General features: G+C 32.1%; 2 protein-coding genes across 2 annotated transcripts; both read left to right on the forward strand.

Moving 5' to 3' along the window:
• Window positions 1-22057: 22057 nt before the first annotated feature.
• On the forward strand, window positions 22058-32831 carry LOC127712628 (uncharacterized). Its single transcript, XM_052219189.1, has 8 exons — window positions 22058-22377; window positions 22619-22734; window positions 24027-24207; window positions 24734-24865; window positions 25446-25580; window positions 26921-27043; window positions 29835-29948; window positions 31363-32831. The coding sequence occupies exons 1-8, from the start codon at window positions 22161-22163 to the stop codon at window positions 31446-31448; spliced, it is 1104 nt and encodes a 367-aa protein (XP_052075149.1). The 5' UTR covers window positions 22058-22160; the 3' UTR covers window positions 31449-32831.
• A 2223-nt stretch (window positions 32832-35054) lies between these two features.
• Window positions 35055-35959, forward strand: LOC127712856 (uncharacterized). The gene is given in 2 exon segments (XM_052219462.1): window positions 35055-35372; window positions 35375-35959. Coding segments are annotated over 2 exon segments (903 nt in total).
• Window positions 35960-72089: the final 36130 nt, after the last annotated feature.

Consider the following 72089-nt stretch of genomic DNA (forward strand, 5'->3'; position numbering starts at 1 on the left):
TCATTAAGAGCAGACAGTGTTACCATAAACAACCAAAACTGTTGACGCAGAAACTTCTGTTTGATTATGTGTCCAGGAGCAAACATATTCCCCTGCATCCTGGTAATCACAATATCTGATATTCCAGACTGAGTCCATCAAGGAATCCGATCCTAAATAAGTACGTATAAGTATATTATTTCTGTAATGCATCCATCTGTTATGCCACAAGTAAGTGTCGCTTGTATTGATGCTACATGTAAGATTGATGTCGTTCGAAGTATTACAAGACACCGTTGGGTCAACAATTAAGTCAGGTTCTGAAATATACGTGAAAGAAAAATATGAAAGGCATTTTATTTGGTACACAAGAAGTACATTAGGTCTACAATTATCAGTGGTGTCGAATCAAAACAGTTGGGAGTCAAAATTATTAACCAAGTTTACTGCCTGATAATGACATCAATGAAAAAATAGAAGAAGGATAGGTGTCACCATGAAGTAATAAATGTTTAATTTTCTAATGATAATAGGTATCTAAATTGACGCTGGTAATTGGAGAAGAAGGTGTTGAAGTCCCTGTAAAGGATGTTTTTGTTGTACAACCGTTTTATAAAATTCGTCAAGCATGTTCAAACTTCATGATACTAATGATAATAGGTATCTAAATTGACGCTGGTAATTGGAGAAGAAGGTGTTGAAGTCCCTGTAAAGGATTTTTTTGTTGTACAACCGTTTTATAAAATTCGTCAAGCATGTTCAAACTTCATGATACAAACTGACATTTAAAATTCTTATTTCTTCTTTGGAAATATTATTTTCATTTGATGTAAAATTTTAAACGCTGGGATTTGAGGTTTTGAGCATAGAAAAACATGACAAATAGCCAAATTATCAAAAGTTGTGTAATCAATAAAAGTACTAATACAAATAATTTCTTTAAAATTGATAATAATAACTGAAGCCTTCACCAGAGGTCAATATATAAAATGAGTCACCGCAACTGTTTGGGAATATTCCCGTAGCTAAAATACCGCTGTTGAAATTAGTACTTTTATGTTCGTGGACAAAATAACTAATTGTCGACCGCTGAATGATGACCGCCGAAATATTCGGTTGCAACTTTGACGAGACACAAGTAAAACAACCATTAAACAAAGAACATATAGTTTCTTGATGATTTCTCAATTTGGAAACGGACATTTTAAAAAAGGTTCGTTGTATATCATGTCAGTACCATAGTACTGAATACTGAACTGATGATACAATCGAGGACTGAAAGTTCACTAGACATAGGTATCGATCCAGTGGTGTTTGAAAAGAAAATGACAATTTATAAATTTTATGCTCTGCAAGCGCTTTACTGTTTTTATCTTCGTCAAGAACGTGTAAAGCTTAATACACAAACATTGAAGACCTATTACCAAAAAGGACATGAAATAATGCCGAAAACTAAATATACCTATGGTTGAGAAATTTTTTTAAAACTACAGTAAATGTGAATATACCAATATCCGTACCGAGAAACATGATGCTAGGCTGGTCACACTCACGAAGACTAAAATTTTACTAGCAGAGGTATCGATCCAGTGGTAGAAATAGCAATTACGGTACCAATTAAAAGCACAATATGCAGACGACACAATATGTAGACTATAACAGCTCCGTGTTGAAGGCCGTACCATGACCTATAATGGTTTATTTTTATAAATTGTTACTTGGATGGAGAGTTGTCTCATTGGCACTCATACCACATCTTCCTAAATCTATGACAATAAATATATCATCAGTGATGCTTGAGGGCAAATTATTTGTGAATCCAAAACAAACACAAACACACAAGAACTTATAGACAAAGGTAAAGCACCACCAAAGGAATCGGGGATAGGATTAAAGGAAATGAATTGATTAGTTTTAAATGAAATTTATTAAAACAATATCCGTATGTTTTAGCTATTATTGTGTATCTTTTACTGGGCGGGTCAATATAAATAAGAAAATTTGGTATGAATGCCAATGAGACAACTATCCATCCAGGTCACAATGTGTTAAGAGTAAAAAAAAATATAGGTCGAAACATGGCCTTCAACATGGGGGCCTTGGCTCATACCGAACAGCAAGCTATGAAGAGCCCAAAATGATTAGTGTAAAACAATTCAACAGGAAAACCAACGTCTAATCTATATAAAAACGCTTATGAAGTAGTACTTGTAGTAGTAGTAGCAGTAGTAGTAGTAGTAGTAATAGTTCTACTACTACTACTAGTAGTAGTAGTAGTAGTAGTAGTTTTTAACAAAAATAAAAATAAAATGTAGAAAAGTATTTGAAAATGACAATAAAACTGTCATTGCATAATTGACCAATGTATTTATGTTTTTATTATTTTATATCATATCTTACGTAGTATTTTGAGCATAAAATCTGCTTTAACGGATCGTCCATTTATAACAGATGTACATCGATATAATCCATCATCTATTCTACTAAGGTTTTTAATATGTAGGTTGTATTCGCCAACGGTAGTATTTCCAACGATTCCTATTCTGTGTTGTCTTGGTATATTTTTGTTTATTTGTCCATTTCTCGTATAGCTGACCAAATTTTCAGGACCAAACCAAAGTACTGCATGTGTTGTTGACATGAATTGGCATTTAAATGTATACGATTTTCCTTTTTGTACTTTATACATGTATGTGTTTAAAGAAAATGAACCTAAAATTCCAATAATGTGATAATTTAAATTTGCATTACTTATATGTATCATTTGGGTGTTTACTCAAATTCTAATTGGTTTTATTGTTAATTTCTCAACAGTAGTTTTCGGTATAATCATAATAAATAGTTATCAAAGGTACCAGGATTATAATTTAATACACCACACGCGCGTTTCGTCTACATAAGACTCATCAGTGACGCTCAGATCAAAATAGTTATAAAGTACAAAGTTGAAGAGCATTGAGGACCAAAAATTGCAAAACGTTGTGCCAAATACGGCTAAGGTAATCTATTCCTGGGATAAGAAAATCATAAACGATATGCAAGTTAACCTGCATTTTGGTCTTTTTCTTTTAGAAAACACCAACAATTTGAAGTCATACAAATCTTTAAACTATTGATGTCCTTTTTAATAAAATATTCTCAAACGTGATATATAAAGGAGTAGGTCCAGTAAGACCCCTTTTTGGCCCCAAAATATAGCAGTTTTACAAAATTGTTAAAATGTAAACTTTAAGTTATTTATTGGTAAGAAGAATGCTTCTGCTACATAAATATGGGCTGTTTTTGACAATACAATGCACATATATCGGGTACTAGCATCCTTTAGTCAGGCTAAATTACTGAAATCTTCACAATTTTAGCATTTTAGTTAAATTTTAGACGGTTTCCGTCTAAAATGAAAGTGGCCGCATTTGTGTTCATTCTTAATATTGAAATGTAAGTTGTATTTGATGATAATACATAACATATATAAAGGTTGAGGATGAACACGGATGCGGCCACTTTCATTTTTGACAACAACCATCTGAAAAGTGACATTTTTGGCATATTTAATATATTTTTCATATTTAAGCTTGAATCGGAGCGTTTTTAATGACTAAATCAGGTAAAATCTTTCACATAAACTAATAGAATCAACTGAAATAGACACTTTAGTGTTCAAAAAGTGTCCAAAATCCTTCGTCATATGAACCTGAAATTTGAGGCCAAAATCGGCCCTTACCGGTCCTACTCCTTTATTGGTTTACCAGGGTAACACAATCGATTTATGACTTTCGAACAGCGGTATACTACTGTTGCCTTTATTTAGTCTATAACTTGAATACGTACGTTTTATAAGTGTACATATATACCACATCTTCTTATATCTATATATAATTGTTCTTGGATAGAATATAGTTGATCAGGCCATGATTAAGAAATTTAAATTTTTGCAAATGTGTATAATCCTTATCAGACTATTGACTTGAGCGAGCTTTGCCATTTAAAAAAAATGTGAATATTCAATTTGATTTCTGTTACAAAAAACAAATTATTTTAACTTAAAATGTAAAATTGATATCAATGAGAAAATCCTTGACTAAAAAAAGGAATAACAATGTACTACTTTCGATGTTTATCAGTGTGAGATGGATTGTTAGTTCATTTCTGTGTTTGAATTCAACTTTATTTGCAAACTTAAAAACCATAAAGATCGAAATGTACATATCAGTACTTTCATAAGCTAGGTGTGATGTATGTAAATAAAATAGTATTGCGTATAGCCGCTTTATTCAAAATTTAGGCTTTTATCAATGTTGATATTGTTCTTTGACTTGTTTCTACTTAATCATTTATAGTCATTTAGCTAATGTTTACGTGGTCTTTAACTATTGATCATTGCTCTGGAATAACGTACTTATCTTTAGCTTGAATAGCATTTTTAAAATTTTTATTATCTATGGTGATTTTTAGAGTTGATGTTTATAAATGACAGATAGTTAGTTACAAGACATGTAATATCTCACCTGATAACTGAGAAAGCATTAGTAATATCCACACAATTGCCATCGTGAACACTCCTGAAATTATTTGATTAAACTATCATTTTGAAATAAAACGAACATTTCTTCTAGTTAAATGAAGTATTCTACCCATTCAAGTTCAAAATAAATGAAATCTTTTTATAGTGCATTTATAAAACTGCAACATTATAGAGATACAATGTATTTTGTGAACATTCAAATTTCTTTCAACCGGGAGACTAAAAAAGTACATAAACATATTTTATTTAACTGTAGACAATTTTTGGACTCTTTGTAATACGTGGAGATTTTACTCTTAATTTTGACTGATTTTTTATACTTTTGTTTAAAAACATTTAAACCTGTAATTAAATAGATGAGAGATATATCTTTCCATATTTCATAAAAAAATATCTAACATTATTACCATAAAACCAATTAGAACACTATTTAACAACGACTTAAACGAAAGGTAATTATTACATGCTCTTTGGTTTAATTGGCTTGTTTTTGAAAACGGAAATGGTAATGGTTCATTGCACAAATAAAACCGTGAAGCTAGAAAAAATATATGTATGAAATGGTTAATTTAGCAGATACAGTTCACAGAAAATAGATCAAATGTATCATACAAATTATGTTACATGTTCCGTTTTACTTAAATAACTGACTTTAATTTCATTGTTGTAAAATTATGAAAGGAAATAGTTTAAACAAATGGCATTGTTTTTTGAAGTACATACTTTGAATTTTAGAGGGTTTTTTGTTGTTGTTTGTTTACAAATCAAGATTTTGTCAATAACTCTGATTATAGTGACTGTTTATCATCAGATCGTCTCCTCTACAGAAACAATGTGAAGAAAGTCTGTATCGCTATTCTGTGGAAGAGTTTACAACTCTCGGATGTGTGCCAGGAGAGAACCACTGACCTTCAGTCGGAAAACTGGCAATCATAGTTAATTAAGATTGGACTCCAGCGCACCAGCCACGTACGGGATTCGAAATCACAACCTCAGTGTTGACAGGCTAGTGATCAATTAGTTCGAATACGTAGACCACTTACCATCGAGGCCACTAGGAAATAAATAAGAGACAATCATATTGTATATACTAATGCTTAGCTCTTTAAATGATGACTGGCCGAGGTCGATACCACATTTGGCAGTATTTTACTCCCCAATTACTAGTACATCCTCAGTGTCAATGCTTCATTAATAACAAAATTAATTACCTTCTTTTCTCAAGTTCTCCGCTGACAAATAGAAAAAAGAGTTATAAATTTTGAAATACGTGATAAGAGACTACAGGCATTGAAAAATTATCTAAAAAGACAAAAGTATCCCGTCAGTTTAATAGACAAAAGAATAAAAAAATGCATTGAGCATTCCAATCGTTGAACTAAGAAAAACAGTACCAAGGGATGACAAAAAAGATAAACAACAATCAATTCCGTTCGTAATAACACACGTAATCACAAGATCTTTAATTCGGCTAAAGGGGTTTTAACCTATTCTGCATCAATCAAAGAAAATGAAAGATCTAGTCGATGAATCACAGCTTATTGGGAGCCGCTGAAAAGCACCAAATCTGAAGAAACTTCTTACACGAGCATGGGTTCATACCACTGCTTATGCACCGTCAGTTCCCGAGGGTAGCATCAGCTCTGTTGTAAGTTGTTCTATATTGATATATTTGTTTTGAAAGTAACAGTAGTGTATCGATGTAATAATCTGATAATTTTTTGTATGACGACACAATACAAGATAAAAAATAAAAGAAATCAATCAGAAGGAATAGTATGAACCCTAATTAGAGCGAATTCACACTTAATTCAAGTTAAGAAACTACAGGAACAGAGCATACTCGGTAAAGTACAGAGCAAACAACTCTTTCGGTATCAAAAAATTAGAGACTGCAAAACATATCGTAAACGAGTTGAGACATCCTACATCGTATCGTTCAATTTATTCACGATGTTGACATAAACTCTTAAATGCTGTCGATTTCAGTCGTTCTTAATCATTACTATTTCTGTATGTTTTGTGTCAGGATCTCAACCCTTTTAATGATAATAAAATCCACAAAGCGTTAACATGAACTCATGTGATGTTTCAATTGAGATAAAATCGAATCACGATAGAACAGAGGGTAATTTTGACTGAAATTTGTGGGTTGACAATAAGAAATTGATTTCGGTCACTATCAAGGAATACCTTAAGGTATCGGGCAGACCTTGTACATTAAGTTCTAGTTCTATGAGCAAATATATCTTTTTGAGTAGAATTCGCTTACCAGTGTAGAAGAAATAATTCATCCCAGGTTAAGTGTGGGTGTTGCTCGTTTTTTTTTTGTATGGTTAGTTTTATAACAACTTGCTCTCTTTTCGTCGGCTCGAATTCAGTTTCTTCCGAGGTACATGTATGAGTTCCGAACGCCTTCGTGGTAGCCTCTGCCTCTTCATTATCTTTAAGAATAAGAATTCTAATGCTCCAAGACACTTGATTTTTCCACAACCTAAACTATTAATGTTGTTTCGAATTTAAAATATCGAGTATGTCTCCTCATTGCAAAAGTTTACAACTGGGAACCTAAAAAGTTTTGTTCTTAACCGACAATCTTTGTCAATTTGTAGATGCATTTCTAGATATAACATAGATAAGGCAGACTTAAAATAGAGAGAGACGAAAGCTACCAAAGGGATATTCAGACTCATAAGTAAAAAACAAACTGACAATGCCATTGTAAAGAAAAATCGACGTTGAGTACACAGATCACAACATAGAACACTGACGACTTAGCAACACCCAACCAAACAAAAATCGAAAAGAAGGTTGATCTCAGAAGGGGAAGCAGATCCCCTTGTGTGTTGCTCAGTTAAGTACACACTTGATGAGGAGACTTATATAGAAGGTCACATTATGAAAAGAGGACGGACCTGAGGTTACGACAATCGGTACTTATCCGTCGTCATCTGAGAAACAGATATTCCATAACGGTCCTCCAACTCGATTTAGGGTCCGTAAAATTATCTGAGGACTTATTTCAATTTCACCACTTCACAATAGCTTTCTTGTGAGCAGCCACACTTTATCAATAAGATTATGATAGAAAACGCTAGCTCTGGAATATCGTTTCAACTGGAAGATATTCTATATGGGAAGGAGCTCCTGGAATGTTGCTATATAATCATGATAATGGACAGTGCCCAATTAACAAGCTAAAATCAAATCTTTTGTTGTAAAGTTTTGTTCTTAGCCCACCATCATTGTCAAGTTCTAGATGCAAGTCAAGATATAACACAGACTTAACTGTATCTTGTGTATCCTTTATTTTTCTTTTGATTATATGTATGCGTTTAAAAAAATCACAAAACTTCCTTAGAAGCTCCTGTATGAAGTCAGCTTCATAAGAATAAAGGACTAAGTTGAATAGGTGATCTAAATTTGTCTTTAAGTTGAGAATGGGGTATACTTATGCAAACGTTAGAGAAGTAAAATATGTTGAAACTATCCCTGGAGGAATGATAAGGATACAAGCTTTTTAAATTTTATCATCATATATGTGAAGTATTGTCAAAAACAAAGGAAGAAGGACGGACATGTGGTTTTCTAAAGTTTTCATTTTCAAAGCGATGTGGATGTATAAGGGGGATTTCCAGATTACTGTCCATTTGGTATACAATTTGAAGCAATGGTCTTTAATGGAAAAGCCATAATAATGACCTATTTGCAAGGAAAAGATTAGTCATAGGCTTTGTAATAAAATTATCTTTCTAATAACTAACATCTAGGTATCTTAATAGTATTTTAATTACACATGTAAAAAGTAAAATAAAAAAAATACTGAAATCCGAGGAAAATTCAAAAAAGATAGTCCCTAATCAAATGGCAAAATTCAAATCTCAAACACATTAAACGAATGGATAACAACTGTCATATTCCTGACTTGGAACGGGGATTTTCTTATGCAGAAAAAGCTGGATTGAACCTGCTTTTATAGGTTATGTAGCTAAATCTCTCACTTATATGACAGTTGCATCAAATTTCATTATATTGACAACGATGCGTGAACAAAACATACAGACACAATAGGTAAAAATGTCTAAAATAGGGATACAGCAGTCAACATTGTGTTATCATTTTAATTACTATAAAACAAACAAATGTAAAAAAGAAGCACAAAAAGGCAAACATCAAATTAGCAACATCATTCATTTGCTTTTTTATTATACAATTTAATTTTTCTATGTAAAATCCACCCATAAAGGATTGAAAGATTTTAAGTACTGGGACCAAATCCTTACCCTGAAAGACACATGGTTAGATTCACATTAACTCTGACGTAGAATCGAGCGTATGACGTCATACAGGAAGATATAAAATAATTTTGTCGTTCAAGGTATTAACAGAATATAGTCTGTAGTTCTTTAAGGCATATCCTCTGCAGAATCTAAATTAGAAGTTTCCCTTTTCCTTCTTGCCGCTTGTCTATATGCTTATTGTGAATTACTTCTAAAAAGTATCAAAGAGACACAAAAGGGAATATAGACAAAGCATTAGCAAATATGAAAGACAAGAATACAAAAATTATCATAGAACAATACCGCAATGGCGGGATGTATAAGTACAGAGCAACGTCATATGTATCAAGGAATCACAAAAAGTCATATAGACAAAGCACATTAGCAAAAATGATAAATACAAAAAATTTAGAACAATTACACAATGAAGGGATGTATAAGTACAGATGCAAACGTATGTTTTTCTTTTGAATCAATTAATAGATAATTAAAGTATATCTGTTCACAAATATAAATCATAGGTAACATTTTTGAAAATAAATATATTAACAGAAATACCAAACTTTAAAGTAAATTAACAAAAGACAGAATAGCATAAAATCTGACAAAACCAAACATTCGACTTAATCAAACAACTGAACGATTATCTATTCTTGACATTATAAAGGCAAGACAATGGTGGGTTAAGCCTAGTTTTGTTCATATTGGCATCACAGATGTTTGTATGTCCGTCATATTAACAAATTTGTGAGCAACTCATACAAACTTAACTGGTTAACATGAAAATTATCGGGATCCAGCAGTCAAAATAACGTAAATATATATAGATATACAACATAACTGAATTTAGAGGATGCAAAGTATTCCCAAAATTCTTTGTAAAAGAGACTTATTGTGCTTGTATCTAGAAATAATGTATAGTGAGGGATTGCTCGCTCGCGATTGTTTTATTCCATCAGCGTAAACATGTTTAACAATAATAAATACATTTAAACAGGTTAAGTAATATTTAATCAATGACAACCATTTCAATATTTTAAGAATCATTTTGAAATTCGTATTTAATCAGTTACTCAAATAAATGTAATAAAAATTATACCTTTCTGATTTTTTCCTTCTTTTTTTCTCTCTCTATTTCTTTGTCTTTTATGTGATGATGATAAACTTACGGAAATATTTAATAAATAACATTTTTAATTTAGAATAAATATTTAAATCAACGGATGTTATTCAGAATTTGTATCACTTTGTTCCGGTCATTCTTGTGATTGGAATCTATAAATTGGTTTTTAATAATATGTATCATCGAATGTATGTTGAGCTTCCCGGATTAAATTAGTAACATAATATAAAAGAAATTTAAAGCCTATTACATTGACAAATGATAGAATGCTTTAGATAGAATTGCATTATTTATATTTTGACATTTTTTAAGGTGAAAATTGTGTCCATTAGTTGTTTATAAAGATCTGAAAATTTATGGCAAAACCTTGTCTATTATAAAGCATGGCTTGCCTGAAAGCTTAACCATACACTCACATATGTATTATACCAGGAATCGGCAACTCCATTTATTAATTATGGCAATATCATGTATAAATAAAGGCAACAGTAGTATACCGCTGTTCGAAATTCATAAATCGGTTGAGGAAAAAACGAATCCGGGTTACAAACTAAAACTGAGGGAAACACATCAAATATAAGAGGAGAACAACGACAAAACAGAAAACACAACACTAAAATGCAACACACACAGAAACGAACTATTTTAGTTGATTTTAGTCGCTGATGCATGATTTTTTATTATTAATTGTTTTTGGCTTTTAACTAGCTGTCAGTAACTGCGAGTACTCTCTAATCGTACTTTCTTGTTTATTTGACCTGTTGATACTAATTGTAATGCTTTTTTGTTATTAAATGTTATTCAGGGTTATATCTGGTCTATATACCAGCTTTGATAAATGTTTGGTATTACTATAAATTTTCACTGCGTACTATGAACATCAAAATTATTTATTTTGTAAAAATATATCCTTTCTCTATTTGAACTGTACACGTATACCTAACAACAAAATTATTTTCATTTATCTGTGTTTAAAGTTATTGCTGATATTTTTGTTCGAGCATATTGTTTTTCTTAATTTTTTTCACATTTCATAGCGGTATAACATGTTACTTTTATTATTCTTCCCTTAGTTTATTTATTTGTATTTACATTGTGTCATAGGTCAAATTTATTTGTTCGGTGTATGTTCACTGGTGTTAATATGTCCTTTGATTGAGTTAAGCTATTTCAGTTGATATTTTATAGTGTGTCGTTCTATGTTGTGATGTTATACTATTTTTTCAGAAAAAGGGTGAAGGTTTTGTACCATTAAAACGTTTAAACCCGCTGCATTTGTTTGCACCTGTCCTAAGTCAGGAATCTGATGTTCAGTAGTTGTCGCTTGTTGATGTGGTTCATAAGTGTTTCTCGTTTCTCGCTTTTTATGTAGATTAGACCGTTTGTTTTCCCGTTTGAATGGTTTTACACTAGTAATTTTTGGGGCCCTTTAAAGCTTGCTGTTCGGTGTGAGCTAAGGCTCCATGTTGAAGACCGTACTTTGACCTATAATTGTTTACTTTTATAAATTTTGACTTGGATGGAGAGTTGTCTCATTGGCGCTCATACCACATCTTCTTATATCTATATAATATAACACTGGCCATTTTCCTGACTTTGTACGGGACATTTTAAGAAAAAATGATGGGTTGAACCTGGTGTTGTGGCTAGCCAAACCCCCCGCTTTTATGGCAATGCTAAATATAATATAAACATGACAACATAACATGACAGGACTACAATACAAATAAATGGGAGAAAATACAGGACAGAGAAACTCACAAATAATAGCTATCAAAAGGTATCAGGCTTATAATTGTATACGCAGACGCGCGTTTCGTCTACATAAGACTCATCAGTGACGCTCAGATAAAAAAAAAATCGAAAGCCAAAACAAGTACAAAGTTAAAGAGCATTGAGGACCAAAAGTTCCAAAAGGTTGTGCCAAATACGGCTAAGGTTATCTTCCTGGGATAAGAAAATCCTTAGTATTTAGAATAATTCATACTTTTGCAAACAGTAAATTTATAATTTTAAAGTGACTATATAATAGATATACATGTTAACACCGAAGTGGTGACTAACTACAGAATAAAAACGAATACGTAAAATAACCTAAATCAGCACATGAAAAAGGCACAGCTGAACAACGTATTATATGTTAGCCGAAGAGATCAACGCACAAAAGTGACGTCAGATTTAAATTTCTATTTTTTTTTTCATGTAAGTGAAATATGATACGATCTCTCATTTTTGTTTATACTACGTTTTTAAGTACTGACATATTCCTGTTGTATATATTAACCCTTTCTTATATTTGGAATTTTTCATTTTATGTATTTTAAGGCTAAAATTGGTATCTTGTAAAATGAGCTTCAAAGATAAACCTAATATATATCTAGAATCCAACAAAGGGACAGACAGGAGGTTGCTGTTTGAATGGATACATATTGATGATAGAACAATTAAGATACTATATGATCACCTTAACCATGTTTATCTCCTGAATGTTTTGGAATTAAATATTTACTTGACTTGGGCAGTGTGATATTACGAGACATTACTTAATTGTCAATCTTGGTATTATACATGTATAAAGCTCTAACTTAATTTATTTTAAAAAGTATATCGAAAATTATAAAAGTACGACAACGGCGTCATTGTTAGTAAAAACATTCGTTTGACATAAACAAAACCATGTTGTCATAGATTTACCAAAATTATAAGATTGTCATTAAATGTATACAAAATACTTGATTCTATAAAGGTAAGAAACTTCAACATAATTTCTGTGAGATTTGCATGATTTGATGCTACTTTACTGATACTTGAATTGTGCCGTGCTATCTTATTTTAAAGGCGATCAAATCTTGAATTGAGTGATTCCAACAGAAAATTTACAAGTTGACGCTGAGAAAATAAGCTTTTTTATAAAGTGTTGTTTTGTTTTTGTTGAACCAATAGTTTTTAAATGCATATATATATACTTACATACCATAAACATGCATAAACGTTCATTGTAATAAATATATCAGACATGAAAATTCTATACACTGAACGATTACATGGTCAACCCGTTTAATCAAAATGCATTCAGCATATTTTTGAACATCACAAGATTAAAAAACCAATCATGTGATCTTATACACAAACAGATTACCTGTATTTAACATTTCAAAATTAAGAAGTGTAAAAATACACTTATTGTTTGTGCATGTTGTAGCCGTATACAAATTAACTTCTTCATGACAAAGGTAAGGTTTTTGTTTAAAAGAGATTACACGTATTCTTTTTTTTAAACTTACACATGTAGTTAGCTGAAAATGTATACATTTATTCCATGTACATAAAACTGAAACTTTTATTAGCAACATGTATTTTCTATTACTTTTGTTTTATAAACAAAATATTGCTTTGGTTGAAATTTTCCTAGTTAATTATAACAAATTGATTACAGTGTTTGATATATTTGTACAAATTATATTCACACGTTAATAAAATGTTTTTTTATTTCTTTCTATTTTCACTTTCGTTTGATATGCAACTATGTGTATAAACACAACACATTTAATTACATGCGCACAACTTGTACTATTTCGGCATGCGTGTAAATGATTTGTTTTGCATTATAATGTAACCTGCTATTAAAAACTTCTGTTTCATTTTATCATCAGACTTTACCAGACTCTTTACATGTCTTACGCATTTTATTCAAAGGCCGATAAGTTGATTACACAAATCAACCTATATAAAACGATCATATAAATAAGCTTTGTTAAAGTGTACAACGCATGTGTAATAGTATAATATTAAAATACATGAGTAGACAGCAGAGAATAAAAGCAAAGTATTATGCAAAATGTCAAATTTCAACAAATGTTTCAATCAGTTTTGTTTTAAGATTAAATAATTTTGACACATTATTTTTAATTTTTTAATTTCGGTTTAAGTGTACCGAATAATAAACCTTGTGTGTCGATAATCAAAAATTAAAATATTTCTAACGTGAATAAATATCAGATTTACACTGGAAGGTAGTACATATCTTAAACAAGATAGATCCTACGGTTAGGTTTTAATTCTAAACTTATAGCTATAGGGCGAAGTATCCACATTGGATTTCAATACAGCTTGTGCAAAAAGTACTGTTTTAACATTGTATCTGACAATCTGTTCTGTGTAAACAACTGTTTGGGATCAGTGTTGCAGGATCTCAATATTGACGACTTCAATTATAAACCTCCGGATTGCACCTATGCTAATTCCTCATTGATACATACCCCGCCTGGACATGTTATTACTGGTGACCTAAACATTGTCACTAACACTTCTCTGTGAAATGTGTTATCCAAAGGCCCGAAATATTCTAAATCCTTCAATTATAAACACAACTTAAAAATACTGATGAATTCAGACGAGGATTATTCCAGGCAATGTATTAAACGCTCAAAAGAAGACGTAGATACTCATTCCGGATGGATTAAGACTGTTAGGTGGTTGATTCAAATCAGAAGTTAGAAATGATTTGGTCTTTGAATACTACGTCAATCTTTAACGACCCAAATGTTGCAAAACACTTGTCCTTCCTCCATGACAAATATGGTGTTGTCCCCGCAGATAAAGCCATAAACAACATCACATATGTGTGTAATCAAATATTAAAACTGCTTGATAAATGAATTAGGTATTGTCAATTCAATTGGAAACGTAACATATAACCCCAAGATATTTACTAAAGGAGAAATCCTGGATAATCATAGTTCTGTTATATCTTCCATTATTATATTGGATACCCAAACTACACAACTACACATTGCTGGGTCTGCAAAGTTATCCATGAAACATTTTTCTAAATTATAAACATCAATTTAATCATCGATCAAAGCCGGGCATCAACTTTATTGTGAAACTACATATTCTATATTGTTCAAATAAGGCCTTCGAAAATAGTGGAATTAATTACTTTTGGAGTGTCAAGAACTCGTTGGAAGTACTTGATAAATTGCATGCATATATTGGTGATTTTGAATCTGTTCAAAGTTTTGATTTTTCTACCCTATATACCACATTGCCTCACATTCTCATTAAGAAAAAATTCACACACCTAATTAAATAGGCATTTAAAACGTCAGAATGTGAATATATATGTTCAAACTCTTTTAGGTCATTTTTTAGTAGCAATAAACAAAAAAACTATGTCAATTGGACATGCTTTGATACTATATATGCCCTTGAATTTTTACTAGATAACATTTTTGTTCGCTTTGGAGATTCCGTATATCGTCAGGTTATCGGAATTCCAATGGGGAACTAACTGTGCACCACTTATTGCGGACCTTTTTTGTATTGCTATGAGTTACAATTTATGACAAAAATCAGCAAAGACCCATCGAAACAACATCTGATACACAAATTTAATAATACTTTGAGATATTTGGATGATATTTTGGCTCTCAATAATGACGACTTCAGTATGTATACTAAAGAAATTTATCCTGTTGAACTAACTTTAAATAAAGCTAATACTAACAATGACCACTGCCCTTTCCTCGATCTTGATATCTATATCATTAACGGAAAGCTTAATACTAAAATATATGATAAAAGAGATGATTTTTCATTTCCTATCGTTAATTATCCATTTTTAGATGGTGACGTTCCCTTGTCACCATCTTACGGTGTTTATATATCTCAACTTGTACGATTCGCTCGTGTATGTAACAATGTTTTAGATTTTAACGAGAGAAATTTATGTATTACTGAAAAATTATTACACCAGGGTTTTCGATATCACAAACTAGTCAAAACATTTACTAAATTTTATCATCGGTATAAGGACATCATTCGTAAATATAGCTCAACATGCAGACTTCTTATACGTTCAGGTATTTCACATCCAATTTTTTATGGAAATATTCTTTATAAAGCACAAAAATGTCAGTATTCACCTCTGAAGCTAACAAAACCTTTAAATATACTTATTAAGAAGGGATATAGTTACGATACTGTTGTCAGGTCATTAAAGATTGCATATTTTGGCGTTAATATTGATTCACTTATAGGGTCTTTGCATCGGCACTAAACACATTTATTTAAAAACCAGTTGTTGGCATGACACGGGTTATGTTCTTCTCATATATGTTATGATGGTATGATACTAAACCCCTAACGGGAAGGATTGTGCCTGATATTCATATGATGAAGACATAATCTTTCAATCAGTTTAATTGAAGTCTGGAGCTGGCATGTCAGTTAACTGCTAGTAGTCTGTTGTTATTTATGTATTATTGTTATTTGTTTATTTTCTTTGGTTACATCTTCTGACATCAGACTCGGACTTCTCTTGAACTGAATTTTAATGTGCGTATTGTTTTTTTCTACATTGGCTAGAGGTATAGGGGGAGGGTTGAGATCTCATAAACATGTTTAACCCCGCCGCATTTTTGCGCCTGTCCCAAGTCAGGAGCCTCTAGCCTTTGTTAGTCTTGTATTATTTTTAATTTTAGTTTCTTGTGTACAATTTGGAGTTTAGTATGGCGTTCATTATCACTGAACTAGTATATATATTTGTTTATGGGCCAGCTGAAGGACGCCTCCGGGTGCGGGAATTTCTCGCTGCATTGAAGACCTGTTGGTGACCTTCTGCTGTTGTCTGTTCTATGGTCGGGTTGTTGTCTCTTTGACACATTCCCCATTTCCATTCTCAATTTTATAGATGGTGTGAAACATATGTGTATACTAGGAAATTCCAAAGATCAAGAGTATATACAATATAAGACTCTTTTATCTTTCAATAGTATTTAAACATTTGACTTTTCTTAACTTTATACCATTTTTCCTTATTCCAAACTAATAGACTAATTAAAAGAGTTGGTCCTGCTGTATTAATGAAAACGCAATAGCTAACGTAGATACAAAAATATCTTTGAAACTGACATTATCAACATGCTTGATTTCTTGATTGACAACGTATTTGTTACTTTTGGAGGACGTGCTTTTTTTTCAGTTAACAACCGGCAATCCCATGGAAACCAACTGTACCAATCTTCTTTCTGACTTGTTTCTTCACTCATACTTTACGTTCCGCTATATGCATTAAAAAGATGATGTTATCTCACTAAATAATTCATAATTTGGTGACCATCTATAACGTCGAACTTTAGATAAAGGATACAACAGATACTGGTAAGTCTGCTTGACATCTTGACTTACATCTAGAAATTGACAATGAGGGTCGGTTAAAAACAAAACTTTACGATAAAAAGGATGATTTCAGCTTCCATATTGTAACTTTTCCATTTCCATACGCAATAGTCCAGCAGCGCCCAATGGAGTATATATCTCCAGGGCTTGAATTTCCTATCATGGTTTGCTTGATAGACGGTTGTTACTCACATTGAAGCTTTTAAACCAAGAGTTCCTAGAAGTGAAGTTGAAATAATCCTTTCGTAAATTTTACAGATGATAGCGGATACGTTCCAAATGTCCTAACTATAATCTCGTCCCCTTTTCCCCGGATGTGATCTACCAAATTAGACTTATCATTGGATTGGTAATAACAGAGCAGTACTAGTGCGATTGATGCCATATAAACCCTTCTGGAGCACCTGAGATCAGCACCAGTTTTTTTGTTGGGTATGTGCTGCTCTGTCTTTATTTTTCTATGTTGTATTGTTTTACTGTTGTTTACATAATGGTCTTTTTTCTATTTTAGTCCTGAAGTTGTCAGTTTATTTAAGACTTATAAGTATTTGGTATCGTTCACCTCTCTTTTCCTATGAAAACGGAAAGATATGGAACACGCGGAATTAATTAATTGACCTCCTTTTGATCGATATCAGTTAAAACGGGTTCCGATATTCATTGTGACTTCCATACTGAATGCATATACGCTGAGTCATGATCATTGATGTATATAATATAACGTAAGATTACCTGTAGATGTTTACATCTTGTTCATTAGTCTTTGGAAAATTATAATGCTAATTGACTCATTGGCAATTATTTAAAACCATCGTATTTGTTTTCTTTTATCTTTTGAGCTATTGATAATAGAAGAAAATAATCATGATTTAGTAAATACTTTGTCTTTTTATGAAATATTCTCCCTTGTAGATACGAAAATATTAAATCCATTGATATAATATACAAAATATAAATATATTATCCTTTTATCAAAATTAAACAGAGCAATCTAATTTAGAAATTCTTTTTGTTTTGTTTCATAAATGTGGCCTTTTAATTCATATTTGATCACACAAAGATTTTTTTTTGTAAAAGATTTGACATTTGGTCTTACACCCACTAGGACAGGTAACATTACGGAAGAAAATATACTGCACAAATAAAGAAATGGGTATTTTTTATGATAACAAATGTTTAGGACAGAAAATAATGTATTACAACAATATTGAAGTATCATTGAAATAAATCATGAACAAACAAGCTAAAAAATAGACAAATACCTTAAGTTTATCTTTTCGGGAAAAAATCCAGAGGAGAAAGAGCTTAAAGTTGTTAGTTTTCTCGTTTCTTGTCTCATTTTGCATATCGGTGCAAATTAAGCAGTATTAGTTTTTCTCATTATTGAAGGCCTTTAATTGCTTTCATGTCCTTCGTTTGAACTATAGAGAATAATTAGTAGCATTGCCTATCATACCACATCTCCTTATTTTTAAAATGATAGCATGTTTGTGAATGTCTCTTGTTCAGAATCGTAACTCGAAATCAGGACATCTGAAAATTAGTTATGTTCTGTACAGGGTGTGCTTAGAAATGCAGAAACGGATTCGGCTTCATAAATACTACAGTCAAACGGAGATCCAACTCAGTATGCATGACTCATTGAATATATCTACATAAGTTATTGAAGGGTAGTATTTATAAACTGCAAAAGATGAGACTGTATAACATATTATGGCAAATTGTGATTGACAGTCGTGTACACTTGACTTTTTTGGCGAGCTGCCACGATAATTTGTTTTTCGCTTGCAAGACTGTTCATACGAATCATGTTTGAGCTGATGACTTCATTGCAATTATTCTGTTTAATTTTACTTGCAATTTAAATATGATTTGTCATAAATATGCGTTTCTTTTTTCATTTTCAGTATACACATCTATATTTAGAAATCGAAAAGGCGAATTTAATGACAGACGACATTATTGAACTAGAAAACTATCATAAATTTCAGGTAAGTACTATTACACAATATTTCATAATGATTCTCGTGGCGATGTTCAATGTAAATTATAACTTACCAATGTCGATCTTATCTAACAACGATAATTTTGTATTAAATACTTTTCAAAAATATGTAAAGTGTTTGGATAAAACGGATAATCCCATGATTTTGTATTTTATTTTTACATGTTATACGCTTCAGATAAACTTTAATTAATTGTTTGCTATTTACAAATCGCGATCTAATGTTACATCAACTATTGGCCATGTTCAGTGTAGTTGAAAATCTGAGTATGCTCTTAGAACCAATCTTTTGGGACTCATCATCAATTGGTTCCAAAAATGAATATCACATAATGTTGTCTTTATAAACACTTTAAAACATGGAAATATTATTTTCCCCTTACTACAAGTATACATATCAATGCAAAGTAGTTTTACCTTGTAGTCTAAATCAGAAGTATTTTTCCTGCAATTATGATAACCTTCATACAATCATCAGCTTCTTAAAAAAACATGCAGGACAGCAATTCAATTTAAATTTGAAAATAAAATCACAAAAGTACAAAGAACAATATTTTTTGCCGTTATTATTTCGTAGTTGTAAACGTTAATTGTCGTACTAAATATTTATGTCAAAGAGGTATGGAAGATAACAAAGGAATGCTTAAAATTACAATTCAATGACAAGTTGACATCGCCATGCCATAAAACAAAATAAAAACCAACACCTTACCCAAAAAAAAAAGATAGAAAAACAAACCAATCAAAGCTGTTGTTGTAAAAAAACTACAAAACGGGTTATTCAATAATGCTACGTCAGGGAAAAACTGACAATGTAATGAAAAAAAGCAAAACACGACGAAGGGGAAAAACACAGGAAACTGTCTATTAGACAATAATTCGTAACATTACTTTCTCGACCAAATGATGCTAGACTACTACCTAATCTAAAGTTCGGATCATTGCTTTCGTCTTATATTCTGTCAGGAGGACTGTTTTAGAACAGTCTTTATATCTGTCATTATTGCACCTTCGGAAAAGTTTTTTCGGTAGAATCAAATTAGAAGAACGCTTCAACCATAGAACATATTCTGATACGATTTTGAATGAGTTCTTTATATTCATCATCATTAGTTATATCATTTACTGTATATATTCGTGTATGTTTCTTTCTGTCTCTTCTAAAGGTGGGTTTAGAAAGACAGAAATGTTTGTAAAATATACTTCAATTAAATTAAAAAATTTACAAGGTTCTTAAATGTAATCGAAATGGCAGAAATACATGTACTAAAATAGTCGAAAGTAATTTAATTGATTTTGTCATATATATATATATAAACCTATAATGGTTTACTTTTATACTGTTCGGTGTGAGCCAAGGCTCCGTGTTGAAGACCGTACTGTGACCTATAATGGTTTACTTTTATAAATTTTGACTTGGATGGAGAGTTGTCTCATTGGCACTCATACCACATCTTATTATATCTATATATTACATGTACGTTAAGGATGTATTCTTCTGACGTTTCAGTCTCGTTGAAATCTCGTTCTGGAATTATTTCCAAAACATGTGATACAAGTGGAAAATATCAATGAATTTAAAAAATGTTATAATCAAACTTAACTCTGTGAAAAAATTGTGTATTTACAATGAATAGTTTTTGAGTAATCAATTTTTCAAATTTTATTACCAATCAAGTCAGTCTTTTTAGCCAAAATTTTGAGGGGTACAAGAAAATGATTTTACCAGAAACATGTACATCCCATATCACTTTTTTCTTCTCAAATTTCTTATATATATATTTTTGTAATCATTTATAACAGAGAAGTTGAAATAATATGCATTTTGTTCTTAAAACAGAGAAAAATCACAAATTTACAAAATTGACAGCATGGTAAATTTGACACAAAAAAGCATCAAAATATGATAAAACTTTCTTATATTAACACCTACCTATAGTGTTTTAAGTTAAATTTATTCAGATTGGTCCACGTCATCTTTATTAAAAGTTTAATTGTGGAACTGTGATTTTTTTTCACGAAAATAGCCCAAAAATAGGTAAAAATTGATGAAAAATGGGAAAAATCATCAAAATTGGGTACTTTCAAAGGGCCGTAGCAAAAAAAGATGTGCACCACCATATGTTTTTTTCTTCACCAATTATTTTTTTACAGTCATAGAAACCCAAAAATCAGGTTAAGAAAAAAAGTTTAATTCTAGAAATTTTTGGATCTTCAGAGGTGTACATCCTTAAACTGACAGGTTTTATTTATTTAAGGATAATACTCTACTCTTAGGTATGGCCGAGCAATAGACATATTCAAGATAGTTTCTAGCGCGTAAAATTGCACAAAAAGTAGTTCAAATGTAGGTAAATCATGATAATGTTCATTGAGCCCTACGTTTCGACAAAGTCCCGTTTCAATGACTATGTTCTTAAGAAATCTAAACATATTACTTTGCTGTGTTCTATCCGAATAAGAACCAGTTGACGAAACAACAATCCAGTCCAAAATGTAAACTACCGAAATAAACTAACCACCGGGTTTGTACTTACATGAGCAAAACGACAGGGCCACATATTGAGCAGGATCTGCTTACCATTCCGAAGCTCATTATATCCCCTCCCCCGTTTTTATTGGGTTTGTGCTGGCCAGCTTTTATTTGTATATGTCTTGTTTTGTGTACTGTTTGTCTATTTGTCTGTTTGTATTGTTTATAAAGCCATGAAATTGTCAGTCTATTTTCGAATATTGAGTTTTAATGTCCCTTTTGGCATCTTTCGCCCCTTTTTTTAATGATTGAATTGTTGTTATGAACACGAATTAAAAGTTGAAAAACAAATGATTATGTGAAACTGTAGTTCAAAAAGTTTGTTTGTTTGTTTTATTTAATTTAAGTGACATATGTGTATCACCTAATCATCGCATATCTCTTAAAAACACAAAATGATTGTGTGATACATTATTTTTTCTCGTTTAGTAACCTGTGGCATTGATGCAAATCTTGTCAGCATCGGAAAAGACGTTTCCATCTTTTGTGAGAAAAATTCTACATCCCAATGTGTTGGCAATGATACCAGAACATGGATGGGAGGGCACAAACTGAATAGTCCTGACTTGTTTATATCACAAGGATTCCGATCTGAAAATGCATCAAGATTCACTGAAGAAGTACTGTCATGCCAGAAAGTCCGGCTTGTTATCTCGAACTTCTCAGAAAATGATATGAATCAACAGATCTGCTGTACTTTGGGATTTCAAGAGTGTCGATTAAATGTGTCTTTGTCGTCAGCAAATTTTGAGTGTGAGTTACAAATCTTATCAGCATAACTAAACAGTCAACAGATTCAAATATTTGACTGCTGAAACTGAAATTTGAATTTATGTCAATCGTTAGCTTGACACTTATTAACAATACATATATTATAATTGTTTATTCGAGCTAGTACCAAGTAAAACAAAACAACTTTTATTCAGATATCAGCTGATCAATATACATAAAAACATTAAATGTGTATTAATAATATCATTTCTTCATTTTACAGACCATCCGAAGATAAATGATATAAAGAAAGATTTAAACCTATCATCAACAGCTCTGACTCTGTCGATAGAAATAGAAAAGGTGTACCCGGTGCCCAATTGCTCAATCATATATGGGGTATGTTTTGCTTTACTATGAAACTAATCTCATTTCGCCATGGCTTTCATCAATTTATGTTTAAATTTTTCATAGTTCTTAGTAATGTCTGTATTCAATAAACATGAATACTCATAACACATACGGAGATGTGGCGTGATTGCCAATGACACAACTATACAGCAGAGACCAATTGACCTGAGGTCAACGTAAGACCTTAAAAAAGTAGCAAAATTGACGTAGTATAGTCAGATATTAAAGGCACCGGCTTAACAACATGTGAAAGAATTAAAACGGAAAAATAAACAAAGACCTAATTGATGACAAAACAATAAACATAAACATATATTACAAAAAAAAAAACACGAACGAGAACCAACGAATAGCAGGATCGTAACTTCGGACAGGCATATGTCAAAGTCGCGATGTTAAGCATATTTGTGAGTGTCAACATTTTCCTAAAATTTAACAGTGGTGTAACAGCACCATGTATAAGATATAAGATTAAAAAAAATACAAAAACAGTTGGCAATTGCTTAATTTATTTTAAACTCTGTTAAGAATTAATATAATATGACCGAAACCTAACCTTAAAGGTTGCATTTCTGTAAATATCGCCAATGCAATTCCACATAGGAACTCCTTTTATGGCTAAAACTGTACCCATTTTGCTATGAAGTTTTGAATTTTGTTTTTATCCTAGAATGGAAAGTTCATATGCACTACGATTTTTTTTCAAAGGTCAAAATATAGGGCTGTGCGGCATATTTTCAAAGTTTATATGCCCCGAACTTCTAAGAGTTTAAACTTACACTAAAATTCAGTATAACCCCTACCTTGACTTAAGGTTTTCCATAGATTTCAATTTGACCGCTATTCAAATGTATACTTACTGGTAATATTCTGAAGTTATGTCTCTACGAGATGAAATTTAGAGATCATACATAAGAACCAGTACGTAAACAACATTAATTAACTATGAATATTAGATATCTCCCCAAAAGAGGCGTAGTTTGTGAAACAGCTGTATTTACAAAGTGCAGCCTACAACACAAATAATGCAGAATTGAGAGATGATTTCTTCTTTATTTACATATGATATCTCAAAAAAAATTATTTTGTATTAATAGTTATATAACATTTATTTCTATGTAAAATATATAATATTATGGTCTGATTAAAATATACAGTTTCTAGTTTAACAAGTTTAACAATTTCTTCTAAAGATTTATCAAAACATTTGTAGACCGGAATCCTCCACCACAAATAACTGTGTCATTTAACACAAACATCTATTCTTTATATTTTTGCAGGAGAAACATTTAGAACATCTTGCCACAGTGCGAATCAATCAATCTGGTATGTTTTACTCAGCAGCAATAAATTTGGAATATAAATCCGTGAAGAAGAAATGTCCCATCACGGCAAACGTTATATGTCAATTTGGTGGAACACGAATAACAATCATAAGTTCTGATTTCAACAACTGTACTAGTAAGTATGATTAACAATAAACAAATCATTTCGCGAAACTGTTTTCAGGTTTTTTTATAATTATGATTGGTAATTGGTATTGTTCTTTTACTGAATATAAACTCATCATAGATACCAGGATTAAATTTTGTATTTACGCCAGACGCGCGTTTCGTCTACAAAAGACTCATCAGTGACTCTCGATTCCAAAAAAGTTAAGAAGGCCAAATAAAGTACGAAGTTGAAGAGCATTGAGGACCAAAATTCTTAAAAGTTTTGCCAATTTTGAAACGTTGAAAACAAAATGTCCAGTTGAATCTGTACTAGTTTTACATTCAATTATCAAAGTAGTGATGTCAGAGAGGAATTCTTCTCTCGATTGGTATAATCGGAATTACTGGCCGGAATAAAAATATAGCCAAATTCGGACAACAACAGGATATGAAAATGTATTTGCGAATTGATGATTATAATTTTACTAATACCAAAAAAAAAAAAAAAAAAAAAAGTATGTGAATTTGAATCTTTGATTTTTTTTTATTTGAAGGCAATTATATTCTTGATGTATTACAATCCGATATGTTCATCGTCCAACTTTGTTGCATTATGGTAATGCTTTACTGTATATCGATAGTACTTTGGAGCTTACGAAGAAATTGGAAAGGCATAAAGGAGACATGTAAGTTCATTTATTATGAAATGCTGATTTAACATGTCAGTTATAACCTTGTAGATAAGGAGTCATATAACTGTTGGAGGTAATGCAAAAATGCCATTTTCAAGAGCATATTGTAATTGCGAAAGATAAGACAAATGATAATTTCTTACTCAAAAGTAAAACAATCACGACTAATCAAGGGTTTTAATCACTTGTATGGTTTTACATTTGAAATGTACATACATGTATGTGTAAACAAATGCTTCAGTGCAATTCTATATGCAATAAAATTAAAGACTGGATCAGAAACGTGTAGAAGATATGAATATGATTTGATGAGTTAAGGTGACATGTTACGCCCCACTTTTTTTCTTATATTGATCTTCTTTATGCAAGGTGACAACAGAAATTTTTGCCAATTTTCATGAAAATCAAAGTACATTTTTGTAGTGGATATGCCACTCCCAGATACTATAAATGGTATTATATCTAAACAAAAAAGCAAAATGTGGCTTCTATTTCTCGTGTTCAATACAATAAAAAATTAGTACTTTATTTAAAATTCTAATTTAAGATATTATATATAAAGTGTGAATTTTAGGTAAAGATCTTCTTACAAGAGAACTGAAGGACATGAGACGTCCAAAACTAGCAGTTGTGTCTGTTATTGCATCAGTTACCCTGTCTATTCAAGCGAAAGTGATATCTATGAAAAAGGTGCCACAGTTTGACATTGGTAAGAACGGATGTCCATGATACTTCGTACAAAAACAAAATAACGTTTTGCAAACATATTGAATCCCACCATGATCTATATGTTCCTGTCCTCATAAGAACAAAGTAATTCAAGGGTTGAAGTTTTATGTTTTCTGTCATATTTGTTTTTCGTACGTTGATATAATCCTAATAACCTGTTAGTATTTTTCGTTTGAACGATTTTTCATTTTTCATGTCCGGACCATGACCAGTTTACTATGGGTTGCTCATCATTGAAGGTCATACGGTTATTCAAAGTCAAAGTTGACCGATATCCTTTACGTAAACGATGTCAATAATATCATATATAGCTATAGAAAGATGTGGTATGGGTGCCAATAAAACAAATCTCCATCTAAGTCACCGTTGGTAACAGGTAAACCATTATAGGTCAAAAAGTGAAATAACAAAAAAACTAAAATCCGAGGAAAATTTAAAACGAAAAGTCTCAAATCAAATGGGGCAAAATGAAAAGCTCAAGCACAGCAAACGAATGAGTAACAACTGCCATATTCCTCACCTGGATACGAAAAAAAATGGCGGATTAAACCTGGTTGTATAGGTAGCTAAACCTCTCTTTTGTTTGACATGTCAGTCGTAGACAATTCCGTTATATAAACAACAATGTGTGAACAAAACAAACATGATAGGTAAGCATGTCAAAATTAGGGGTACAGCAGTCAACATTACGCTATAATCTTAATCATTACAAAAAGATAAAATATGTCAATAAAAGAACCCATACACACACGTACTATGATCATAAACAACGTCAGAACCTAGAATCTATACTCACTCCAAGAAAGGCCTTCAACATGGAGCCTTGGCTCTGACATCATTGTCTCTGCAAAAATTCACATTATTTAAGAGGGGAAAACATCTCAAACGGATAACATTACTTGACAAAGTGGCCCGTTAGGGACTTGTTATTATGATAATATCATCTAAAAAAAATACTAATTTTCCCGCTATTTATTACTGGTCCTGTGAATACAATTATCTACCGCATTTTGAATAACCTTGCCTGAAGGTTTTTACATCCACATCATTTTTTTCTGTTGGATACTCATCTTGAACCAAAGCTTCTTATTTCGATATTTTAAAAGGTTAAATATTTCGACATTAGAGCCTTTTAAAATATGCTTTATATAGTTACTTTACAACTAAGACATTCACCCAAAACTAGTTGTTATTTATGTTGTACTATTATGTATTTGGTGTATGCATACAGGTTGCACTGTATTACATATTTCATTCATACTTGAATTTCTCATGGCACTTAAGAAAAGTATAATTTCTGATAATACGTACTTATTTTAGATGAGGAAGACACAATAACTCCTGTTAGTCTTTGTTTGTCGTCAGCAGTACTGACTCCTGTTTCACTTGGGTTCATAAGCAATCCAAAAACTGTCAGCATCCGGCAGGGATTTAAAAAAGCAGGTAAATAAAATAGTTTTCATCATTCATTTCAAAAGTAGTTTATTTAGCCTGTCACACATATGGCAAATTAAAAAAGGCATGTCTTGAACATGTTGAAAATATTTATAAATTCTAATAAACATGATTTTTATCCATGATTGGACAATATTTTTTATATATGATTTTTTTTTATATATAATCTCAAATCTATCAGCAAACGAGATAACTTTCATTGTCTGTTGTAAAATAATTACTTTTTCTATGGTGGTGTTACGATGGCCACTTATTTTTATGTACATTTCTTCTATAAACACTTTGTCAGAATGGGCCAAAACAATCAGGTCTCTGATAAAACGTCGAATTCAAGAGTTCTCAAACTGTGTGAATGATTGGACAAAGTACATGTAAACTCTCCACGATTGTTGTTCCTGCAACAAAGATTCAAATAATATTGTGTTTATATGTACATTGTACTACTATGAGTGTCTTGTAAAATAATTAGGAATAATGAGCCCTTAGTACATATCATTTGACAAGAATAAGATTTTTGCGAATCATAAGTCCATGATGGCTTCAATGAACGTAACATTGAATAGTAAATCGGAGGACTTAAACATATGTGGCTTCTAAAATAATGTAAAGAACTTCAAGATGATTTTAAATCTCGATCTTTCTCGGAAATTTGATTTATCAAAACTTTTGATTTTTTAACCTTGTATACCACTATTCCACATATGAAATTAAATAATGATCTAGATTAATTATCCACAATACTTTTCATCATAAAAATGGTAGCATACGCTTAAAACTTATTATTTTGTGATACCATACGGCATATTATTTAGAAAAGTTGTTATTAGTGAACAAAAAGGTAAAACATGCTACACACAGGAACAAGAGATCAGTATGCTGGAATTTCTAATTGACAAGATATTTGTTGAATTCGGAAGTAGAATTCTTCAACAAATTGTCCTATAAGAACGAACTGTGCGCTTCTCTTTGCCAACTTCTTATTTTCATACGAGTTGGAGTTCCTTCAGACACTTCTCAGTTGCTTACAAACTTACTGTTGATTTCATGTTTAACAAGCGGCCTCGGTGACCGAGGAGACTAAGTAGTTCAACTACTGTAATCACTAGCAAGTAAACATTGCAATTGTAAGTTCGATTCAGACTCGTGCGGGTGCAATCGACTTTTAATTGTCTAGGATTGTCAGATTTCCGAACGCAGGTCATTGGTGTTCTCCGGAAAATCCGACTTTCTAAAAAAAAGTCTTGCTTCGAAAATAATCACAAAACCGGTCATAGGGATAATACTTTATGACAATGACAGTGACAATATTTATGACTTAAGAGTTGTTTCCCTTTTTGTCTTTGACATAATTGTTATGTTGAAATAACTCCTAAAAAAACCTAGATTATCGAAAACTATAGTATTTTGATTTGAAGTATTTGGTCTTTCAAACAGAAAATTTAGATCAATGTCATAGGTCAAGTGCATGACATTTTTTGTTATCAATACTGTCCAGATACAGTTATAGAAATAACTCGGAATGTTAGGTGTGGAATGTCGGAAAAAAGTTTGGTCAATATGATACGATGACATTTTATTTGGCCAATGCCAATGAAATATATCAATCAACCAATAAGCTGCTTAGAACGTTGAACACAATTCACAAAACATAGACATTGTCTTCTTTAAATATAACTCTAAAGATGCAACAGGTTTATGCACATACATATTTCCTATAAAATAGAATTTCAATTTTCTGAAAAAAGCCGAAATTTTTTTGGTAATTTACTTACAATACAACATTTTGCATTCAATTAATGAAGACTCCTAGTAAGCGATAACACTGAGTTTAACAATAAATGAATATGAAAATATCACCTTTTCCCACTAGAACTATACATAACGTCCACCCGGGAAATTTGCATGTTGCCTGTTAGATTCCTGACCTAAATCGGAAAGCATTTTAATTCTATACAAACAAACATTTGAGTTTTTGGCATCGATATCCTCGCGCTGGCCCTGAAATAGAATACAACCTTACCAATTTGAATATTGGAAATTAAGGGTCCTCAGTAATAAGGAAAATGAAGCAAGGTAAATACCAATATACTTTTTTCTTGGTAGTTTGTTGCAACCCTTGCATAAAAAATGGCATTATTTTAATTTAAAAAAAACTGTAGCACGTACCAGTAAACGGACATATCCCCTCCATTTATCTTTTTTTTTGCAGCTTGCTAGAGACCAAATTATATGTATTTACTAAGGATATCTCGTCTGGGTTTCTAATTTGGAGAGAAGGGAGGGGCACACTTTTTCTAAAGACAACAAAACTGTGTGTTTAATATTTCTCAATGGGTATTCAATCAGTCGACCAATACATTAAATCATCAATCTAATTCATCGAATAATGAATTGGTAAAACTTGATGGTATGCCAATATGCAAAATTTTAATAAATAAGGCAATCAATCAACCAAAACACACACACACACACAACTATCAAAAATACAAACCAACCAAACAATAGATGATATGCATCAACTGGTTGTTTGGTATTAATAACAATACCAACCTACCAAAACAATGATTTAAGACAAGTGAAAAAAATTTATAATAGCAATTGATCTTTAAATTATACTTGATTTTGTCAAATACAACCTGTTTTGGCTTTCCGAGTTATTCCAAAATTGATAATCGGAATGATTCTAAATTGAAACAAAAATATTTTATGATGTATGTTTTTTGTACCTTTGAATACACGATTTGATCCCTCAAATTCAAAGTGTATGTATCATTTATAGGTGAAAATCTGATGAAAAGAATACAGGGATGGGGATGTCATATTAAAAGCTGCATGACTAACAATATGAACAATGACAGAGAGGATGTTGAAGCACCTACACCTGTTAATGAAGGTATAGTAAAGTAGTATATGAGAGCAGTGTGAATAATAATCTATAACACCACATATATTGATTTGAATTTCATTTCTTTCTACATCTTGAAGCATTATGCTAATATTTCATGCTGTGGTTCTGAAACACGATGTCAAAAAGTTCTACCAATTATTATAGTGTTATAAACTGACTGTTTTGCCCTGTTAAAGATTCGGAGTTTAATTAAATTATTCATATTATTCGATTAAACAAAGAAATTTAGCGTGTAGAAGATTCAGAAATTCATATCCGAACTTGTCTTTTCGCTTTCACGATGCTTAATTACCAAATATTTTACAATTCATGTTATCTAGCAAATATACAGCATTTGGAATCGTGTTCATTCTGATTCGGAGGATTGATTGATCAACGGAAATGAAACATTGATTATCATCCAAAGATATACTAAAAAAAGCTGTGAAATATTTCCGTTTCAAGACGTTACTTAACATTTCACTTCGTTTAAACTTTTTTTTGTATTATATTAAGTTTAAACATATGATACAAATGCATTTTATGAATAACGGTTCGTCGAAAGTTTAGTAAGCCTAGGAGTAAGAAAACTGAAACTTAGAGTGAACGTCCCGTATCAGCTTATGTGCCAATACGGCTTTTTCCGTATTGGACCGGTCAGAAAAGCAATATTTACTCTTGGTTTATATCGACAGGACGTGTACATCGTCATCAGTATTGTACAAGCATATGTAACGCGTATGTATGCCGTTACTGTCCTTCAACGATACAGCCTGGTGTTGTCATCCATAACATAGGTCTGACAGCCAGTAGGTGGTTTTCAAAATGTGACAGAACAACTGGCTGGTATATTGATAGTATAAGGATCTATATCTTGCGGTCATGAAACCTGCATCACTATATTATTCACTAGAAGGGATATTTGATTGGATATTTTTTGGTGTATGTGCCGTATCAAAACTATCGATTCGTTCATCTTTGATTTCTAACATGCCAGCTGACTACAGTATTGTGATAGCCCATCTGACATTCAATAACTTTAAAAGACATTCTTGTTGATCGCATGCTGATAATTTACCTTTACATCTTTAATTTGAGCATCTGATATATGTCTTCGTGTCATGTTCACAGATAATTAATTTAGTTTTTTAAAGGGCCGGACTAAATACCAAAATTTGAAGCGTGAATTTAGATTTTGCATGGGACACACTGTTAACGTGTAATATAATCTATCTCCTAATTGCCGGTTACACATGTATGCTCGCATCTTTTCAATTGAACAATTGTCATATTAAAATCAACATTGGCATTTGAATTGATATTCCTTGCTTTTTTCAAAATACACTTTAAAAATATTTTTATGTATATATGTTTTTGGAAAAGATCAAATTTACTAAACTTTGAATGTTTATATTAACAGAACATATCATAAACAGAACAGAATATAATGCAGATTCAAACAATGCAGAAATCAGCAGTATGTTGCCAGTGAGAGAAGATGTATAAACAATTATTTTAGCCTATTTTGTAACATACGTTTGGTTGTCTATATTTTGCTTGTTAATACGATCTCATCTTTTGATTTTGATTTTTTTTGTTAATTATATATTCTTTACGTTAAGTTTTTGGTAAATCTTGTATTCATATTATTCATTTCTTTGTTTATGTGAATGTTTCAAATTCTCTTGTTTGAGCAATCGTGATAAGTAGGTTAAAAGAGAAAAACTTGCAATTTGTTTAGTGTTATTTTTTATACTTATATCATTGTTGCAGTTGTTATGTGTTTTCATTGTGGACATTGCAAAGTTATATTAGTATTCATTAAAGACACAAAACCTAACAAAAATATATTGGGTCAATATGCGGTCTTACGAAATACACGAATATCTTAACAGTGCGTCCAAATATGCCTTAACATGTTCGACAGGGATATCAGATATATATAAGCAATATCAATCCCCATTCAATTAGCTTTAAGAGAACGTGAAATAAACGTGAGGACAGATTAAGTGTTCGTTTTAATGTAAACAAATGCTTAGATATGAATCTTAAACAAACTTACTACATATTGTTAATGGAAAAAAAATATTTCTGTAATAATTCTTTTACGTTATGCTCATTTACGTTATTTAATATGGTACTGTTTGACTACATGAATGATTAGTTGATCAGAGCAAATGTACTGAAATTTGAATAATTGTTTTTCCAACATAGAAAGGAAAGAGAATATACGATAATGCAGGTTCTAAACAAGCAAAAACTAGACACAATGTAAAACGTTATAAAAACCATAATTCTGTCTTTTTCTACCTCATTTTGTATGTTATGTTTAGTAGTGTAACATGTAAATGACGTTATTTTTTCTTCATTTTTGAATTTCTTCATATTGACATTTGACTTTTCCGTTGTATTTCATATATATATATATATATATATATATATATATTTGATTGATATGTATTAGTGTGTTGAATTTTTATTGATAATATGGTGCATTACTATGATATAACTGAGTAAACTTTTACCTTTAATTCCCTATTTAAATAAAGTATGAATACTTGGATTTTATTGTGAATCTTTAAACCATTTGTTTTCCTATCTAAAACGGTATTTATATTGGCATTATGTTTTATCTATAAGCAAAAGTTGTTTATGCTTTGTTATTTATATATTTTTATCATTAATTTTCCTTAGAAAATTTTAATTGATATTACAAAATGTATCTATTATCATTTTTTTTACGTTTATATTTCTTTCTGATAAGGAGGGTAATAACTACAAGATCCCATTTCTAAAGTATTATTTTCATTATGTTTTTTTTGTTATTTGCAGTTGTATTAATTTATTGTGAAAGTTTAAAAAAAATGTAAATAAAATTAATACAACTTCTGGAAATTTTCTTTCAATAGAAATTGCTATATAGAAACGGAAAGTTCACAATTGGGAAGCTGAAATCATCTCGCAAAGTTATGTTCCAATCCGACCCTCGTTGTCAATTTCTAGTTGCAAAATAAGAATGAAAATTAGTCAAATTGGTAAACATGATTTGGACAGCTAATGTTTTCCTGTCGTGTTATCTCATCATACAGATTATGAGGAAATGATGTGTGTATTAAATAAACAGACAAAAAAAAACATATCATTTTTTCTCACTTTTATACAGTCTGCTGTGTCTACTTCATCTTAGTTAAGTTTCTCAAACCTTCGTCGACAATACACAAATGTGCTCTCTGGAGATTTTGATTTGTTGTGTTTTTATTTCAGTTAATTACTAGTAAATGAAGTTTAAGAAAAAAGATTACTATATCAAACATTGTCATTGTTTAAAAATTCAAAACATATGACCATTGCCGGTAGATGACTAATAAATGTATGCCCCTGTTAGAGCATGTAAGTTGATTACCGGGATTATATCGAGTTAAATGTTGTTTTAATATATGAGCCGCGTCGAATAGAAATCGCCCTTATGCAATTCGACGTCAAACCGAGTAACGTTACGATAAAGATTCGCATCGTTTTCATACATGTTATAACTGACGTTATAAAAAAAAACTCCATGTTTCTTTCTCAGAAAACTACGTTTTTTCAATAAATTATTGTGGGAACATTTCTGGTCGGATTTTAATGTACTTGGTACCAAAAGAAGCAAAATTGTCACAGTTATATTTGTATTTCGTTGTAGAACGTTTTCAATATTTGGTAATATAACCAGTATTTTTTTTGTTCAAAAATTTCTTTTGTATTTCAACGAAATTAAATTGTAGAAACTATTATACATGTTTATAGCATGAGAAAACAAAACTAATGGACGACAAAACTATGACAAATTCAACTAGTATACTTTAGACGATTCTGCGTCAATTAACTCCCTATTTGTGAAAATCCAACATAAAATTACTTCAAAATATTTTTTTGAAACAGTGGGGTTTTATATGAAATTTGTAAAAAAAAACTTTTGGTCATGCACTGTTTACATAATGTTAAACTCTCGGGGAAACCATACAATTTGAATCTGATTAAATCGGGTCTATGGCTAACGTATTCTATACATATAGGACAAAATTAGTATATTATTCCTAATAAATTAAGTAAACAATGCAGATTATCTTTCACGGAAACCGCCTTATCCGGTCCGACATGAACATTTTCAAATTATCTTGGAACCGTCACCTGCCTGTCGCGTGTCGTCTGCTTTAGGGAAAATGGTACTATTACATTTTCCAAGCATTAGGTTGGCCTTTTGTGTACCCAAGGCAGGTGAAGGAAGTCAAATTAGGAGCGCTGTGATTGGATGTAAGGGTACAATATATTTTTTGATGTATCTATGAATAACTGCAGTGTGTATATTTACAATATAAATTTTGAAACCTATTGAAATATTTTCTAGAGAATTATTCTAAAAGACTTCCAAAATTTCATAAATTTTGTGTAAAATGACGGTGGGCATGGATAACATAAACAAGCTTCGTTGGAAGTTGGTCATGATACTATTTGGCTTCAATTTTTAAATCAGAATAATAAAGTACTAACACCACACATAACTGTTTTATCCAGGTTTTTGTTATAAAAAGTGGTGAATTTGGAAAATGTTACTATTATCGCCTATGGCAGAATAAATAGTACCGTTTTCCCTTTAATAAAATAACCACTGTTTCTTCTCCTGCATCCTGTTCTTTTCTTAATAACATATTTATCAATCTTAGCATCAGTTTTGGCTTACAAGAATACATTGTTTTGCTCAGGTATGTATTTCTTAATACGTTCTAAATATTGAACTATTTTTACGTCCACGATCTATTTTTACATTTTATACAAAGTGAAAGTACTATCTATTTTAGTAAAAATGTATTTTAATTTCGTTTAGTAGCATAACATCTGTCATAAAAATAATTCTATACAAATCTTAAGTTTTACTAAACTAAGGTACTTGGCTGAAAACTATTTCTGGTGGTTATAAATAACGAAATTTGTGCTGTATTGCAATTAAAACTTTAATTTGCCGTACACACGCAAAAAAAAATAAAGTCAAAAGTTATTCATATCATTGTACCGTTGCATTTTGGAAAATTTTAAAAGAAACAACAACACAAATATAGGAAAATATAACACTCCATGTTTAAACAATTTGAAAATGTTCATTACACTTTTGACTTCTCACAATATGTAAACTTGCCACATTCGTCTCAACAGGTTGGAGCTCTTTACTTTTTAACACCTCGAAAGGTTCAAATATTTGGAGTTTGCGATGAAAACTTTCCAATGAAAACGAATTATTTGATTGATGAGCAACAAACAATCGGGGAAAATGGTAGTCGGACACATGACCCAAATGCTGTTTTAAGCATGCTGCACCATTATCTGCATGGTAACACTTACGGTGAAAAGGCGTGTCATTTTTATGCTGAAAATTCCGTGGGACAAAACAAAAATAAAACTTTGGACTATTATACTAGCCAGATAAAACTACTTTACACTATCTGTTGTGGAGGTGCGCAAAGGGTTTACACAAAACTATTAATTTGCATTTTATGATTGCTATGCACACAAAATGTTTGTGTGACGCATGTTTTGGCATGTTGAAAAAGAAATTTAGAAAGTCGGACGTAAACACTGTATCACAACTGGTTAAAATTGTTGACAATTCTGCCAAATGCAATAGGTCAGAAGTTTATAATGAAAATGACGATGACGAAAACAGCTTAAAGTGGTACAGATGGGATAATTTCTTCACTAATTATTTCAAACCACTCAAAGGTATAGGAAAATTCCATCACTTCAGATTTACCAGTGACGAAGTAGGAGTCGTATTTGCGAGAGAAACTCTTGATCAACCGGAGAAAAGACTGGTCCTTCTAAAAGAAAGCGCAAACGTACCGGAGTTGATCACGACACTTCCAGAAGTTATTCAGCCAGCAGGGCTGACAGAGGAGAGAAGGCGTTATCTGTACAACGAAGTCCGTCCTTTCGTTCAATTTAATTTCCGTGATGAATTTTGTCCTCGTGCTTCAGAGGAGTAAAACTGTACATATGCTGGTTGCAGTTGGATTGAAAACTTGAGAATCATTTATGTTTGTATTGTAACAATCTTATAAATCAAATTAAATATTGTATACAAATGCATGTTTTCATGTCTCTCTTTATTTCGAGAAAAAAGTAAAATCACAAAAATACTGAACTCCGCGGAAAACTCAATCGGAAAGTCCCTAATCACATGGCAAAATCAAATGACAAAACACATCAAACGAATGGACATCAACTGTCATATTCCTGACTTGGTACAGGCATTTTCAAATGTAGAAAATGGTGGATTGAACCTGGTTTTATAGCGCTAAACCTCTCACTTGTATGACAGTCGTATCAAATTAAGGACCGATACAGAATAAAATTAATGCACGATAACGTTAATTTCTCGACGTTGTCGTGAGATTCTAAGGTAAATATATTTATCCGACAAAACTTTGAAATGGCGAAAGAAAGCTAATGTAAAACTGTTTTTTTGTTTTCAAATTGTATGACTATTAGCAAAATGAATATGAACAAAACTCAAATTGAGATTTTTTTATGCATAAGGTCGATTTCTGTCCGACGCGGCTCATATTAATTTTGTTCATGCTATTCACAATACCAATCATATTGCGCATTTATGATGAGCTATGTTCAAAAGTTATGATCGAGACAAAAGCATGGAATTGCAAGTTCTTTATGCAAACGTTGAATGGTTGATTAACCAAACCAAGACCAAGAGTAAGCATTTTCACATAATGCATTTTGTCTTTTTTCTTTTTTCTTTGACTTCCCATACAGAATAATTATGATAGGATAAATTTACACACATGTGTGTAAGGAAGATACTCATGGTGTTTTTAATTTTGCGTTTAGATTCTATAAATTCTATTATAAATCCAAACAAGAAGAGTGTCACATAATTCATTTTATTGTTTTATTTCATTTACAAAATACAAACAGCTATGCCGTTGAAATGTCACCTATTATATATTAAGGAGGAAGCAAATTGTGTATAATACAATGTCATTGTGGTACGATAGTCACAATATCGTAAATGTCCAATAACTACCGAAGAAACGATTAAATCAAAATTACTGAATAAGGAATATGTTCAACTACACATGATTGGAAAAAAAAACCTGATCAATTATGAGAGTTTTCTGTCGAATGGTTTCAGGGGTGTTGCGTTCACAAAGTGACCTCATGAATATACTCCAAAAAAAGTATCATCCTTCGTCTAAAAATTGTCAAATCAACATAACGGTATAATATAGTCAACTAATTATGGTGACAATTAATACATCCAAAAAATCATCAAAGAAAACTTGCGTTCAGACGGATTCATTGTCACCATACCGATTAAAGTATTAGTATCATTACTCCCATAATAAAATGACGGATCAAAATTACCGTACAAAGTAAAATAACAAAAATACTGAACTCCGAGGAAAATTCAAAACGGAAAGTCCCTAATCAAATGGCAAAATCAAATGATAAAACACATCAAACGAATGGACAACAACAGTCATATTACTGACTTGGTAAGGCATTCTCAAATGTAGAAAATGGTGGATTGAACCTGGTTATTGTGTATAGTGGCTAAGATTTCGTACAATGGCATAAAGTAAAATAACAGACGTCTTGCTAGTTTGATAATGTATTGAAAGCTAAAAGCAGTACGTCAACTATAGTGACGTTACAATCAAGCGGCGTGCTTTACTGTTCATCTAGTAAGCAAACTTCACAACTTACTCGGGCCGAGCAAAAGATGAAATTAAAAATATTAAAACTACAATATCAATTGACACTTGAAAAATTACTGAAAACTCTGAAGTGTCTGAAATGAGTTAATGTGTATATATCTATATATATAAACAAGTCTAAATTGAAAAAGACGTTCAAACCTACGATTGCGTTGGATAAAAACTGCAATTTCTATACGTGTGCATGCATAACAAATTTCATGGTAGAGGGGTCTAAATACAGCACAAACAACATTTCCCAAAAGACCAAAAAAGTGAAAAAGTATATTTTAACAAAACGCATTTGACTAACAGGTCGAATAACTGATGTTCTTAAACCCTGCTGACTGCCATTGGCGATTGCCAAATAAACGGATCACAAGATGTTACAAAATGGATCTTTAAAAATTAATAATCTAATACCAAACAGAAAACAATAAACTTGCGGAAAAGATGGTATACCGCAAACAAAAGGTGCGAAAATTAGTACACCATATCCGGATTTCGACAATTAACGTTTCTTCAGTGATGTTAGGGATCGAAACAGTATTTGGAAGGCCATAAAATTCACCTCAATTTAGGATAGACTCTTGAATTTTAAAGAGTCGAAATAGGATGATTGGATCATATAAACCCGAAGGAAAATATAATACTAGCCCAAACGAAAAAATATAATCAAGTCTAAATTGAAAACGACGTTCAAACCTATGATTGCGTATGTATATATATATATATGAAAAACTAAATAAAATTGAATTTACAGTCTCTTAATTATGAATTATTTCCGTTTGTCCATTTTTTTAAGTTTCTTTGTGGCAACACTTTTCGCTTTACGGCTTAAGTTTCTAGAAGTAGAAGGATTGTTGAGATCACAAGTTTTGTCTATAGTAAAGTCTCTATTTTCTGACACTTCGAGAGGATAAAGTTTTGTTATTGGACGTGAAGTGAGTCCATTTTTTTGTCCGTATAACAGCAGATCTCGTTTTCCCATCACCTTCAATAACAGCTAGATTCCACTTTGTCCTCGGTGATTCTTCGTACACTTGTACTACATCTCCAACTTTGATTGTTTGATTATCCTTTCCGGTGTATCGATGATATTCTCGAAGAGAAGTAAGATACTCGTGTTTCCATTTGTACCAAAACTGTTGAATAATTTGAGAATTCAATCGAGACAGTTTATTCACAGATTCATGAGTCATCTCAAGCGTCGAATGCTCAATGTCTCTATTATCAGGGTATGGAAGTGTTGTGATCCGACGTCCGTAAAGTAAATGTGATGGCGTTAGCGGTTCATCTAAAGGATCTGACGATACGTAAGTCTACGGACGGTCGTTCATAATAGTTTCAACTTCAGTCACAATAGTCTTAAGAAGTTCTATATTGATAAGGGAACGTCCCAAAACCTTCTTAACACAGTCTTTTGTAATCCCTACCAATCTTTCCCAAAAGCCACCGTATTACGGTGCGCGTTTTGGTATAAATGTCCATGTTGTACCATAGTTGTTCAACTTTTCTGTAATTGTAATTCTGTATCAAAGTATACGTTGCATTCTGTAATTCTTGCGTATTAAGATTTCCAGTTCGTTTTTCTCTCGATCTACAGTTAACTATAAATCTTTGAACGTAGGCTATGACTCTCAAAACTTTCTTGAAAGAATTAAATCTGTCAATGTCAATTATGGTATTGATTTCCTGCGTGTGTACTCAGTATTTGTTTCGTATCAACTGTAACTTCAAGTTGAGCACTTGCTGGCATAATTTGCGTTTCATCTATTTTCCATTTAGGCCATATATTCTCGTTCGTTAACCAATCAGGGCCGTTCATCAATAACACGTTGTCTCTAAACTTTTGAGTTGTGATTCCTCTTGATAGTAAATCGGCTGGATTGGATTCACTTGGACAGTATTTCCATGTTAACTTTTCTGTCAGTTCTTTGATTTCTTTCACTCTATTAGCGACAAATTGTTTTAACGTCTTGTTCGAACTCAACCAGCTCAAGACAATTTGGCTATCGCTCCATAATATAACACGATTAACATTGATATGAGACAAAATATGAGATAAAAGTAGACTTCCAATTACTGCAGCCATTTGTTCTAGTCTTGGAATTGTTAACTGTTTTAACGGTGCTACTCGATTTCTTGACATTAAGATTGAACTTGATTTCTTCCGAAACTAGGTATGCACAAGCTCCCGTAGAATCATGCTAACATCCATAAATACATGTATCACATTGTCGCTGTTAGAATCCGAGAATTTGTAAAGTAGTGACGATGTATAACGGTCTTTGTTGCTTCATTAATATCTTGTCTGATGTCAATCCATTCTCTTTTCATATGATCAGGTCATTGCTCGTCCCACTTCATATTTTCGACCCAAAATGTCTGCATAAACATTTTACCTCGCACGGTAACTGGACTGATGATCCCGAGTGGATCATAAATCCTGGACGATTCTCTAAGTACTTCGCCTTTCGTGATGAGGTCTATTTCCGTGTCTAGAATATTTTCAGCATACTTTACGTATCGTGATCTGTATTCTAACGCAAGCCTATAATACTTTAACTACCTGTGCTGTGTCGATAACTTTTTCAGATTCTGCAAATTGTTGTAATAGTTTGTTATTTGATTCCCATGCGCGTAAATTGAATCCACCATCTGTAAATAATTTGCGAACAACTTTGAAATATTGTGACAATTCATCTTCGGAATAAAATAGAAACAATATTATCTACGTATAAAACTCTCATTAAATTGTCAGTAAATTGTGTCTGGTGGTTGTTGATGTGTATTGATAAAACAGCATTTAATATAAATGATGAACAGGTGGCTCCAAATAATACAGTCTTAAACCTATAAGTCGTGATACAACTGCTTGGGTCTGTTGGATTGCTTAACCAGAAAAATCTGGTGACGTCCCGGTCTTCAATGTCTAGTCCAAAGTTGAGGAATGCCTTTTTAATATCTATACACACGGCGTAATTATTCATGCGGAATCTTAAAAGTATTGCGGTTACATCATTTAACTTCGGAGGAATGTTAAGTAAGCAATCATTTAAGCTTTTACAGTCATACACGATCCTGATAGGTGTCGTTGCGGAATCTTTTTTCACTGCGTGATGCGGAATATAATGTAACTTGGTATTTGGTTTAACTAAATCCTTCTCGACTTTCTCTATAAACCCGCGCTTTTCTTGTTCTTTGATGATTTCTCCATACTTTTGTAACAATTGCGGTTCTTTACTAAGACGTCTTATTGCATTTTCAGTTCTACGAAAGGCCACTACTTTGTTAGTCGGTAATGGCGGGTGGTCTGTTTTCCAAGGTAGCTTGGCGACATACTTGTTGTCAAGAAATGACACTGATGTGTTTTCATAAATCGTTTGAAATTCTTTGAGTTCTGTATTTGTGTTATTGCCTTCTATACCAAGGGACTCGATTTCCCAAAACTTTGTTAGATTACATTCCTCTGCTTTATGAGACACGATAACGTTCAATATTGAACTTCTGTTTGATTCTCTAATACTTGTCGTTGGTCCAGAAAGTAAATATCCTAATCTAGATTCGACGGCAGTCGGTTCATTACCTCTTATGATTCTATCTCCAACTATACTCCGGTAATAATCTGCTCCAATAAGTAAATTATTATCACACATGTCATCTTCGGTAATTGGGTGTGCTAACTTTAAGCCATGCAAATGTCTCATATTAACTACTGATTTCATGTGCGTTTGTATCGGTAATGCTATTTCAGGTATGATAAGTACCTCGAGAGGTATGTTTTCTTCATCGTCAGTTTGTAAGTAAATCGTTGCCAATTGCATATGCATAACCTGTCTGTTTTTCTCTCCGAATCCAGAAAGATGAACTATTTGGGTCCCGTTTATACTTAAATCTAGTTTTTTGGCGAGTGATTCTGTGACGAATGATCTCTGTGCTCCTTCGTCTAGTAAAATATTAGCATCCGTTGACTAAGTTCCTGAGCTCACGCTAGCGACAGCGGTTTTCAATATAACATTTGATGTTTTATGTGATGCGAGGGAGGAGTGTAATACGGTTTTACCATTATCTTTGTTTACTTGTTCATGTGATTCGTCCATATTGTTATTCTTAGTACATATACTTGCATGATGACGTTTGTTGCATTTTTTACATATGCTTGTAGATTTGCAGTCAGCTTATTTGTGACGACCGAGACAGTTAAAACATAGCCTCTCTCTCTTAATTACAATTGTGCGTGCATCAACGGATGTGATTTTTTGTGCAATTAGCGGCAATATGCCCATTTTCATGGCAAAAAATGCAAAACTTAATGAAAGGCTTTTTATCCGAAACTGACTTTTCGGGTTTTCCGAATGTTCAGTTTGAACGTGACTTCATACTAGTTAAACAAAAGTAGCGGTAGCGAGTGGTCTTTCTACTTTATCCGGCAATTTCTCGGTTTCCATAATATTTAGTTCGTCAAGAAGCGCTTTGCGTAAATCATGCAGTGTCCAGTTTGTGGATCTGTGTTCTCGTGCTAAATGTTGACGTATCTCTGCGGGTAATTTATTTAGAATAACAGGGACTAGTAGTGATCCAGACGTCCGAATCACTCGAGACCTCTTACATACGTTTCTGTCTTATCATAGTATCTACGGAGACTAATAATTGTATCAATTGGAGACTGTAAATCAAGTAAGGCCTGCATGTAGGTTAGGACGATTTTATGAGTTTGCCCGTATCTTTCCTGGAGTAATGAAATTGCTTTGTCGTAATTTGTGTTCGTCATGGAAAAACCTGCTATAGTTTGTAACGCTTCGTTTTGTAGAAGGGACTTTAAGTAGTTGAATTTTTGTGCATCACTCAGTGTAAGATTTGTGTGGATCGCGGTTTCATAGGAGTCCCAAAATGATTGCCAGTCTAGTATATCTCCGGTAAATATAGGTAAGATTAACTTCGGTAGCTTGTGATACTCGCTGTTTGTGCTAGACGATGAGCGTGAATTTGTGCTATGTGTATATTGTTGGTTTGCTGATGTTGAATGTTGACTAATAAATGTAGATGGAACTGATTGTGTATTTGGTATAAAATTATCGACATGAGGGTTCAAATTCAATTAAATTGGTTCATTTGCGGGTAAACTCTGATTTTGAACTGACTTTGCTAATTTTGTGAGTTGCCGTAATTTATATTCTAAATTGTACATGTACTCATCTGAGTCCTGTATTTCCACTGCAACATCTTTATCCGAGGTTTGCTTCAAGATCTTTTCGTTGATATTTTCTAAAATTCTTTTCTTCTGTGTGACTGCTTCTAATAACGTTGAAATTTCTCGTAATCCGCTTCGGAACTTTGCTGAATTTCTTCGAATTTCCTCAGGAGTTTTGTAACTGCACCTTTGTGTCCCGCTCGGACAGATTTCATCTTCGCTTCCATTATTTCATCTGGTCTCGGCACCAATATTACGTATAGTGGCTAAGATTTCGTACAATGGCATGAAGTAAAATAACAGACGTCTTGCTAGTTTGATAATGTATTGAAAGCTAAAGGAAATACGTCAACTATAGTAACGTTACAATCGAGCGGCGCGCTTTACTGTACATCTAGTAAGCCGACTTCACAACACTGGTTTTATAGCGCTAAACCTCTCACTTGTATGACAGTCGCATCAAATTCCAATATATGTATAATGATGCGTGAACAAAACAGACATAATAGGTAAAATTGTCAAAATAGGGGTACAGCCATCATCACCGTGTCACAATCTCAATCAGAACAAAAACAAACAAATAAATAACAAAGATACACAAAAAAGGAAATATAAAATGTAACAACCACATGCATTGCTACTTATATATGTATTTAACATCAACCAAAATTACTGCATGGCGAGGTTCACATCAACTCGAGTAGAGAGTCGCGTGTTTGGTGTTATTGAATGTTACGTCACACAGGAAGAGATATAAAATAATTTTGTCGTTCAAATAAAATTGAGAATGGAAATGGGGAATGTGCCAAAGAGACAACAACCCGACCATAGAGCAGATAACAGCTGAAGGCCAGTATTTTCAATATTATAATAAAACAATAACATAAAGACATTATAATAGAACAATCACATATATGGTGGGATGTTAAAAGTACAAAACTACGTCATATGTACCAAAAAAATACAAAAAGTAGCACGTACAAAGCACACCAGCAAAAATGAAAGATATTTCAAACAACACATTGATATAAACTAATTGTGTAGTTCAAAGTATTTTAAAATCTTAATAGCACATTAAGATAATTGCATTTTAATAGAACAAAAACATAATGATGGGATTTTTAAAAGTACAGAGCCACGTCATATGTACCAAAGAAACACGAAAAGTTACACGTACGAAGCACACTAGCAAATAAAGAAAGATAATACAAACACATTGACGGGATGTATAAGTACCGAGCCACGTCAAATGGGTATTACCGAAAACAGACCAAACAGTAAAAGTAATATTAATAAAAGATCAAAGACAAATACAAGAACAATATAACACGTTATTAAGATGATATACAGCGTCAGTATTCAGAATCTATACACCAAGACCATCATATATTATTTGTGAAGTTGATACGGAATATTTATCAACAAGGTCTTTGTACCTTCCGATGAACTTTTTTTTAGAAAAAGGACGAGACTTTCTTTGACGTACCCCTTGTTCATCAACTTTCTGCTCAGACACTGGTGACGTTTTACAAAGTCTGAATAGGAGCTGCAAACTCTGGAATATCGAATATGTTGGGAAATGTATATCCCATATGCAGGTGAAGTTGGTATATTGCTACTAAGGTGGGGGAAATTGATAATTTCAAAATTAAAATCGTCTCGTTTGTCATAGATTCTGGTACTGAGATGACAGTGTATGTCAAATTCGAGGTATAAATCTAAAAATGAGGCGGAGGAAGCCGTGTCTTTTGTTTCTTTAATTTCTAGTTCTGGGGGATATATTAATGGAACCCAATCAGAATAGTTCGGATTGTTAATGGAAAGAACATCATCAATATATCTGAAAGTGAAATTAAATAATCTGGCTTCTATGATCTTCTTGTTTTTGAAAAGTGTCTGAAGGAACTCTGATTCATATGAAAAAAAGAAGAGGTCGGCAAGGAGAGTCGCACAGTTCGTTCCCATAGGAATGCCGACAATTTGTTGAAAAAGTCTACCTCCAAATTCAACAAATATGTTGTCGATAAGAAACTCCAGCATACTGATCACTTGTTCCTCTGTGTAGCATGTTTTACCCTTCTGTTCACTATTAACAAAATATGCCTTATGATATATCCCAAAGTAATAAATTTATAGCGTATGCTACCATTTTTATGTTGAAAGGCATTGTGGATTATTTCTTTTAAGCGATTTTTCAATTTCACATGTGGAATGGTGGTATACAGGGTTGAAAAATCAAAAGTTTTGATAGAACTAATTTCAGAAAAGGACCGAGATTTAAAATTATCCAGAAGTTCTTTGGAATTTTTAAGAATCCACATATGGTTAATACCACTACGCGAGTAAACAGTTTCACAGTATTTCTGAAGTCCTTCTTTCACTGCGGACATAAATTTAGTCAATCTAATGGACAATTCTTTAGTGAAACATGCAGATGAGCCAGCAGTGTACCGTTGTTTGACATGTTGTACAACATGGTCAACTGCTACTAAGTATGAAAGATGACATTGTCATAATACTGAAAAAAGTGGTCAACGTCCAATTACTCATGGAAGAATAGTTGAATCAGAATAGCGGTACAGTCTGGTCAACAACGCATGACGGCAAACTATCATATAAAATATGAGAACTTTCTGTGAAACTGTCTTAGAGGACTATGTGATTCATTTCTTCGTGTTAAATGACCAAAAATCCTGTCAAAATTTCATAACTCCCGTAAGACTAAAATCAACCCAAACTGAGGAAATCACACGCTCAAGAGAATGAGACGACAAATAAGTTTACAGAGTATGATCATTTAATTCAAACGGTGTCTGAGTAATGATATGTTTCAGACAGAAGAACACTACAATATCACTGCACAGTTGACAATTATTTTATAACCTTGAGGTCTACTAGTGATTTTGCCGACGTTATATCAACAGGTATATCATGCACTGTTGTTGATAAGTAATGATGAGTTTCAGGCTGTGAATTCTCCAGTTGAACGTAAACATTAGGAATACTGTTATACATTTCAATTTGACTATTTCTGTCCGATTCATCTGTTGATGTGTCTACTGAGGGAGTAGGGTTGAGGTCATAATTTCGCCATGAAACTGAATTATACGATCTATCATCAATTTCTTCGTACTGTGATACATTCTGTATTTCGAGTGGAGGATGGTTCTCCCTACAAATATGAATGTTACATGATATTGAAATGTTTTTCGTGTTTTAGCAAAATGAACAAAAATGTGTAAAAAGTGACCACACATAAAGATAATGTATGTTTTTGAACTGACTGAAACCGATATTCCCCTCAATATGTGATTCCAATATTTATCATAAACTTATAGAAAATAAAAGTACAATTTTATTCTTTGATAAAACTGTAAATTTTACATATATCTTTCATTAAATCTAAGAATTCTGTTAGCCGTGTGAGATGACTTTCATTATCAAATGCTTCCGGTTATTATCGTACGCCTTTCTGTAACGATATCGCACAGCAATACGACGTCAATCGGCTTAGTCCGGAAAATTCGCCTCTGCTATACGCTTTGATTAAAAAAAACTAACAAGGTAGGATAAATATTAAAAGCAAATAAATTAAAGGAGACAGAAAATTGTATTACATGTATGAAAAATGCAAAACAAATAATACAGTAAATTATTTTTTTTTCAAATTTTCAAGTTTTTGTCTGTATGTCTTCTGCCGAAATAAATCATAATAAGATCATAACATGTCATTATTCATACCAGTCCCTTCAACGGCCCTCTCTCATGAGATCACCTCTCGAGAGTTTCGGCTTTTGAGCTGATATTATGACTTAAAGTCAATAAAGGGTCTAACAATAAAAAAATGTAATAATCTATTCATATACAACATGTATAATGTTATTAATAATAATATTAGAACCATTTACATCAATTTCAATTGCTTCTCAAACATAATTTTGAGTTCCCTTTGGAAACTTTTTCTTTTTTTTTAATTTCATGCTGCGTTTATTTATACCTTCATATATGAATATGTTTTAGCAAAACATTTTTCTGATAATATCTGTGATGTCTGAACACAAATCCTTGTAAACTTTTCAGATATTTTAATTTGATTTGAAATTAAAAACAGTCTAATCAAACAATAACAGCTATTAAGTCAGAAGATACTGTAAAGTCAGGAACTATGGCGATATTTCTATTATTGCAAAAAATGCGACAGGGTTTTTACCGCAATATTTTAAATCGCTTTTTGAATTTTTTATGAATTAAACAGGATGTTTCTCAATATTGGTGACATTAAAATCGTATTTTAGTTTTAAATGACAAAATCGCAATAATAAATTCGTGCAATTATTTCTGAATTTACAGTACTAATAGGGGTAGGATGATGAAAATCATAAGTCCATACCAAAAGACAATCAATCTTGCTAGATATTAAACCAGGTTTACTCCAATATATTCTATTTAAGAAAATGTCTGTACCAAGTCAGGAGTATGACAGTTGTTACCTATTCGTTTGACGTTTTTAAGCTTTTGATTTTGCTATATACTTAAAAGAGGGACGAAGAATACCAGAGGGACAGTCAAACTCATAGATCGAAAACAAACTGACAACGTCATGGCCACAAATAAAAAGACAAACAGACAAATAATAGTACAGATGACACAACATAGAAAACCAAGGACTAGGCAACACGAACCCCACCAAAAACTTAAGGACTCTCAGTTGAGAATTTTCCCCGGAGTTCGGTATTTTTTATGATTTTACTTTTGTCAATGGGAAAATAATGAAAAATCAAATTTATTTTGATAAGGGCCAGGCTATTTGTATTTGTATTTTTTTGTAAGCATCGTCTAGATATTTTAGATAAAAAAAAAGTCTATATTTTTAAAGTTGAGTCCTTGGTGCCTGGCTGCCGTTTCATAAAACAATCGCTAATAACGATTACCGTTAATTTTAGCGTGTAACTAACGACTACATAACGATGACGTTTACGTGCGTTTCATAAAGCATACGTAGACGAATCGTTAGAATTTTCGATCGCTAGACAATCGCTATTTATTTATAGCACGGGTATCCCCGGATATCGCACTCTTTGTCGTTGGAGAAAAATCAGCTAATAAACGACTGAGAGTAAAAAAAGACTCCAAGTACAAGAAATCTCAATTTTAAATGTTTCCTCCAACGAGGTAGACTTAATAAAATTGTTTCCTATTTATTAAAGAATAATTCATGCAAGTCCTAGATTAGTTGGAAATTTTCACATGACACACGATTTATTTTTGCGTAGCCAAATTGGCCTTCGTAGGCTACGCGTACCTGCAACCGATTTTATAATAAACTGTCATATGATCGGGAACGAAACCTGAAAGATACACGAAAAATATCGGCTATTTCCTGACTTTGTGAATTCAGTGAAGATAATGGCAAATAATATTTTTTTAATTTGTATTATTAGTTATAAAAACCGAAATCAAATGTAAATGCACATTTTAAGAATAAAATTATACAGAATATGAATAAATATATGTAAAAAAAAACTCGAGTGAAATATTATTTGTTATATATGTATCGCGATCATTACAAGTAATATCTAAAAAAGTCACATTGTGTTCCTGTAATATAAATCTATACTACTCAAGGAAGAGACCGATTTCATTGAGCAGCAACTCCTCTGAAACCATACAAAGTCGGAAATATTTGTGATATGACGTATACATGTTGTGTTTTGTGGTACTTATTTTTCTTTGAAACAATCTTTTTTCTACAGAAAACGACAATTTTATTTAGTAAATATCAAAATTCGAAGACCTTTATCAATCCGTGTCTTATACGCTTTCGTGTATGCTCAGTCGCCGTACTACCCGCGAAAATTGATTTTTGTTTTGTTTCAACTCTTGCCTAATTGTACTGCGATTTCGCGGGCATCTTTAGTATATAGAATGCTGTCAGGATCAGTAAACTATGTTTTTATAAAAATTTAATACTTAACTGAACAGTACGTCAATTAGTCTTCGGTGAAAATTTTAGGATGGTCTATCTGCCAACCTCGCGATGCAGCGATTTACTTCCGGAATCAATCGTACGGCGGTTATACCCCGTGGGCATGATAGAACTATTTACATATGTAACAATAAAATGTATTTAATATGGCCATATATTCTTGCAATCACGTATTTGCTAATTTGTAACAATAATTTGTAAAGAATTCAAACATAATTTAAGGTGACTCGAATGTTGCTGATACTGGAATTTTGACTCGAACTCGAAGTTTAACTTGGAAAGTAACTCAAAATATAACTTGAAGATCATCTCGAACTTGAACTCGAACTATAATTGATTGTAATTAAGCCACATGCAATTTACCACTTCGCAACTCCTAGAATGTGTGTTCCAGATATAATACACGCAAAGAATTTTGAATATCACAAAAGGAACTGAAAGAATTCAGTTTTATTCATGTTTGATAAAACGTGAGGTGTGCATGTTAAGGTTAGAACCTATAATTATGAGATATCAATCTTGACCCCGAAATTTACTAGGCCGACATTAATGGACCTACCAATCTTTACTAATACCCCCACATGCTGCATACTAATAGGAGAAACCGCAAATACCAACTTTCTTCTTTGGTTTCAACTTGCTGAGAATCGAATCCACGTCGATTCAAATATGAGTAAATATTTTATTTATTTCATGGCAGTGCTTAGGTTTCGAGATATAAGCAAAAAACCGCCCCCCCCCTTTTATGTTTAATTTTTGGCAATGGTGGCAATTTTTTTATGTATGAAATCCCCGGATAGAATTTATAAACTAGACACAACTATAAAAAACATCCAGTTAAAGTTGGATGTATTTGGAACAGTAATTTCAGAGGAGAAGAATTTTAAAATAATTTACGACGACGGACGTCAAGTGATGACATAGGCTAACATCGCCCTATTTTAGACTGTATGTGAAATGTTAAAGCTGCAAAAAAACAAGTACTAAATATCTTTTCGATCTAGACTATTTTTGACATACCAATTTTCAGAATAATTTGATGATTTATGAGTGATATTAAAGTCTGGGGACACGTGAGTTTTATAAGTTATAATTGGTGTAAGACTAGTTTCAGTAACTGTCAACCGGTACTTTATCTTTTTGATCGTTGGTTTTTTTATGCCTTGTTGAGTTGAACCATTTTCAATATATCTTTATAATTCATTCTTATGTTGTACTGTTTTGTAACTTTTTTTTCATGCATACTCTAGCCAAAATCATGACTCTGCACCCAAGCGACATTACATATCCAAGTGATAATACAGTCGAAAGTTGTTTACCGACAAGTGACCGTACAGTGAAAAATATATAGTGACATGTGTTTTTAAAGATTTAGAACTATTTGTGAGTGTAAACATATTGAAGTTAAATTTGAGGAAAAACTGTATATTAATTCTCTTTAAACATCTTAAAAATTTTGAAAACAATTCTTTTATTTAAAGTCAAAACTTCAGCTGAACGAACACAACTATTTCCATAATTTGGGTCGGAGCTCTTAGTTTTATTTCAATTTCCCCCTGTTTTCTTGCTTTAAGAATTGGTTCGGCACCCCTCAATGTTTGAATATTAATGACAGATACAAAAGTTTTCTCATATACATGACAAGTAAGCCCCAGAGATAATAATGAAAAAAAAAAACACGTATCCGAAAATTATTTCGAATGTCGGAGAACCGCTTGTTGACAGTCTCCCGATTGACCACAATATCTAAAATAAACCATACAGTTGCGTTCCCACATTGTGTTTATTAAATAGAGAACATACACATTTATAGCTCTTTTTTAAAAATTTTAATACCTTTTTAATCACATCGATGGCTTTAATGAGGGTAGCGATGCACTTTACCGTCAGGCGCCAAACGGTCATTTTCGGCTTACGTCGCGTTAGCGACAAAATGGTTAAAGTTTTATCGTGATTCGTCAAAATATCCTTATCGTACGGTGGCAGAATGCTGCCATGTAAGAAAAAAATACTGTTCCCTCAAGATACTTTGTCGTTCCCTCAAGATGCTATGCCGTTCCCACAAGAAAGTGTTATCGTTCTCTGAAGATATTATGTCGTTACCACAAGATAGTTATCTCGTTCCCTTAAGATACTATGTCGTTCCCTCAATATGCTATGCCGTTCCCACAAGAAAGTTATATCGTTCTCTCAAGATATTATGTCGTTACCACAAGATAGTTATTTCGTTCCCTTAAGATGTTATGTCGTTCCCTCAAGATGCTATGCCGTTCCTACAAGAAAGTTTTATCGTTCTCTCAAGATATTATATCGTTTCCACAAGATAGTTATCTCGTTCCCTCAAGATGTTTTGTCGTTTCCATGAGATAGATTTCTCGTTCCCTCATGATGATATGTCGTTCCCTCAAGATATTATATCGTTCCTTCAAGATATTATGTCGTTCTCACAAGATAGTTATCTCGTTCCCTCAAGATGCTATATGCCGTGTCCACAAGATAGTTATCTCGTTCTCTTAAGACAATACGTCGTTCCCACAAGATAGTTATCTCGTTCTTTCATAGCCGCATATTGCCACCGTATTCTCGAGATTCAGAGATCTCAAATAATTATTTGTTACCGTTATTTGTGGAGAAAAAAAATTGTCAAAAGCAGTCGATTTTTTTTATCGTCATTAAGAAAATGGTCATGCATCGAAAATTACAGTTAATGTCATTTGACAACAATTTTTTTACCGTTGTTCGTAATGAAGGTATCCCCATTACGACCCTCTTTTACATGGCTTTTGCCGGCTGAATAATGTTTTCACAATTTTTTAGTTCCATCTTCACAAAGAAACGAGAGAAATTTTATTAATTAGAAAGATGTACAAATGTATACTATATCATTTGAGCTTTACTTGGCTGTTGATGGAGACCTTACATTTCAGCAAAATAGATATAAGAAGAGTATGAGTGCCAATGAGACAACTCTCTTGTAAATATGTATACATTTTTGAGTCTCTACAATCTTATGTCAGAATTACACAACGATTCAAAACATGCAATTAAAATGATCAATTCTTAATTTCTCTCATTCCAATCCAGACCAGTCTTATCATTTTACATGTACATATTTCCACCCTTTTTGTCAAGCCTGCGAAATTTATTTATAAAGCGGGACATACCGATAATAGATTACGTCGTCGGCGTCGGGGTCAACATTTCGGTACAGTCTGTAGACCCTCTGTTGTTAAAGTTTGTTTGAGATATCAATAACTTTGTCAACCCTTCGTATAATTTCATGAAATTGGACAGGAGGTTGTTTATGACCAAAAGACAGTATCAATCTAAGATTTTTTTTTTAATTCTGTAGTTTACTGATAAATGGACTAATTTTTAAGTTAACATTACACTTTTACGCTGACAGCAGCATAAAACCGCGAGACAAAGGGTTCCGAATTTTTTGATAACATGTATTATCGTCATTATAAAATATTTTTTCTTTGTTCATATTTATAACCATTTTGCTACTTTTGCAGATAAGATATGTTTAAACTAAATGGCTTTCTTTAAATTATTTATATCGTTCCTTTCTCATTGTTTTAAAACTTTAAGGCACTAGTATTAAGGTTCTTTGGCTATCATAGTACTACCATTTCATTTTCATAGTAGTAATAACATTTGCAAAAGCTATTTTCTATTATATATAACTATTGAAACCATTTTAAGGGGAGCTAGTACCGTTCTGTATTGTTGCACACCCGAAATTTTATTGTTCAAGTTCCAATTTTATGTATATTTTTCGTCTGTTGTGTAGGTAAGGAACAAATATATCCGTGTACATCACAGGCACTTGTTTCTGTCATTTGGAAGGTCAACTACTGTGGATTAATTTATTTTCGTGGCTATCAATGTTCGTGGATTAAGGAAAAAATGCATTTTATTGATATTTATTTCGTGGTTTTGCCAATTTATGCATACAAAGCCTATAGAAAAATAATAATTCGTTGACTTAAATTATTGGTCCACCTGTACCCACAAAAGCCATGAAAATTGGTATCCAACGAATAATGTTGAATCCCGCACAGTATCAAAATATCTGACGTCACAAGTTTTTTTTTTTATAAATATACCCTCATACCCTTCCCATATCTTTTTGAAAGAGTGCTGCTTTTTTTTTGCTAACAGCTACAGATTTAGATAATTTCAAATGCCCTCGTGGAATAAAAATTAAAAACAAAATATTATTAATATTTCAACCGGAGTTATTATAATTGGACAAACAAGCACTCCCTGCCAAAACGCGGACGTGACAGATGACACCTTTTAGTAGCGTCAACAGTAAACATTTGGTATAAAATTTGTCCATGTTTTTGTTCATATATCACCAACAAATGGTTTGGTCCAGATATTTCTGATTGTTTTGTTGAAATAACTTGTTATACATATAAATTGTAAGTACATAGCACGCACATCTCTTTTACTTTACCCGAAAGTCTGTGTGAAAGGAGGTTTTGAGAAATTTATCAAAGTCGTCCTTTCAAGGCGTGGTAAAAGTGTATCTGAAAACTCAAATATGCCCTATCTACCAAGACGGTAGCGAGATATGATATATGTGTCATTTAAATTGTCCATGATTTCAATCCTTCCCTGAAAACCCTGTGTCGTCTAAAGATTCGGCGTCGGTTGTGCCTCAAAGTATGCAAGGCGACGGCCATCTTTTATGTAAAGATCGCTTTGCGACAGGTTTAACCACACGTAAATAGCGTTCGCGATTCACACGCAATGTACGACCATCGCAAAGTACGATTGTTTTATGAAACGGAATTTTAGCGTTACGTTTGGTTAACGTTTAAACGTACGCTAACGATTGTTTTATGAAACGGCAGCCTGTTCTTATTCATTTACCTATCAATGTTGATTCCTTGTGCATGGAGTACATACGATCTGTACGTTGAAAGAACATTCAAATAAAGGTAAGAAGATGGTCAGTTGCAAATCAAAATATCATAGGGAATGTCAAAAGGTATGCCAAATAGTCCGTTGCATGCATGATACATATTTCTTTTTGAATGCATGTAGACGACAGCGGTTAAATCTGGCCTGTAAACAAGTCGCTTCCCAATTTTCACGGTCAGATACTTTCTTTAGGATTAATTGTTAATCAGAACTTGCCATGTACAATGTACAATACATTTAAACTGACGATATATCGGTAGAAACGCACAGATAATAGCTAACCTTGCATGTTCACGTTCAGCATCAACACTCATATCCAGCTTTCCTGCAAAAGAGAAACATTTTTATTTCGATAATGTAACATACACAGACTTGATCAGTCTTTCCTTGGTAATAGTTAACAGTTATTTTACAAGGTGATGTGTTTTAATGTGTTGTTGTCGGCAGCACTTTGGAAGAAATCCTTCTATTTCCTTACTTACTAATTACTTATGGTCTTTTCCTTTTTATTCAATGGCGTTGCCAGTTTACTTTTGACTAATGAGTTTGAATATTTCTTTGGTATCTTTCACCGGTTGTTTTTTATAATAAATACATATATATCATCCCCCACAATTTTTTTTAATCCTTCTTTAAGCATAGGTCAAAAGACCGGTAAAGTTCTACCGTAAATATAGCTATCTACCATTACGAAAGATTGAATGTTAAATGTTTGGTTGCTTACGTTCAGTGGAAAATATTACACGCATATAAGGAAAATAACATGTTGATATGATAAATATAAACCGGTTTTGTATTCAAACGAAACGCTGAGTTGTTGTCTTATAACTTGGTATTTCATAGGTAAAAACGATCCAGTGATACACATGACAACTCACCTTTTCTGCTTCGGCGTATTTTGATCATGATCATTGCTACAGAAAGAGCTAAAATCAGTGATGTTGCGCTACTGATTGATATGTAGATATACAAGTCTTTTACAGCTATGTAATTTCCTGCAATTATTGGAAATAAATGCAGATTATAAATAAGTATAAGCTGCCTCGACTGAACTTAAAATTAACTGCATACAACGCAGGAATCGATCAAATATATACTAGTATCTTATACTGAAAATAATTATTCGGCAAAAAAGTTTTGAAAAACGGACAGATAGTCCAATGACCTAATGGTTATGGTGTAACACCAGCTGTAATTAGTTGCGGGATCTAAATGGAAAGGGGAGACAAAAACTGAAAAGATGACAGCAAGTTTCAATATCTAATTCGCTTGGTTATTTTTACCTAGACATTATGATATTTCGTCATATATTTTATCAGTTATCTATGTCCAAGAAAAGTTTGGAGATACCAAGACGGGCTCAAAAACGAAAAGTATATAACAAAATAATTGTCTTACATGTAATATTAACAATATGTAAACCTCAATGATTAATTCTCACATTCATTATTGGGTTTAAAAACAATGTAACAAAAATGATGTGTCTTTAATGAGACTACGAGTCATCAAAATAATTCTAGCATGTTATAACTTGCATAAGTCATTTAGGTTTTTTGATTTCATACTTGAAGAATTGGAAAAATAGGTTTTCACCTTTTGATTGTCTGTTCATTGAGTCTGTTGATGCAATTGTTTCGGTAAAGTCCATATCGGTTGATCCTATCAAGCTACTCATTGCTGACCAACTGTTCTCAAACGATCCCTCTACACTATCATATTGGTTCTTAATATGACAATTTATTTTCAAATGCCTTCCATTTGAATTTGTCAACAAGAAATCACTCTGGTAGCCTGCAGTTGAAATATTCTTATCGTAACATATTAAGGTTACGTTTACAATTTTGATAATTGATGTGTTATTTTGATGAATATGTTTATTATTGATATACCATTTCACTTCAAATGGTAGGGAGCTTGTGAAAAAGTAAACAGACAATATCAATGTTTGTCCCTCTATAGTCATGTCCATTTTGGATATAACCGGTCTACCTAAAAAACAAAGATGAAAACATGATGACAACATAGTACAGAGTCGAAGGACCATGGACAAACCAAGGAAAGACGTGAAAGTATACTTTATAAAAGGGCAAATGCGGAGGAATATACAACAAAGACTGATCATGTGAAATATAGGATTTATTCACGTTTACAATTGCTGCGAAAGTAACCTATTTTACACAGATATCTTTACATAACACATTTAAACAATGTATGAAAACGACCATTGTGGTGTATTGTAATTTTGTATATTTAAAAATTTGTAAAAACAGTTAAATTGAATTAAAAAAAAAAGAACTAATCATATAGAAAATAAACTCATCATAGAAACCAGGATTAAAAATTTGTATTTGAGCCAGACGCGCGTTTCGTCTACAAAAGACTCATTAGTGACGCTCGAATCAAAAAAGTTTAAAACGCCAAATAAAGAACGAAGTTGAAGAGCAGAATATTTTCTTTTGATGTGTGTACCTATGTCAAAATTTGCCCTTGTTGTCAAAGTTTTTATATTTCTAATGTTGAATACATGACAAATAAATTGTTGGAAGACAACTTGTCTGGTGATGTAAATGCACGTGTTAAATGGAAAAGAAGCACGTTTACCATAAACAACCACAACTGATGACGCAGTAACTACCGTCTGATTGTATGTCCAGGAACAAACATACTCCCCGGCATCCTGGTAATCACAATATTTGATTGTCAATACTGATACCATCGAGGAATCAGGTACAGAATAAGAACGTATAAACACATTGTTTCGGTAATGTCTCCAGGTGCTTTGCCATAAGTTAGTGTCGGTGTTATTGATGCTGCAAGTAAGACTTATATCATTTGAGGTATTACACGGTACTATTGAGTCAACAATAACTTCAGGTTCTGAAAGATACATTTAAGAAAGAGCAACGTACATGACGTATATTTTAATGTAGTATAAAATTCAATTTTTGCTGACCGTTAACACTTAATTTTTTTTTATCCAATTCTCTTGAAATTCTATCGAATACAAATTCATAATTGTATTTCAAATTATCGTATGAATCTTATAAAAGAAAATATAGAATACATTTCAGTATTAAATCAAAGACCCAAATAAAAAGGCCTCAGACATTTTCAAAGTAGAGTTGTTTTCGCTCCGAGCAATTTTTACACAAACTGGTGTTTTTTGTCCTTGTGTTTTCTTTCTTGAAATATGAAATACATCGACTACTTGATAATTACCATACACATTTAGAATGATGATGATTTCTATACTTCCCTCACTATTTCTAACAAGAGCTTTATACTCATCAATGTGACTTTTCAATGTTGGAAAAATTGTAGAAGTTACTGTAAATTGTTCACTTGCATATTCATTTGTCCAGATACCAAGTTTGCCCCCTGATGATAACATCCATGAAATCGTGGCTGGTGGATAAGAATCACCTTGAAGTGATACATTAGTAATTTTTCCAACTTCGGACAGAAATCTGAATCGACGCTGGTCATTAGAGAATGATGGTTTTCCTGTATAGTGAAGCAAATGGTATCTTTATAATATGAACGACGTGTTAAAAGTCGTGTAACATTTCTATACATTCATGAACAATTTAGATTTTTAGTTTTAATCGTTAGTCCGAAAAATGTACTGATGCCACCACGAGATGGTTGACTGTCATGGAATGACGACGAGTATCTTTTGTCGTACTTTTACATTGAAATGTGTTATTTTTCTACCATAAATTTCAGTTCAAAACTACAAAGTAATTTTATGTAATGATACTTGTCCCAAGTCACGTGCACATGATGAGTATTAGTAATTGCGATTTTGGATACGGAAAAAAGGTAACTATCTTAAACGAATACACATCAAAACACAATGATGATAATGATGATAATAGGGAAACAAATTATAATAAGGCAAAATATATACAGTTTAAAAATATGTCGGTTTTTTTTAGATCGAGGTAGGTATAATTTAACTAAGATATAAAAATAAGCTTACGTAAAATTTTGAGACTAAAATCAGCTGTCACCGACCGTCCTTTTGCAACAGAAGCACATCGATACAATCCATCATCCATTCTGCTAAGGTTCTGGATTTGCAAGTTGTATTCGCCAATGGAATCATTTCCAATTAATTTTATTCGGTGTTGTCTTGGTAAATCTGTGTTTATTTGCATATTTCTTGTATAACTGACAAGATTTTCAGGACCAAACCATAGTACTGAATGAGTTGTGGGCATATATGGACATGTAAGAGTAAATGATTTTCCAATGTATCCTGTCAATGCGTTTAAGGGAAGTGAACCTAAAATTGCAATAAACAATTGAAAGAAATGCTCACTTAAACTTTTCAACAGAAGTCTTGGTTACAACGTTATTTAGAGGTAGCATTCGTTTTACAAATGCTTTCTCAACAGTTGCTTTTTTATCATTGGAAAGCAATAGCCTAACTTTCCTTTGCGTCTCTTTTTGTATTTGTCGTGTTTTGTGGCGTTTAGTTGTGTTCAAGTTGACTTTTCGTCTTGTTATTTTTTGTTTGAATGTTACTTATTGTTTTGATTGAACATTGTATCATCGTCATTTTCTAACTTACATCTAAACCATTACTGATCTTTGATGGGTTTATATTTAACATAAATTTTATCTGTGAATGCTTATCATAATAGCCAACAATAAATGACAAGCGTTATATTAACGATCAATGTTTATATCAGTGTATCCAGATTTAAGTACTTAAACATACGAATGAATCTCTGCAAGGGTAGAACAAAAATTTGCTTCCACTAACATCGTTGTGCTTTCAATGCATTGATTAAAAAAAGTAACATGCTTTGAAATTTTCAATTAAATAAAGGATCATTGTCGCGGTGAACAATAGGATAAATATAACAGAATTGAATAATTATCTAACTAAATCTGCTTCCAAAAGATAGATGACCATAGCTCAATATCTCACCTTGTAAATTATAAATAATTATAGATATCATGACCAGGTTCATAGTGAATATTCCCCGAAAATAAACAATCTTATAAATGCATTGCCTTGAAATGTGTCTTAAACTCTTACAACAAAAATATTATCTCTTTACACCGATTTAAACGCAGGAATCGATCAAATATATACTAGTATCTTATACTGAAAATAATTATTCGGCAAAAAAGTTTTGAAAAACGGACAGATAGTCCAATGACCTAATGGTTATGGTGTAACACCAGCTGTAATTAGTTGCGGGATCTAAATGGAAAGGGGAGACAAAAACTGAAAAGATGACAGCAAGTTTCAATATCTAATTCGCTTGGTTATTTTTACCTAGACATTATGATATTTCGTCATATATTTTATCAGTTATCTATGTCCAAGAAAAGTTTGGAGATACCAAGACGGGCTCAAAAACGAAAAGTATAAAAATGGCAGTATAGTTTGATAGACATAATTCGAAAAGAAGAATTGTCAACAATGTTGTACATGTTTGTAATATGGGAAGAATAATGTCAAGTGTAGGAGGACTTGCAGGTTATACATAATGGCCGATGGACAAAGTGATTTAAGAAATTATTCATGGGGGCTTGAATGTATACTGAGTTTACCACGGGCTAGCCCTTTATGCTTAATATTTTACCACGAGCGATAGTTCCCATAAATAAGCGCAATATTAAATTGACGTAAAAGAATGGAGCAAACTGAATTAGTGGCATGCTTAAACTATTTACAATAACTTATTTAAATAGGTTTCGATTAATTTAAAAAAGAATTTTATTTATATGTCAAATATGTATTAAAAAAATAGCTTATAACACATTTTAGCATCGTTTATTTACGTTTCCTTGTTAGTGATGATTTTAGGTTTCACAAGCGTGTATTTTTCCCGTAAAATGTTTATATTTTTACGTCATAGTTCTATGACGTCGGCTAGTTCATTCATAAAAAAAGCATATGACGTGGGAGTACGATCGGAACAGCCCAAACAAATATTCATATTTTACCAAGAGTGTGTACTCAAAGCGTTTGAGGAACGTCATTTTAGAATATTAAATATAACTCATGTACTACTGAAGATGCGATATAATCACAAACGAAGTAATATGATACAAACATTATATCATCAGCACTTTCTGTACAACTTAGGAGGTAAAAAGTGACAATGCATCTTAATAAAACTAAATACAAATTCTTATTTGACTTCCTTATTACGCTTTGTAAACAAAGTCGTGTTATAATTAGCACAAAATATGTGACATGAAGAAATGAATTCTTAATTAGGGTTCTTTAGAAGGTTCGCGATTTCTGTGCGACTGTGACGACCTTTTAGGTACCCGACGCAAATATCCGATATTACAAATTCAAGTTAGCTAAGGCTTTTCTACCTCAGGAATAGACTACCTTAGCTGTATTTGGCAAAAATTTAACTGTTTTGGATTCGAGCGTCACTGATGAGTCTTTTGTAGACGAAACGCGCGTCTGGCTTATATACCAAAATTAACCCTGGTATCTATGATGAGTTTATTTAGAAACAAGTATCAGTTCAGACAGAGAGCAACTGCAACCACTTTCTCCCTTATTCACCGCATGAATTCGTCAAATTAAATTTAGAAAATAACATTCGCAGCCAAAACAGACGTAAAAAAATAATTTAGACGCGTACCCGCGATGACTGGGTTTTGTTATAGTTATTATAAGTTTGAATAAAGGGAAAGGTTAGTTTGCATCTGAACTGTTTATAAGATTCTAGTTATGTTGATACTTTGTTGCAAATTTTTTTAGTGGTATAAATGCCAATATTATGACATTTAAATTGCAGTTCAACGGATCTTTTTAGATTTTTTTGCATACCAGACATAAATGGGTTAATATACTAAACAAACTTTAAAAATAAGTTTGTATCTGAAATAAAATAAAAAGCAAGGAGATTTATCGTTTTGTAATGTGTGTTTTTCTGGATTTAATTTTAATACAAATCTATGTGTTGAGTTATACATGTCAATTAGTGTTCTATTTTATCGCTGTTTCAGGTTTAGGGTGAAGGTATGGCGCCGGCTCACATGTTTATCCCTCCCGCATTTTATAAGTGCCTTACCATGTCAGAAGCCTGTAATTCAGTGGTTGTCATTTGTTGCTGTTTTTTTATAATTGTATTATGTTTACAGTTTATTACAAGATCAGGCCTTTAGTTATTCCGGGCCTGTTAAAGCTTGCTATGCGATATCTGTTTTGCTCATTGCTGAATGCCGTACTGTGATCTATGGTTGCTGATCTTCCATTCTAAGTCATTTAGTCTCCGGTGGAAAGTTATTAATGACAATTATGCTACATCTTCTTGTTTTTATATCATGAGCGATAACATTCATCATCTTTATAATCAACTGTTTCGATTACAATCAAATTCGCACTATTACTATACTGTGATGACAATCCGTGATCTTCCTTGAAAAATGTATAACGCGTTCAACAGGAAAATTTATAAACGTTTTTAGTGTTAATGATATTCTTTTACGTTTTTATCATGACTGTGCAAAAACATGAGAAAAACCAAGAGAAAAGTTAAAAACATTTAATTTAAGGTTGTTACATGCAGTATTTTGTTAATAATGATATTGTCTGTTTCCAATACGTGAAAACCTAATTCACGGCCGTCACTCGGCTTACCGAGAGATTGGTCGGTTAATCTATATTGAGTATGCGGCTATATCGGCGGTTGGTCTGTTAATTGGGTTGGCTAAAGTCTGTTAATCAGGTGTTATCGAGAAAATACTTGCAAGTTCAGTATGTTTCATTGTATAACTTTTTAAATATATTTTTTATCATAAAAATTATTCATGTCTGACAAAACAATTCCATGTTCTGAATCCAGTGGTGTAATTATTTTTTTTCTAGCTTCGATAAACAATCAATAAAATGAAAAGGCGGGTTACTCATCAATAAATTTATACACATTTTACACACACAAAATGTACACAAAATGACAACTTGGCTGAATTTACTTGCATGCAATATTTTGAACATCGAAAAAAGACAGGCATTATGTTTGATAACCATATTAATATCATTGTGTGAAAAATCTACACGAAAATCTGTATTTTGGTGATATTAATCAATTTTTATTAAAAACCTGGTCTGTTAATGGGTCGGATGTATAAAACCCGGTCTGTTATTTGGTCTGTTAAGAGTTATGAATGGCAATGAAAATATATTTTGATTGCTTTATGGGGAGTTATCGGATCAAATGGGTAGGCTCAAGACGAGTGGCTCAAATATACAAAAACAACACATGAACAATGAAACATAAATTTAGAGAATGGAAATTGGAAATTGATAAAAATGGTTTCAAAAAGTGTAATATTAAAGTAATATTAATTTCATTCAAGAATGGTCGCATATATCATGTGAATTCTGTTTCGTTGTTATGAATGACACCAATTTGTCATCTACATTGGTAACCAGTATATACATCATTTTTATAGTTCGTTCTTATGTTGTACTGTTATACCACTGTCCCAGGTTATGGGGTGTTGGGATCCCGCTAACATGTTTAACCCCGCCACATTATGTATGTATGTGCCTGTCCCAAGTCAGGAGCCTGTAAATCAGTGGTTGTCGTTTGTTTATGTGTTACATATTTGTTTTTTGTTCATTTTTTTTTATATATAAATAAGTCCGTTTGTTTTCTCGTTTGAATTGTTTTACATTGTCATTTCGGGGCCTTTTATAGCTGACTATGCGGTATGGGCTTTGCTCATTGTTGAAGGCCGTACGGTGACCTATAGTTGTTAATTTCTGTGTCATTTTGGTCTCTTGTTGAGAGTTGTCTCATTGGCAATCATACCACATCTGCTTTTTTATATCAGAGATAAACGTCGTAATGTAACTAAACATCAGTAAGTAAAATATATTGCGATGCTTAAATATAAAGAATAGAGAAAGAATAATGAGAAAAATAAATAAAATGTAGAGAAAAGTGACATAACAATTTAAAGAATACAGAAATAAACAACACCCCCAATCCGGACCCTCATGGTATACACGAGAATCTGGATGGAGACGCAGAATATAGAATAATAGATAAGGACAGTAGAGAGTGATGCAATGCTAAAAAAGAGAGAAAAATAACAAGTGTTTATGAATACAGACATGAAACACCCCTTTTTACTATTTAGACCCTCCAAGATGATTGTTAAAACAATTTTGGCATTTATTCCACATCTCCTTATTTTTAAATTAATAGTATAGACAACGATACCTATATAGATGCTTTGCAATTTTTTTTACTGTATATTACTTTATGCTATTTGAGACTGGAGTCCGATAAACATTGGCCTCCTGTCAACCGCTGAATCAGATAGCTCAGTAAATATTGTAAAGTGCAAACAAAACAAAATTTCAAGGGGAGGGGGTGGTTGAAACAGTAACGGATTGCGATGTACTCAAATTGGTGACAAATGCTAGAATTTTACAAGCGCACAACTGCAGTTCTCCTCTGCACTTATGTAGAAAGGAACTAAACGGAATAAAATGAATTAAAACTTAAGAAAATCAAATGAAGCTGCATTCGCTTCTTTCCATTTACTTCTTTAGAATGTTTTGTAAACAACATATGGTTAAGTAATAGAACAAAGCAACCAATTGGATGATGCTGACGAATAAGGGTTTAACGTCCAGTGGCAAATATCATGTCCATATGAGAACGACAACACGTTATATGTACCCGGTGTTGTATAAGATAGACACTTTCAGTCGGGTTTTTGAACGTGCTTCTTTGAACAGACACAAAAATCAAGGCTGATTGAAAACGTTAATAATAAATTCATGCATATTCCAGCGGCCAATCCATATCACGCTATATTGCAGTGACACACCTTTCAATAAAATGCAAAGAAAGTCAAAATAAAAATGCTCTTACTACAAGGATACTGTTGCACCGTATTGTCATTTTTTTTTACTCAAGTACATCTCATTCTTAACTTTTTTAATGGGAAATTATAAAGGAAGCAAAACTATTGTCGTGGCTAAATAACTCTTGACTGACACAATTTTAATTGTCCAACCCATTAACAGACTTTATTCCCGTAATAGTCACTAAAACGTGGTATTACTCACGTTATATTACAATTATGAAATATTTATTAATGTCAATTTATTTTTTAGAACCAAAGTACTATTTTGTGTCCTTTAAATGATATCTAAAATTGTTTGTTTCGCCTTTTATTAAAACAATTGCTATGCGTATAAGCATAAATACCACATACTTGCGCGACGCCTTTTAGTTTTACTGAAGTTTGCGCAGACTATGAAATGTTTTTACAAGTGGAAAATGTTCTATGATAGATATCATTTTGTCAGACACTTTTCTTTTTTTTATTTGGTTCTTATAATATGCCAAAAATCTGTATATATAACAGAGTTGAACATTTAAATTGTGCGTTTTACTCTTAACAGACGTATAACCGACCCGATTAACAGGCCAACCGCCCATATAGCCGCATACTCAATATAGATTAACCGACCAATCTCTCGGTTAGCCGAGTGTCGGCCGTGTAATTAAACTCTAATAAACCTTTATGATCTATTCTTCTTTCTGTATAATAGTATACATTACGGAAATATTTTATTAATACATACAATTTATATTTAGATTGTTTTGAATCGTCGGATGTTGTAAAGACCAAATACCACTTAGGCATGTCGCCTTAGTGACACAAATAATTATTTGAACTTATAAAATCACTATGAAAATCAAAGTACTTAATATAGCATGCTAGGATTAATGCAGATAGGTTTAAATTATTTCAATATTACAGTAATTGAAAATCATACAAAATACGAAATTTTCAGAACTTATGTCTTTAATCTATCGTGGTAGCGATATTAATCTTCTTGTTAATTTTTGTTACTTTTTTCAATACAAATGTAATCACAAGGTTTGATCTTGCTAGTTTTATAAGTTTTCCCTTTTACAGGTTTAGCAGAGAGTTCGTTACCAAAACCGTAGTTATTTTCTAGTTACATGTAAAATGCTTACATCCTTTTTGATCAAAGGTATCACTTTGTGACGAAATAATTAACATCATTAGTTAGGATTAGGTACGATTATGATAGTTACATGTACGTGTATTATTTATGTAACGTATATTGTCAGCTGGATACTAACAGACAATCAGTTTGCACGCTGTTCATTCATGTTATTTAATGTAAACAAAAATATTAAATATTCAATTTGTTTATAAAAAAAACCTCATCACAGATACCAGGTTAATCATTTTTGTTACACCAGACGCGCATTTCATATCGATAAGGCTCATCAGTGGTGCACGAATCAAGTCAGTTGGAAGCCCTTATCTAATAGGACGTTGACGAGAATCACACCGGTGTCCCGATCCGGAAGCCGCGGACTGATACGAATTCCGAGGAGCAACTACATGAGAACGCAAACGGTGTGTAAGTTTAATATTGATCAAAAAATTTCCACTGGTGTCGAATTGGGATACTCGGTGTGAGCAATGAAAATCTCCCATTCTGAAACGTTGTGCCAAATACGACTAATGCGAAATATGACAGGGGTAGAAACCCTTAGTTTATCGAGTAAATAAACATTTTATAAACATCAAATTTCCATAAATAATATTTCATGTCATTACAAAAGTGCGGACTAGTTGGCTTATGATTTGTTAATCTAGACACGCGTTTAGTCTACATAAAACTCATCAGTGGCGCTCGAATCAGGACAGTTTGAAGGCCAAATCAAGCTAAATGTTGAGGATCATGTAGGGGTTGTGACAAAATATATATGATACCGATATCCACCAATTATTTAGACCGTCATCGTATTGCAACAATGCGAACGTTACAAGATAGGTATTTTGTCTAAAAGAGACCGATAACAATTTGAATTTTCTATTTTCAATTTTCCATTTATTATGTGTCAAAAAAAAACCGAATTAGCAAAAGTAATATACCAAAATTAACGAACTCCATGGAAAATTCAAGTCGGAAAATATTTATCAAAAGGCAAAATCAAAAGCTCAAACACATAAAACGAATGGATAACAACTGTCATATTCCTAACTTGGTACCGGTAATTTCTTATGTAGAAACTGGTGGATATAACCTGATTTTATAGCCTACTTGACGTTTCATTGTATAAAAGTCGCATAGAATTCCAATTTATAAGTCCAATTTTGTTATGCATTATTTATTTGAATGCTTCATGAAGCAATGTGACCCATATACGTGACCATGACTGAGAAAATGGGTCCAGATGAGGAAAATACATATTTTGATTTTTTTGCATTTTTGGAGCCTAACTATCATAAATAACATTATGTAAAAATTTCAAGGGGATAACACAAGTAGTTTCTGAGAAAAAAAACATTTCATGATTCGTAAGTTACATGTATCTTGGAAGAAAATTGACAAATTGAAGATATCATTCGAAAAACACAAAACTTTTTCTTGTAAATGTTATTTCTTCCAAAATTGTTCACTGTATAATTAGACACCTTAAGTTTATGTTTAATGTTTGTCAAATAATTTGAAAAAAGTATGATTTATTCTAACTGATATATATTTTGCACTATTAAATCGGTTACCATCATGACCATAGCAATCATTTTTTTTTTTTTTTTTTTCAGATTGTGTGATGAACTTTAACTCTTTTTTTTTAACTACATAATAATTTTATTCATCAAATATTGCTTGTTACATAAACCATCAAGAATCCAAGCTTCTTTTGACGTGCCCTGTTACAATCCACTGACTACCCAGGGAATAATCAGCTGATTAAATTAATTGACGTACATTTTGTTTACAAAACACTATATTGACAATACTAGAAAAATTATTCATTGATTATGTTTCTTTTAATTGTAAGTAACATTGGACTTATTGTCTTATGTCCAATAATATAAGTATCTACTCTCTTGGTGTATTCACTAACAAAAATTCTGCAGACGTCTATGTTTTTTTGTTTTCTGCTCAGATACATAGTACGATTTATATATTGAAAAACTAAGAATTGTAATCAAAAAATTTAATACTTGTTGTCTGTAATTTTGTATCCAAATATCAGGTGTTGTAATTTTATTGAAAAATCTAAATTACTCTTTTTTGAGAGGTCGTATATTTGTAATAAGAACAATTGAAAATATAATGAGCATAGTCTTCTTCTATGTTACCCCCTTCATTTATAAGATTTTAGTTTGGTTCAACGAAATTTATACGATAGATTTGGTTTACAGTTTGATTCAGAAGAAACACCGACATAGCTAGATAATACAATTAATTATCTTATTACTACCACATTTTGATATAAATAGTATTGTAATTTTCATTGTTATTAATAAATGTAATGTCAGTATTACAGATCTAATCTTGAATCAATTCTAATTCTATCTTATTTTGTGGAAATATTTTTACAAATTCAAATGTGACGACACTTTGTGTGTTTTTCTAGAATTTCAAATGTGACGTCACTTTGTGCGTTGAGGCTTTGGCTAACTCGGCTGTGTATTTTTATGTGTTGGATTAGGTGGATTAAGTTGTTTTATGTAATGTATCCGTTTTTATTCTGTAGTTAGTCCCCACTTAGGTTTTATCATCTATATCTATTATATAGTCATTTTATAAAATTTACTGTTTGCAATAGTATATATTATTCTAAATAATAAGGATGTTCTTGTCCCAGGCAGAAAACCCTAGCCGTGTTAGGCGCAACTTTTTGGAAGTTTTGATCCCCGGTGCTCTTCAGCTTTGTACTTGTTTTGGCTTTCAAATTGTATTCATCTGAGCGTCACTGGTGAGTCTTGTGTGGACGAGACGCACGTCTGGCGTATTAAATTCTAAACCTAGTACCTTTTGTTAGCTATTATTCGTGTGTTTCTTTGTCCTATATGTTCTCCCATTTATTTGTATTGTAGTCATGTCATGTAATGTTGTCATTTTAATGTTATATTTAACATTTCCATAAAAACGGGAGGTTTGGCATGCCACAAAACCAGGTTCAACCCACCATTTTTGTTTCTTAAAATGTCCTGTACCAAGTCAGGAAAATGGCCATTGTTATATTATAGTTCGTTTCTGTGTGTGTTACATTTTAATGTTGTGTTTTTGTTGTGTCGTTGTTCTCCTCTTATATTTGATACGTTTCCCTCAGTTTTAGTTTGTAACCCCGATTTGTTTTTATCTCTATCGATTTATGAGTTTCAAACAGCGGTATACTGCTGTTGCCTTTATTTACAAAAATTACAAAAACTATTATTAGTTATTTTCCATTGTAATAAAAGATTTTTGGTTGGTACAATAAACTGTAGTAGTTTCCATCTGTATATTTTTAATTTATTTTCAGTTAAGTATTTAAAAATAAAGTTATATAATGAATTCATATTTGGAGCTTGTTGCATTGGTAGAATTTTCAGCCACCTGTTTATCCCTACTGACGGTTCTTTTTTACTATTCACTAGAGAGTCATATAACATTTTATTTGAAAAAAATGTAGTCTCAAAATAACGATCTTTCCATGTGATCTTATTTCTCTGGACATTTACTTTACTTTGAACAGAATTTTCTTGTTTAACTATGTCAATCCAATTTTGTGGAATGGATTGTTTCAATTTATGAAATTCAGCAATCCAGTTTACCTTACACTTTAATTTGTTCAAAATATATTTTTCTGATAATGACATAGTGTCATCTAGAATGTCATTTAAGTAAATTATACCACTCTTAATCCAGTTTTCAAAGATAATTGGTTTATTATGAAATGCAATAAATTTATTCCCCCATATTGTTTGTTTTCTTATATCAACATATGTCACTGGATGTTTTGTTTGCCCACCCCCAGTCAAAATCCAGGACTTTATTACTTCTCTATAAAATTATGGAACATATTTAAAATGTTCTAAATGTTTTATATCATCTAAATTCATATTAAATATAACTAAAATATTATTAGACACTTTTAGATATTTAAAAGGTATAAGCTTCCAGTTGGCAAATTTACCATTAACAAGTCTATAAACCATGATGCCTTACGCGATATAAAAAAACTTTTAAAATCGACCATTTGTAAGCCTCCTTTTTCATATGGAAGTGTTATCAGGTTTCTTTTTACTTTGTCAGTTTTCCCTTTCCAAATATATTTAAAGCTTCGTGTTTCTAGTTCGTTAAGATAATTTTCAGGAGTTACAAATGTAAGCAAACACTTCCCAAGAATGTAAATAAAGGCAAAATTAATGCTTTAATGATAAGTATTTTCCCTAAAATTGAAAGATTCCTTTTTTCCCATGTCTTGAACATTTTTATCATTTTTTCTATTTTACAATCCCAATTTAATTTTTTGCATTCCTCTTTATCATGTCCAAAAAACACCCCTATTGCTTTAATAGGTTTATCTCCCCAATAGCCCCCGCAATTTTATCTTTACATGATTTCAATTTCCCGATCCATAATCCTTCAGTTTTATTTCTATTTACCAATAAACCTAAAAACGAGCCAAATTTTTTTATCATATTCATTGCAGATATTACATCGTTTTTATCTTTACAAAATAATGTTGTTTCATCTGCTGTGACTTTTCCCATCTAACTTAATAGTGATTCCTTTTACTTCGTTGCTATTCCTCAACTTAAGAGCCATAATTTCAACAGCAAAAACAAACAATAATGCTGATAAAGAACAGCCTTCTCGGATTCCCCGTGAACTTTTGAAATTTTCTGATACCCACCCATTGTTCATAACACATGTTTGAACATCTGTATACATAGTTTTAACCCACTTAATAAATGATTCATTAAACCCAAAATGTTTCAAAGTTACAAGCAAAAAATCCCATTCTAACGAATCAAATGCTTTTGTAAAATCCACAAAAACAATTGCTCCCTCAATTTTGTATGTTTCTGAGTAGGCTATTACATCTTGGATTTGTCTCAGATTAAACCCAATGAATCTATTTTTAACATAACCGGTTTAATCTTTACTTATAATTTTTGGAAGTACCATTTTTAAGCGTTGCACAAGAACATATGACAAAATTTTAAAATCTATATTAAGAAGGATATTGGGCGATAGTTTTCCAAAAGTAAAGGATCCCCCTTTTTGAATATCAAAGTTAATATACTAGTACGTTGTGAATATGAAAGACTGTTTCTATCGTATCCTGTATTTAAGACATGTACCAGTAGTGATTTAAGTTTATTCCCAAAAAATCTATAAAATTCTACCGTAAGTCCATCAAGACCCGGAGATTTATTTAATTTCATTTTAAAGATACCATGTGTGCATTCCTCCACTGTAATTTTCCCATTTCATATCAGTTTATCATTTTCATCAACTCTATTTTCTAATTTTGTATCGCTGATACATTCTTCTGTTAAATACTTATTTAAACTTTTTTTTATTATACAAGTTTCCATAATAATCTTTTATTTTGTTTAAAAGTTTCTCTTGATCCGAAATTATTTCCCCATTATCTCCCATTAGCTTACTTATCGATTGTTTTACTTGTCTTTTTTTTTCTAACCCGAGGAAGTAAGAGTGATTTTTTCCACCAAACTCTACCCATTTTTCTCTAGATCTCACTTGAGCTCCTTTCGTTTTTCCTTCATATATCTTATTTAACTCTTCTTCAATACCATTTATTTCTTTTTCTATTTCATTGTCATCTATATTTGTCTTGTCACTTAATTTTGTTTTTTCTTCTAAGTCTTTTTCCAAAGTATATCTCCGCCCCTTGGTTAACTTTGCTTTATTTTTACAGTAATTTGTTGTTACTTCCCTTACCGCGATTTTGAAACTATCCCATAATTATCTACACTTGTAGAATTTTGTAAAATAAAACTGGCTGTTATTCGGTCTAACTCTTAAAGAACTTAAAATTTTAAAGTACATGTATATAAAAGAAGAAACAAATGGTTTCTTTTTATAATAGATAAATATATAGTATATGAGGGTCTGATTAATGGGTCCTTCATTTTTGTTAATACTTTTCGCCCAGTACATTGTATTTTCTATTCTTTATCTTTTTGGTCCCTTTATTTTCTTTTTGCCCATTTTTCTCTATTCTGTAAACCCCAATCCACACCATCGGATAAGGGGTATATTTTGTGATATTTACTAAAATAACAATTTGTTGCCTTGATAGAGTAAAATAATTTCAAAATACATTTTTATTTTGAAATAGTTCATTTGTTTCTGGTGATTGTCTTATGGAAGCTTATACAACATCCACTTTGAGTTTGACTTTTTAGTAATAGATCATTTCTAGTAAGCATAGAATTGCTTAATTTATTTACTTTATTAATTTTGTATGTACAGGTCGTTGGTTCATGTCTGCCGTATTTTTTTTTTTTGTAAATTGTTTTGTTTTTAATTAGTCCTTTACTTTTCTCAATTGAACTGTTTCATAGCTGACTATACAGAATGGGTTTTCTCATTGTTGAAGGCCATACATGTGCCTATAATTGCTTACATCCACTTTATTTAAACTATTTGGAAACTTGTCTCATTGGTAATCGTAACACATCTCATTTTTTTTATATAGTACAAGAAGCCATGTGTTAAAATTCAAATAATTTTCACTGAAATATTTTATCATTTTATTTAGTTCAGCAGAGCATTTTTTCTTCCTCCATTGGATTTGACATTTGTTGGTCTTGTTGTGTTAAGTCTATTTCTTTTTTAGGAACCAGTGGTTTCGGACATGTAATGTTCTTAGCTGAATCTGAGTAGCAGTGCTGTCTTATCTGCTCATATAAATACCACTGCCTGGCAGGTTCAAGTCCTTTCATGTTAGATGGTTGAGGAAGCTCACCTCCTGGTGGAGTTTTAGTTTTGCATTTCAGTAAATTGAATGTATATGATTCTGATGATGCATTTTCTCTGCATGTTACTACTCCTGGGTGTTGTGAATCCATGTAAAAATGATGATAATCAGTTATATGTTTCAAAGTTTTAAAGTACTGTTGCAAATAAGGCTTCCATTCATAAAACATAACAGGATCTTCTATATTTCCTACAACTTGTGGTATGTGTATCCATTTCTGCTGGACCTTGTCACAGTTTCAGGTACCTGCCTGTAATAAAACAAAGAACAATAAATCAACTGCAAGACTATTCATCAATGATTTGAGAGTACTAACAAATACATACAGATTTAAAAAAAGAAAATTTGAAAAGGTGACTCTACAGTAAAATACAGCCAAACATCAAATACAGATGACAATAATATGCAGGTCAGATAAATCTATAACTTTAGAAACTAACTCAGGTAAAAACTGGATATGCTTTCCATGCTTGAATCAATTATGAGTAC

Source organism: Mytilus californianus, unplaced genomic scaffold (assembly GCF_021869535.1).
Source record: "Mytilus californianus isolate M0D057914Y unplaced genomic scaffold, xbMytCali1.0.p SCAF_8, whole genome shotgun sequence".
NCBI classification, from domain to species: Eukaryota; Metazoa; Mollusca; class Bivalvia; order Mytilida; family Mytilidae; genus Mytilus; species Mytilus californianus.

Bases quoted from the DNA above. Each gene is read 5' to 3' on its own strand.
- LOC127712628 (XM_052219189.1), top strand. From the start codon at position 22,161: ATGGGAGGGCACAAACTGAATAGTCCTGACTTGTTTATATCACAAGGA. The intron at 24,208-24,733 runs GTAAGTATGATT...TTTTATTTGAAG, and splicing joins TGATTTCAACAACTGTACTA to GCAATTATATTCTTGATGTA. The intron at 25,581-26,920 runs GTAAGAACGGAT...TACTTATTTTAG, and splicing joins GGTGCCACAGTTTGACATTG to ATGAGGAAGACACAATAACT.